The sequence below is a fragment of the Tachypleus tridentatus genome, chromosome 2 (assembly GCF_004210375.1).
Source record: "Tachypleus tridentatus isolate NWPU-2018 chromosome 2, ASM421037v1, whole genome shotgun sequence".
In the NCBI taxonomy this organism is placed as follows: domain Eukaryota; kingdom Metazoa; phylum Arthropoda; class Merostomata; order Xiphosura; family Limulidae; genus Tachypleus; species Tachypleus tridentatus.
The window spans coordinates 14,290,534-14,348,330 of NC_134826.1; the positions used below are offsets into that span (position 1 = coordinate 14,290,534).

A 57,797-nucleotide genomic window follows, 5' to 3' on the forward strand; every position below is an offset into this window, starting at 1 on the left:
CTTGGAATAAGCCTGTGGATAATATTTCATTCCATTCATTAAACAAGGATAACATTTTGACATATATTCTCAAATATGGTAATATCAATACCAAGTACCTTGTCCATTGATATTTTCACTTAGAAGCATGTGCAGAATTCATCTGAAATACATTCATGTATGTTCTACATAAGTGATATGCATTATGGATGCCATAATCTTTGAATTGAGATTAATGTTATTTTGCCAAAAATATTGGAAAGAACATTTATTGTCTTTGCTGGTAAGGAATGACTTTTCTGCTGTGCTGTATTTGTTAATATGTATTATTCCTGATAGCAGTTTATATCAAAATAATGTATACTATTCAAATATCAAATGAAATGCATGATATAATTTCTAATAAGATGTAATGATAAACTGTAAATTATATAGGTATTTTAGAAATGACATGTTAATTTTGTTTAAGCATTAAGTATTTTAAGGAAATTCTCATCCTCCAGCTATGCGTCGCATTATTTGATGAAGAACGTAACTTCGTTAGTTGTTATCAGTGATTTGGCACCTTCAACATCAGAAGCTATTGATGCAGAAATAAAGAGACTCTTAACGGTAAGAATCTGGTGTAAGGAACCTAAGTGAAAACATTATTTCATTCTTACTTTATGTGAATATCAGATCAGTACTTGTGAGTTTTTTTGTAATTCTAATTCCATTTTCTTGACTTAAAGACTTCAGGCTTCATTTTAAGTCCATCATCATATTTTCATTTTTTGGCTTTGAGAGAAGGCTTGAACTGCAATAAATTGTAATTGGTCAAGGTTTTGAAGTCTTACTGTTTTAATCTTCTCTAGAATATAGTTTCACATGTTACTATTTTCTTGGCCTTGGTTGACCTTTGGTTTATTTATCTTTATTCGGAACTTCATTAATTTTTCTAAGTTTCTAGTGATGAGCAGTATTCAAAGTCTTATACTTGTCCTACTGAGATCATTGTTCTGTGTTTGAAGAGTGTTCAGCAGTGGTTGATTTTCCTGAGTGTTAGACCTTATTACAATATCATGTAGTCTATAATTTATTATCCATTCTGTTTCTGCATTGTAGATTTCATCATAACTGCAGGGGGCACTGTAAATTGTGTTTTTTGTTTACAAAGATTACTGAGTTGTTTTGGTCTTTGTAAAATACTTTAAAAACTTTAGATTTGAAACAAACTTTGAATTTGAGTTTTACCAGTTCTCCTGAGTTTGTTGCTTAGAATTATGGCAAGTGCAAGTAATAGGATAGATGTTGGTTAAAGATTTTCCAAATGGATTAAGGTTAGAAGGCCTTACTAGTGAATATATAATGAACTGCGTAGGGTTATTATTAGTTTGAAAATGTTGTTGGTGAGATATATTTCTTGTTTTAAACTTTGTCCATCAGATATTTTCACTGATTTCATTTCAGAATTTTTAAGGACTCCATGATTTGCTCATGTAGGTGATTGAGCCTATAATGTAGGTATGTTGCTGTCTACTGTAGTGCATAATTGAGACTACTGCCTCATCTTCTGTGCAAAAGATTTCCAATATGAAATTGAAATGCTAATCTGAAACTGTTATTTATTTAAACATTGTTAAAAGCATATGTTTGGTTTAAAGGATTTCTAGAAAATGAGGTGAGAAATTTTCAGATCTGATGATAATTGGGTTTCTGAAAACTGGTACACATAACTTTTAGATGTTGAAATGCCCTGGCTGTTATACTAATGCTCAACATCAAATTTCATTACACACATTTATTAGTTTTCTGTTAAAAGTATCAAAACAATTTTCCTTGATCTTTAGAATTATGTTTTTCTTTTTTCATTACATTTTGAATTATGAATAAGGCTCCAAACCCACAGTTTCTGGTGAAGTATGACATGATATAGTCAGTAGGAAATTTTCTGCAAAATTTTAAAACAAACTAAAGACATGAAAGATCATGTCTGGAAGACAACATAGCTTTTGCATACATGTTAAGCATCTTAGACTTTCTTCATTTGGAAGAATATGTAAATTTTGCAGCCACCTTGCTGCATCATCAGTGTGTTTAAAGTTCACATAAATTATAGCAAAACGCATTACTGAAAGGGTGAAGTGTACAAAGAAATTCTGTATTGAAAGGGAAAATGAACAAAAGAGACTTAAGTTTATAAAATAAATAAATGGATATCCTCAGTATATTAAAATAGTACTTCGGTTTTATTGGCTAAGGGTTTCAGGCTTTAGGAACAAACAGCAGCCAATACATTCATTTCAGTTTTAGAAAATTATTAGAGGAAAATCATTTGCAGTCTTCTATTAGGTATGACAAAACATCCAAGTGTGAGATTACTTAACTATAATTAAGTTGACAAAGCCTTGAATAAACAAGTACTAATTTATCATGCTGCTCCTTCTGGACGTCATTTGGTGTGAGAAGTTTCATTTTCCAGATTAATAATTCCAGACTTTCAGTGTAACACAATATCTTTGTAGTAAAGAAATAGATGGAACTGTCGCATGCTAAGAGTGGTTTCTGAACAATTCACGCTTTTAGTATTGTTGAGTGTGTGATGATTAAAAAAACAAACAATAGAGGCAGCCAAAATCAAAGAATAAATACTGGGCAGTATGTCAAGATAACTGGAATCTGATTCCTACTGGATGTAAAAAAGCTTTGAAAAAAAAATTCTCATTAGTTTCAAGATGGTGCTTTCAGCTAAGGGTGGTTATATCATAAAACAAAAGTAAACAAACTAAATTTGCTCCATATGGATTTGTTTTGCCTGTCAGAAATTAACTTTTAAATACCTTTAATACAAGAAACTTAATATTTTGTATATAAAATACATTGTAATCATTGTGTAATCTCTAATTTATCAATAGTACTGTATTATAATATTGGTAAATACTGGTTGAAAGTCTGACTCAAGCTGGATAATAAACTGAATATTTTTATTGAGTAAGTTTAATAGATAGGGAAAAGAAACCAAAACTTTTAAGTGTTACTGTTGAAAGAATATGGTGCCTTCTTGACACCTGAAAGAAATGTGATGTACATTTTCAGCATAATCACAAAATTCTACACTTGTAATAGGTATCTCTATGTTTAAAGAGCATACCGGTAAGAAGAAACAATGTTGTTCTTTCTTTCAACCCCTTGAAAACATGCCATCTTTGTCTTAGCTGCTACTATAGGAAAGCTCCTCCTACTGGTATGTTCATGCTTCTTTTTATTGTTGGATCTATTAGTGTGGTGTCCTTGTTTCTGGCACAGACTTTACAGCAACAAAGTTTGCATATGTTCTCCCTACTTCTGTGGTTTTATGTTCAGTCATTTCTGATTTCATGTAACTCATTGAAAATTATCTATTCCATTTTGTTGCTTTTCATTTCCACCTTTTCTGTTTAATTCATGAATGATCACAGTAAATTAAAGATATATTACTTACTGTAAAGAAACCAAAAACTTTTAAGTGTACTGTTGAAAGAATATGGTGCCTTCTTGACACCTGAAAGAAATGTGATGTACATTTTCAGCATAATCACAAAATTCTACACTTGTAATAGGTATCTCTATGTTTAAAGAGCATACCGGTAAGAAGAAACAATGTTGTTCTTTCTTTCAACCCCTTGAAAACATGCCATCTTTGTCTTAGCTGCTACTATAGGAACTGTCAGTCACTCTACTAATTATCAAGCCATGTCTGGAATGTGTCCCTTTTTGACAGTACACCAAAGGAGATACCTACAGGTTTCTCTCCATTTTGTGCTGAGGTACCAAAGTAATCTAATGGACAGAAGTATGGGTCATTCTTCAGAATATGAAAGGAACCATCACTGTAAGTCTTAAAGTTCAACTTGAATGTTTGGCCAGTCATCAGAAATTAATAGTTGCTCTGTACAGACTTGTCTTTAATAAAACCTTAGGTGTATTCATGTTGTTATGAGTTCACAAATTGTTTTAAGAGCTAAGATTGTAAGTGACTTGGCCTTTCATTGAAGTTTGTGAAGAATTATAAAAGTTGAGAGTGATATTGTGATCCTTGTGTAATGTCAGACAATGTCTTTAAATTACAATTTTTAGGAAGCAGTGCACTTGAAATATGTTTAAGTATGTAAAATTAAAGTATTTACATGTTTGACATAACAGTTTATATACTTAAGATGTGTTGCAATCAACAGAGTGGAATGACACAAAATTAGCATGCTTGAAAATAAATACACATTTAAAAACACATTTATGTGCTGAAAGCTTGAATTTTGATTCTCAAAACTGTATGTAAAACAGGAAAAACTTGAATCTGAGATTGCTTAAGATTTTGTAAGAACAGGCTGTTTTGTAAGGAAAACTACATCTGCAAGCGCATTGCGACAGGGTTGTAACAAGAAAATATTAACTATTTAATACTATGAACGTTTAAATAGCAAATATTTTTATTTGACCAAAACCAATAAAAAAAACTACCCAACACAAGATTTATTTTAATTTTGATTTGATTTTCTTAAGAATCTCATCAGAATCATCTGAGTTTACAGTTTCATTAACCCTGAAATGATCTTTTCCAATTTGGATTCCACTGTTACAGCTATTCTCAGTGGTTCTACAAGTTTTGTTTTCCTTCACTTCTCAAGACATACATCGTGTACATTTTTGAGCTTGGTAACCATATTAGTGCTTCTAATGAAAGCTCCTCCTACTGGTATGTTCATGCTTCTTTTTATTGTTGGATCTATTAGTGTGGTGTCCTTGTTTCTGGCACAGACTTTACAGCAACAAAGTTTGCATATGTTCTCCCTACTTCTGTGGTTTTATGTTCAGTCATTTCTGATTTCATGTAACTCATTGAAAATTATCTATTCCATTTTGTTGCTTTTCATTTCCACCTTTTCTGTTTAATTCATGAATGATCACAGTAAATTAAAGATATATTACTTACTGTTTAACGCATTCTCATACATAACATGTTTCTGGCTTTCTTAAAGGTATTTAAAATAGTAGTGTGATATATGACTGAATATATAGACTTTCAAGTATGTGAAAAATAGCTCGAGTAATTAGGCTTGTACATTTACCTACATGTACACATTTGGCTGTATGCATCAAACAAAAACTTGTGCTATGTTGTTTTTAATTTTGACCTAATTTTACTATAATCCTAATTGTAGCTGTACAATCAAAATTAAATAATTCAAATCTCATTACTAACAGACAATTTCCCATATTTTAGATTGCATTTGTAGCAAGCAGTATGAAATATTTAAGTATGTAAAATTAAAGTATTAACATGTTTGATATAATGTGTATTTGAGTTGTGCTGTAGTGAACACATGAATTCATGTATACTGTTTATGTTTACTCTTTGTTCTTGTTCTGTAATGCTGAGTTCATAATTATTATTATTTTGTTTTGCATAGTGTAATGAATGAGTAACATACTTAGTGAGATGTTGCATGATCCAATCTGAAATTTAGTTTACGTCTAAACTCCCAATACCCTATTGGGTGAATTATTTCCATTTCAGACAAAACTGAAATAGAAAACCTTATAACCCAAGTGCTTTCAAAAGGTGGACCTTTCTTCTTCAGGGGCTATTTCAGTACAGTTAGGTATTTGAAGAGTTGTGAAACAATAAAATTGAATGAAAGCAACTGTAAAAAATGTTGAGAGGCAAAAATATTTTAAGGTACATAATTATCTATTACACACTGAAGTCACTATAGCAAAATAAAAGTATTTTTGATTTTATTCTCATTATTTGAAGTATCACTGATAAGCATTTTCTGATCCCCATTTAGGAGGTTCTTAATGTTATTTAGATGAAATATGAAAATTGTATCTTTATTCTTAATATGAAAGTCACCTTGCACTCAGTAAACTCACAGGTGAACTTTCAATAGAAATATTATTTTTAGTAATTCTGAATTTATGTGTACACTGTAATATTTACTAAAACTTTACCAAAGTTTACGGAGATAAATCTTGTAAAATTATAATTATAATGAACATTGTTTCTCCAATACAACGTCAGTCCAATCAATCCTGTGTGTGTAGAGTTATTTCATTTTGCTTTTAATTTTGCATCATTCTGTTCAGTAAATGTAATCTGTATTCTGTTCAAGCTGTTGTCTTGGCACAAAGACATTTTAATTGTTAGCTAAGGAGGTAATTAATATAAAGAATAAATAGGTTAGTTAGTTTTAAAAAAATAGTTTTTTTTTTACCATAATTCAGACAGTCATCATGGTATTGTTGGGAGTACCTTATTTGTGGTTCACTCACCATTTTTTTATATTGCCTGGCATGGCCAGGTGATTAGGGCGCTTGATTCACAGTTTGAGGGTCATGGGTTCAAATCTCTGTCACACCAAATATGCTTGTTCTTTCAACCATGGGGGCTTAATAATGTTATGGTCAATCCCACTAATCATTGGTTAAAAAGTAGCCCAAGACTTGGCAGTAAATGGTGATGACTAGCTGTCTTCCCTCTAGTCTTAGTGCTAAATTAGAGATGGCTATTGCAGGTAGCCCTGGTGTAGCTTTGAGCAAAATGTAAAACAAACAAAATCCTTTTATCTTTTGCGAAACCTCCAAGGATCTTCTGAAACAATGAACTAGAATATCTGATTCTAATTTTTTTGAGAGAGAGAAAGGAACAAGGACAGATTCAAAGTTAATTTGCAAGTGTAAAGTAGCTAAATCTTGGAGTCTGAGATGTTAGTACAACTGTAGCAGATGTGATTAGAATTACAATGACACACCAGCTGCTCAAAAGTTAGCTGTTAAAGATGTCTGAGAAATGTTGGTATAGGAAGTGATATCAGACACCCAAAGAAAAGTGCATCTGCATACAGGAGCAGTCTACATATTTATGCATCTGATAGCTTAACCTCAAATGGAGAAGAGTGCAAAGGCAATTAAGTATTAAGTGAATCTTAATATTGCAAAGAAGAGATGGTTTAAGACCATTTCTGAATTTCTGAGTGAAATTCAAGAATACTAGGAAGATAAAAAGAGAGGGGAGTACTAAACTTATGGGACAGTAGCATAACCATAGTATCCTGGTGGTCTAATTTGCAACTATAGGAACACCTTAATGAATGCTTGAATAATAAAAAATAGCATTGTAAAGTGATCCCTCGTAATGCATTACACAGCTATGTAACTCACTTTTAAGCTTCTGGATTTCTCTCAGTAAGTCAGAGATTGCATTTTAACATTTAATTTTAAAGTTTGAGCTTAAGAAAGGTGAGGAATAGTAGTTGTTAAATATTCTAGGTTTTAAAGTTCTGTAACTTATAAGACAATGTATTTTTTTAAATATATTCAAATAAATATTGATATTCATGCAGTTCTTTTGCAGATAATTAATATTATTGTGTAAAAAATATGAATAGTTGTTATTTTGCATTACTTCTTTCACTTAGACCACATACTTGCTTCGTAGTGCTTCTGTGTTATTTCCCTGTGATGGAGGTGACATCCAAGCAGAGGAGTATTACAAGAAGTTTGTAGGAGTTAATATGAACTGGAATTGTGAGATGCACCATAAGGACTTTTGTTTAAGATTGTAATATATACATGTTCCTTAGGTCCTTGCAAAGTATAGGCATTATTTTGTCCTCCCAGAATCAGCAGCTAACGAAGTTATTAGAGACACTTAGTAGCTGGCCAGTAATAGTGTGAAACCACTAATGTACTTTTTATGTTTGTAAAGAAATATTATTGCAACTCTTTGTTTCGCATTTATGTTTGTCTTTTCCTTTGCTGTCTGTTTCCAGTTTATTCTCTATGAAATGTGTTGTTTGTTGCAAATCCTAAGACTGTAGAATACTTAAGAACCTGTATATGATTAAGTTATTAATTTACATATCTTTACTATCTATTAACCTTTTATGTAAGGGATCACTCTGTTGGGCTGATATTGTATGGAAGAACTGACATTTACTATAATCTCATATTAATGATGAGTGGCTTCACAAATGTGGACAATGTTTTAGTAAATGTGAAAAGCCTGTTCAATACAAAATATAATTTCTTTTATAGAAGAATCTCAGAATTTACAAAGGCTTTTACTGAGTCATAATATTCATGTTTTATTTGCATAACTAAAGCTTCAGAGCATCCAAAATCTACATTAGAAGTTGAAAAATGTGGAATAAAACTAAATATAGTTTGTTTTTTTAGAATGACTACAGATAGTAAAAAAATGCATATATTTCTTTACCCTAACAACCTCAGGCTCATTACAGTTTACATTTGTTTTATTGCTCTTTGAATGTAACTAACTAATCTAACAGTGCAATAAATCACCTGGCTTTATGTAAGTTTTTATTTTTATCTAACCCATTTTTTAACTTTCACACTTTGTTACTTTTGTTCCATGTTTTACAACAGTAAACAAATATGCATACAAACCAATATGCTTACTAAACCAGTTTTCTCATTATGTTGGCTGTCCATAAATAATTAATGTAATTTTCAAATCAGCATTTCATAATTTAAAAAGTACATCAAATTAAAACTTCCTGAAGCTTATTATAACTTATCTAGCTTTCTAATTAACCTATAAATAAGTAAAATAAATTTCACTGTGTGTCAGAGCAACATTTTTAGTTGAAACACATCAACCTCTCAAGGCAAATTATTGGTTTTTTAATTCTAAAATAAAACAGATTATCATTTGATCTATGTAGTGTAGGACTTTCTATTGGGTATAAAAATGTAAAGTAATAATGTGAAAGCAAATTGTAATAATTTTTTAAAGAAAGAAGATAAGGGAGGAGCAAGTAAACTTGGGTTGAACAAATAAGTTTATCTCAATAAAGGAAGAAGTTGAAATTCATACTCTATCATAGCAGTATCTATAGCATTTGTTCTTATTTGTTTGAATTAAATGAAGCCCTTTTAAGAGAAGAGAAAAAAAAATGAAATGTCACAGTGCCACCGAGTCATGACTCTGAGAGGTGCAGATTGGTAATTTATTTATATATTTCCTTTTGAAACTAAGAAATTAAACTGCAATAATAAACTACATTTTGATGTCAAGATTATTTACATACATCATTTATAATAATAAAGAGCCTGTCTGTGTGTGTGGGGGGGGACTGCCATAGGTTTAAGACGAATGAACCTAGAGATACAAAACTTTGCATGCATACTCTAAGGGAATTCTGAGGGTGTGCATTTGGGTATTATTGTTTTCATTTAATTCAAAAGCATTTTGACCCTTTAGCCCATAATCCCTATAATTCTGCTTCCTATAGTTCTGTAGAAAATAATCTTTATCTTTTATTTATTCTCACTTATTGAACAAACGATATGTGAAGGTTAATTGACAAATGCTATTTTCCCATACAAATCTGAGAATTAAAGAAAGTTGAATTAAGTTTAAGAAATGGCAACAATGAGAAAAAATAAGAATCAGAAAGTATTGGAGAATGAAAATTCAAATAAAATCATGAGAAGAAAACAATGTTTCTGAGAAGCTGAATTAACACAAATTTCTTGTAAAAAGAGTTGAATTATGTTTGGGAAATGGCAACAGAAATAGTTAAAGAATTGGTGTATTGAGGTATCTATAGAAGTAACTAAGATGATAAGAGAGATGCTTGACCAATACAATGAGGCCTCTGTAAATCATGAGGGGAACATAAAATCTCACAACATGGTGTGAGTAATTCATGCTAGTTGATAGTAGTTTAATTATATTTTGTATGTAATTTGTATGAAGGTTATGAAATGTTCTCTTTGAGACATTTATATCCATAAGTCTATTAGAAGGTTGCAGCCACCTATTAATACAAACCAAACTTCTGTTCCTTTATGTCTAAGATACACATTTGCAGTAAATAATGCTACCATTAAGCAGCAAATATGTAACCATATTACCAACCATCACTATCATCAGTCTTGCTTTCTAAACATTGTAGTACATGTACTGAGTTCAGACACCACATAAAGAATTTAAAGCATTTCAACTTGCATAATTTCATGAAAAAATAATCATGGACAGAAATAAGCAGAAATGCCCTTCCTGTCTCAGTCATGTGTTTAGATTATATTTCATGTAACAAAATATATTAATGTGCACAAGTTTAATTGTAGAAGCATCAAGGATAGTAATTGGGAACATAAGATGATTCCATTTATCATGAACAAAGTTAGTTATCAGTTTATAGATCTTATCTGATTTCTTTATCTATCCTAGCTGTGTATGTAGGGAGTATTGTGGTTTTCTCTGAAAAAATATAACTACAACTCAGTAGACAGATCAAACTGTTTTTACCAAGTAGTCAACCAATGTCTTGTTACCAGATATTACTTTGGTTACAACACCCAAATTATCTTTGATCTATCAACCTACCAACTGCATTAACTATATAATAATCATGCAATTACTTCACAATGTTTTGAAGACATCATGAAAGTCAACTGGGTACTTCAAAATTAAATAAATGCCAATGAAACGGACCATCCTAATTACATGATAAGCAAATAATTATTTCCATAAGGATTAGGTTAATTTTAGCATCTTGGTTGATTGATAGAGTAGATACAGGCTTTTTCTACTTCTGTTTACTCTCAGACTCCTCTTTGACAATCAGATATACACTACCAACATCTTACCCCTAATCAGTTAAGTAAAGATCATACAACACACTGTTATAGTCATCAGGGTCAACCTTTTCTTCTATGTCTGTTCCTTTAGTAATGAGTTTTGAAAGGCTTATGGTTGATAAAGTTTTTTAAGCTTGTCCTTATGTTTGAAGGGCTGATGCATATGATTTAACCACTGTAACTCATGATTTATTACTTTTGAGCTGTTGACAGGCAAGATAAGGACCAGTTTAGCCTATGATCTTCCAGTTTCATGTGAAAGCAAAATCCAGTCACCAGGTGCCAGCTATTGTTATGTTAGAGTTTTATCATTATATTTTATTTTTGTAAGGCTGATTTGCTCATTTCATGATTCTCACTAATTATTGTAGAGAGTGGTCACTTTCACATGTTTCTGCATTGGGAAGAAACCTCTGTATTAAATCTACTAGATGTACTTCTCATTTAACCATCAGAAGATTTGAAGAACCAACTAGTGAGTTGTTTCTCATTGGATGGTATGTGATCTGTGATCAATACATATAGCATATATACTATATGTATATACTTCTGCATTTGTAAACTTAACAAGCACACACTTGAACATCTGAACTGCTTAGTCAGCCCAACCATTGACTAAAGAGTGATACAGTGAATTGGGTATTTTCACTGCTTTTAGAACTTTATTCATTTATTCAAGTAATAAACATATACAGTGGACTGCTCAAATGTGTCAATCAATAGTGAAGTAATCAGTAAAAATTAGAATATGTGGATTACCTTTCTTTAAATGTATTTTAAAAATTTTAAGAAAAGAACCTATATCTCTATAGTCCCACAGTGACTGGCATCAGTGTCCACAATGAATGAACAGGCCTGACAAGAATGATCCAGTATCTGTGCTTTGGCCAAAGAGCAAAGACTATATAATTAATATAGTGACAATGATGCAGGTATCTTGAGGATATTGGCCTAAATTATCATTAAAAAGATGCAAAACCTAAAAGGTTGGGGTTATCTCTTAACCATTTCAATTTTCTAAGGATCATTGAACAGTCCATTCACATGAACTACATGAATGAGAAATTCCACTTTTGTGTGCATGAATGCAAACATCTGTGGCTTCACTTTGAACTCTGTATTTTCGATTTCCCTGAATACCATTTTCAGTTTTTCTCTTGGGCTGTTTTGTATGATCAAAGATTAGAATTTCCATATAGATATACATATTTTCAATTGTAGCACTTTCATATAACCACACTGAGTCCTTCAATAAGTGGCTTGTATATTATGCAGAATAAATGGTGGTAAAAGGATTCATACAGACTTTCCAAAGTGGTAATAGCAGTTTTAAGTCGTCTACCATCATTTAGTTCTGTGTGTCAATAGCTGGAAGCCAATGTTAGTGTCTTAAGCCAACAGGCACCTTCCAAACATCCAGGCATTTTTCTATGCATTGACATATTACATTCATCAGCATAAAGTCTGCATAGAACCTTTAAGTTCCTTTGTTTTTGTTATATTCACTAATGTAGACAAGAATGGATTCATCACAATTTTATTCAATACCTAGATGTTCCAAGAAATTTATGTGTTAGTTACAAATAAAATTATGCCTTGCCCCCTTGTGTGAATGATGTGTTTAATTCAAAGTCATTTAGCCTCAAAAAACACCAGCAAACTTCTTGAATAAATCACTGAACCTGTATCTCTATGTAGAGTTCAAATTGTTATACAAACCTCATTAAGAGATTTTAGACTCTGAAATTTGCCTTTATGTTCTTAGATGCAATATAGTTGGCTTGCTTGTCTCTTTTACTTTTGTTACCATGTTTAAAATCATTCTACATTTTAACAGAGTAACTAAATGTGTGTAGTTACTGACTAGTGTTTGTACAACTTCAACTTTTGAACAGTTAACTTTTCAAACAAGTGCATTCTTCTCTTCAAACAGTAAACAGTTTCTTTTGTTCATTTTATTCCTGCAGTAGGCAATGACGATGTACTAGACTACAGTTATAGAACACCTCAGAATGCCAATTGTAAGTTTAGTTCTGCTAGTACCTTCTGTTTAACCTGCATTTGGTAGCCCACTGTTATTGGTCTTATTCTGGTTTTTAATGTTTGAGTTTCCTCACAGAACTGCATCTGACCAGTTGCACAAGCAAAATTGACTGACAATCTCTGGAATGATGAGAGTTAGGTTCTAGAAATTGTTGCAATTGCTAAAACCATTAATAGCAGTGACAGCAAAGGAAGTGGTTAGAGGACTTGGAGAGATTACACAGGAGAGTCTGCTTACAAATTTTGTCATTGAACAAAGAGTGAGAACAAGTGAGATGCTGTGGTGTGAAGCACAAGAGCATGGAATGGACAGCAGCTGTACTATGAACACTCTGAATCACAAATGGTCAAATTGTGAATGTCATGGAATAACTGTACCAGTTTCTGAATCAGCAGTGTATACAACTGTATTTGATCAGTAGCATTACTACTTCTGTCATTTCATCAGGAATCATAGCTGCTGCATCATGATATTTTGTGGAATATGGTACATGGAACTTGTGGTCTATGCTGCTGTTGTGCCATTTATATTTATTGGGCAATCTATGACTACAGCTGCTAGTGTTGCTGAATTTTTTCATTCCTCCATTGAACAATTCAATGTGACCACCTCAGACAATATTATTACATGAATTGCCTCTCTTATTATAGATATATCTTTCAGTTGTGCTATCCATATTCAGGAGTTGTTTGAAGTGGTCCTTCCACCATTTTTTGAAAGAATTGGCATCCTTGAGGAGCATATTGCCATTGGTTGGGTGAATTGAAACTGGGACATGGTTTTGAGGGTCATAATAATCTTCACAGCTCGGAGAAAGCTGTAAGTATCATGTTGATCAGCAAACGTTTGTAGTTCCATGGACTAGTCTTCCCATCATTTGTTCTCAACATTTTAGATTGCACCTTGGATGTCAGCCTTGATTCATTGGGACAGTTGTTGCATTTCATGTTGTTAAGATTACTTTGCCAGGACACATAAACTCTTTATTTCAAATTGAGTATATTGGCAATTTCTGTGTCATTTTTGTCAAACCAATCTTGGTATTGTTTGGAGAAGTTAACTGTTGTGATTATGGTGTTATGAACTGAATATTTGATGTTTTCCAAGATGTCATCAGTGGAGTGACTTCCAGGATATTTCAAGAGTAAGGTGTTGGGTGACTCTTGAAATTGTTGTTTATTGGTATGGTCCTTTAGGGCAGTAACACTGTTCCTTTCCAAGCATATTTTTTGGATTTTCTCTTTCTTTGTGGTAGGGATATGTTCATTGTGGCTTGCACCAAATGATAATCAATCCAACATTCTTCAAACGTCTGTGATGTGAGAGGTTCTGAAAATTTTATTCAGAGAAGCTTGTAATTTTATGATGCAGTTGCATTTTGTAATTTAGTCAAGAGTTAAAGTCAGTAGTTACTGAACAAACTAAAAAAAAATCATTGTTACTCTTTATTTGCAGTACTATTATTTTATATTCAAGCTGTTGTTTTCTACCTCACAAATAACTACTCAGATATAATTTATTGAAATAGTTAAAAATTTGTGTATCTGTGGTCTTGATGACAGGATCAAAAGTTTGTCAGTAAAGTTTTGAACATGGAGAAAATGCAATATATATCCTTACTTGTGAATTATACTAATGCTTTCAAAGATATTAAAGAAACAATTTTGTAATTACATCCAGATGTAATGTTGTGGTTGTAATTTGAAACTCCTGCTTAAGTTGTGTGCTACTCCATGTGTGCGTGTGTGTGTAATATTATTTTAAATGTTATTTTGACCTTGAAAATACCAAACATACTTTTATACTGATGATTTCCAGTAAAGTTTAGTTTCTTATAAAGGTTTCTTAACAGGTTTACATTAGTAATCAGTTATTGATAATTTAATTTTTTTCAGGAGTCATATGATCGAGCCAAGAACATCCTTCGAACTCATAGTCGAGAGCATCGAATAATAGCTGAAGCTTTACTCAAGTATGAGACCTTAGATGCAGAAGACCTTAAAACTTTACTAAGTGGTAAAAAAGACATTATAAAACAAAGACCTTGATGTACTGAAAACTTAGTATTTCAACATTTTGAACTTGACTTTTTACTGTCTTGTGTAAACTGTCAGTGATGAAAAGCTGATACTGTCTCAATTTATAGACTTGTCATTTAATCACTATTCGCAGCGTAGATTTGGTACATACAGAAAAACAATATATGGCAAATTTTAGTGATACAGTGATTTTTTATCTGTGTGATGTACAGAATATACGATAAACGATAATTTGGATGTGTTAAACAAGCCTACTAATACATAATAGTGTTATAAGGAATTTCATGTTGCACATTGTTTGTATTATCCATTTAAAAAAAAAAAAAAAAAAACTTGAAAGAGAACTATGCTAACCATACTGTAATCTATCCATTAAATATTTTTTCAGAAATTCATTTAACTTATTCTGTAAAATTGCTGTGTAATATGATTAAATTTTTTAACTAACTGCTAAGATATTATATTTGCATTGGGACAAACAACTGAAGTTTAAAAATATGAATTTCTGTAATACAAAATATGATACAAGTTAAAAAAATGTTTGAGTGAAGTTAAAGTTGTTCATTATTGTATTTCAGCAATAAGCTATTTATGTAGTAACCATTCAAATATGTAAGAGGATATTCCTGCTGTTTATTCTTTTAAGTTTATTTTCTGAAATACAATCTTATTTAGTATAAATGTACAGTATCATTACCAAAAGTTGAAATATAAACCAGTAACTGTTTGCATGGATTGAAGCTAAATTGTCTAGAATAATGATTATTATGCTTAATTGTGATGTTCTAGTTATTTGTAATCCACACAACAGGTTTACTATCCATGTAACTGTTACAACCAAAGTTTTAAGAACTGTGTTTGCTTCTGACAATGAAAGAAACTTCTTATTTACTTGGAATCTAAAAATCAACATTTTCCAAAACTTATGAGATGGAACAGCAACTCTGTGTACTTATACCCAACATGTTTTATGTTTTTATACTTTATTTTTCTTTAACCTTATTTTCTCTCACATAAATGCCACTCAACTGCTCTTGTTATTTTTGTTAACTGTTTGTGAGTTTTGAAACAAAGGAGTGCTTGTCAGTTGATGGTAGTTAATGCAGTAATCTGGAACAACAAGAAGCTTTCAACCAACATCTTAGTGCTGTGATGTCATAGTCACCCAGTAACATTGAAAGAAACATTAGGCTGTCTAGAATTATGATTGGCAAGCTGCCTAACCAGTAATAACTCCAAATCAGAAAATGGTGTTATATTTACATTCTAAAATACTGAGTTAATTCAGTGAAATGTTCTGTTCGTTCTTTATCAAAATCTTGAGAATTTTATGCCATTCTGTAATATCTAGTATAAGTAAGTCTTAAAATACCTCACTACAGTACACAATAATAACTAGATTATTGGATAACCTACATCAATAGTGACTGACAACCTCAGAAGGATAGCTAGGTTATACTGACTGGCATTTGCAATATGCTGCTTCGTATCAAAATGTGACAAAACAAACAAAAAACAAATACCACTAACAATTTTTGTAGCAGTAAATATCTGTGTAACACAAATGGCATATCTTGAGTCGATGTCTATCAGCTCATCTAACTTTTTTGTTGGCTTATCTTATACAAGAGGAATTTCTATTTTGATGTATAGTTATATTTAATTATTATGACACTGAGGGAAAAGATTGTGTTACACAGATATTTACTGCTACAAAAAACAAATACAAACAAATACCACTAAATTTTTGTAGCAGTAAATATCTGTGTAACACAATCTTTTCCCTCAGTGTCATAATAATTAAATATAACTATACATCAAAATAGAAATTCCTCTTGTATAAGATAAGCCAACAAAAAAGTTAGATGAGCTGATAGACATCCACTCAAGATATGTCAATTTTAAACCATATTATAGAAAAAAAAACAGGTTTATGTACAAGAGTAATGGGAAGCCTGTAGATCTTTTCTGACATTCCTTTAATAAATATTTGTATCAGAAACTAGACATAGTTGAGCCTACTTGCAAGCTTACCTCAAAGAACAGTGTAAAATATGTCATTTCAGCCTTAATTTTTGGCACATCCTATACCTATCCTAAAACAAGAGGAGAAATGCTAAAACTCTTTTGTTTCGGACAGTTGATATAACTCCGTTATTTTCTGTTGTGCAAGGCTACATGTATTACCCAAGAAAGACTGTAACTGTGCCTTATCTTAAACAGTAATAGTCAAGTTTTGGCCAATCTAACATATTCCCAGGGAGGTGTTCTGATACTTTTCTATTTCACACAGTAAGAGAACAAGCTATTATGACCTGTCTACAGTATTGGAAAACTAAATAGTTTTTTGTTAGCATAATTCATTATTACAGAAACTACAAAGAAAAGTGAGATAGTTTTAAAACACTGGTATTTTGTGTTTGCTATGAACAGAACAGTTCACCATGTTTTAATACTACCCTAAGTTTACCTGCCTCTAATTGTAAAATATTGTTTCAATGTCTCATATTACTTCCCAAAATTCAGTAAGGTTGTTTGATTACAATTTGACCTTAGTTTTCATAAGCTGTTAATAATATACATTTGAGGAGGTTTTGCATACCAGGTTCATGTGCAGTTATTCCACCTTCCTTTGTTCTTTTGTTACAAAGTATTAGCCTTATTGCTATCAGATTTTATGTATATCTGCAACCAAGATACAGTCACACCTTTTGGTCTGTCGGCATGCCTCAATTGTACATGTTGTACCTTGATCAAAATGCTATATGCTCTGCTATTGAGCAAACTATAGTTTTTGTTGCTAAGCAGATTGATATCTTCAGATTTGTTAATCCCACTTTTTCACCTCTGATTTCCACTTTAGTCATTTGGTTTGGTTATTTCTCATTAGCAGAAGATTTTGATCAGCTAACTCTTTTCATATGTCATTGTTTTCAGCACAAATCAAAATGTAACTAATAATCCAAGTTCTAATATCATATAAATTTTAAGATCTTAATTTTATAAGTCAATATTTTGTATTAAAAGGAAAAAATCCTCAGTTTCCCCTGGTATGAAGATTGCAACATTTGCTGTTTGAGCATTTCATGTTCTATGAATTATTTATTGCTCCTTTAAGAAGTATGAAATTTAATGTATATTACTCATTATAATAATGTTTTAATCAGGCAAAGCATAATTTTTGTAACATTCAATCTTCTTTGGTTACAGAGTCATAAACTAGAAAATCAGACCCCAGATGTCTAGCTGTCACATCCTCTCTTACACAAACAGAAAGCAGTTTTCTGTGACATTTAGTACTATGTTATTTATAACCAATAGAAAGCCAAAGATTTGGTATACTACCTTGTTTCCTGTACAGAGAATTGTAGTTTCACTTCCAATTCATATAGGAGAAACATGAACAAGCTTAACTGAAGTTTTAACAGTTGTTGTCACATGGTTAAAAAGTCAAACAAACTGTGATAGTTATAAGACATTTTCTGCATTTTATGTGTTGTTATTCTGTGATCTTTGGTGAATTATTTAAATGAAACCTTTTGTGCAGTTGTAGCATTAGTTTAAAAAAAAAAGTATGGTTAAGTTTTACTGACAGTTTACAGCAAAAATAAAAAGATGACTGATAAGTTTGTTTTTCATATGTATTCTTTATTTATTATTATAAGTGTAACTAACATATAAGAGCCACAGACTTAGATTAGTTCAAAAAAAGAGAAAAGATACACTTTCATGACGTGTGCTGATGAGTAGTCCATGCCGTGTGTAATGTGAGAGAGTAATGTGAATTACACATTTACAAAGTTATTTAGAACTTGTGTGATATGATTGTCAGTTAGACATGGCTCAAAGGACAATAAAACAAAAATTAAGTAGAAACAAATATATACTGTTACAAGTTATTTGGACAAACAATTGTAGTTTAATGTTACAGTTTGAAGGCATTCTAGAAAGAAAAAATTGTAATTTATATATGTGTGTGTGTGTGTGTATTTGTGGTTACAAGGTTGGACAAATTCATCTACCTTGTGTTGAGTTAGGGTATAGACAATAACCAGTAAAAGATGAAGAAAGGTATTTTTATTTTAACCAAAAATTGCTTTGAGCTTGGAACAGTTATCACTTTGACTTCATATTTTCACAAAGAAAGTTTTAGTGAAAATACTGATTAAAAAAAAATTTGTACACAAAAATATTTAATGTCTACTGAAGGCTTGTGGAATTTTGTGAATATACACAAAACATATTAAAAGTTATAATATGTAAACTATAAAGGTCAAAGTAGAGTCATAAATTTGGCTAATTTTGCCAAGCCCATACTTAATAGTATTAGAATCCATATAGGCTGCTTCAAGCTAATATTCACCTTACTGTTCTGGAGGTTACACTAACATCTGTACTTAATTTAGTATATATTTTACTAATTACCTAACTGTATAATGTAACATATAAATATCATACCCACAGGTACTAAACATCAATTTTAGAAATTTTCTACCTTGACTGCTTCTGTTATAGTTGGTGGATTTTATAAATGATTATTTGCATGTGAGACTTGGGTACTTGGAACTATAAAAAAATAGTAATAACCAGAAACACTAATTTCAATTAATTGCTTATTTTCATGAGTTATAATGATAATTAAATTGAACAGTTGTGATTTAATCAAAAATAATTTTGAGAACTCATATTAGTAATATTTTAATGACGTGAATAGTGTTAACAATTGAAAATTGTAATAATCAAAAATACAAATTTCTGTTAGTTCACTATTTTTATGGCATTAATAGATTTAATTGTAATTTTGGTTAGTTATTTCACATAACACTGATTAATGTATCTGATGGTCACAAGTAATGAAGTTAATTACTTAACTTTAATTAACAGTTTTAGTTTCATGTCCTCATCAAAATTTCAACACAGCTCTTTCTGAAACATTAATTTTGTCACAACCGAAACAAATGAAACAATTAAGTAATCTTCACGAGCTAAACCTTGTACTCATTTGTCACATTACATTTCTGTTCTGAGCACCATGAATTCATTTTCTGCATTACTACTAAGAATATTATGGCTGCCTTTACTTTAATAAGTAGATGCTGGTGTAGCACTGTTTGATTGGTTGATAATAAATGATCACACCAAACTTAGGACATGAATGTACTTTGATACAGTTAATTTCATAATGCAGAAGAAGAGCAAACTCATAATGTTTGTATTTTATACTAATTTATTTGCTTTTCCATATTTCTCTCTGATAATATGGCTACAGTTGATTACAGTAAGCTGTTATTATAAAATATTGGAAAATGCCCCTGCTTTTCCATTACTGATATGAGATCTGTTTGTTGGAAGCACCATGGATTTATCTCTTCAAATTAGTGACGGTTAAAGCTGTTCTCAACCTACTACAGAGGAATATATAAACAAAAGAATTACCATGGCTCATTCTAACAGCTTCAAATTTTCATATGCATATGTATATATTATGAAGCCTGGAAATACTGGCTTGAATATCTGGATTGCTAGTTATTTAGTATTTATGACTAATTTTAAGTTATATAATTTCAACATTAACAGAAAAAGTATTAAGACAAATCTAGAAGAAAAGTTTTGAATATGATTTAGAACAATATTAAAACTGTATTAATTATTATATAAGAACTAGAGGGAAGGAATTGGAAAACATAAGTTAATAATTAGCCAGTGAAATGGCCAAAAAATGTGGTTGTTTAACCTATCAATTTGTGGAGGATTTAGGTTGAAGAAGGCTAGATGGGAATTTGCAAAGACTATGAATGAAGAAGATATGGACAACTAAATAAAGAACATCATTGCAGTGATCAACTAATAATATAGGAGTCAGTATGGCCCGGCATGGCCAAGCGTGTTAAGGCGTGTGACTCGTAATCCGAGGGTTGCGGGTTTGCATCCCCGTTGCGCCAAACATGCCCTCTCAGCCGTTGGGGCGCTATAATGTTACGGTCAATCCCACTATTTATTGGTAAAAGAGTAGCCCAAGAGTTGGTGGTGGGTGGTGATGACTAGCTGCCTTCCCTCTAGTCTTACACTGCTAAATTAGGGACGACTAGCACAGATAGCCCTCGAGTAGCTTTGTGCGATATTTAAAAACAAACAAACAAACAAGCCTACCATATTGCCCTACTAGCTTGCTGTGCTCCACAGGTGTGACTCTGGTAGCAAATCAATTGTTTTAACTCTAAAAGATGCCTCCAACAGAACTGATAATGCATTGGAAGGTTCTGTTGGATTGGCTCTTATTTGGAAATACTGATTGGTGGGTTGACTACTCATTGTAACTACCAACTATTGGCAATTTGGTCTCCAGTACCTCACCTTCAGGCTTTGGCAATATTTGCATACTATAAGGATAGGATGAGATCATAACTCTAGATCTTCTCTTCAATCCGTATGTTACCAAATGTACTAACTATGATTTGTTCCAATGCATTATCAGGTCTTGTTGACAGCACTTGATTGGCAATATCTCTGGTTTCCGCTTCAGAAGTATCTTCAGGAGTGCCTACCTATTCCATTTCTTCTTTGGATAAATCTGTGGTAGCAGGTATAATATAACATGGTACATCACACTGTTCTGAAGCTCAGGTTGAGGCATAGAAGTGATCAGTTCTTTGCACAGTATTAGGAATTAATTTCTAAGTTTATACATATCTTTCTCAGTCTTTTTAGTTCCACAACAGAGATGACACACATAAGCAGTGGTGTACTGAGAGAAGATTGAATTCAACCACAAATGCCAACTATAACTCGTTTTGACTTGGCTCTTGGGAAAGGGTTTTGCATATTCCAAAATCACCCTCTATAAGGTGATCTTATTGACTACCGTTTAATACTGGAGACAAAAATTATTTGAGTCCCCAATACTCTCTGGATTCATCAAGTCACTTTGGGGCCTTGGTATCAAAAATCATTACAATTGCTTAACTGATATATTAAGGTTACATTACATATCCTTTCTCAACACCCGTTTGTGACCTTAGTCTCATATGCCAAGCATCATTTTACCTGAGTGTTTGCTACTGGTCTAGAGATGTTGAAGAGGTTTGTGTTGATTGTCCACAGGACACTTTATAATTCTACGTACGTCCTTAGGCAGGTTCTTTTACCTAAGACACTGTCATCCAAATCATTTTCATAAACTTATATGGTCAATCTTTGTCGCTTCTTTGCAAATTAGACTTCGGCCATTGTTATGTTTGATAAGGATCTTGAATATTTTATTGTCTACACTTATTCCATTATAGATGCTAGACAACGACTTTTTTATTCAATGGGATCATTCACTTTCCCAGAAGTTATCCCCAGTTACATTGAAGTGGTTGGTATGGATTTGATCTATATCATTTATTCCAGGTTCTCTTCGAAGATGAAGAATCTTCTGCAAGTAATATCTAATCAAATTCGTCACATTTCTATGACCTTAGCAGCACAGTTGGATTGCCTGCTGGATGTCATTGTGCAAAATGGTTTGTGGTATATTTTTACTTCACATTATTTGGATAATCTGGTAGTATCCTCTTCTGAGGTTTTTCAGTTACTCCTTGTAGCTCTCTTAACCACTTCCACTGGATTATTCAGAGCAGGGTTTCCCAACCGGTGCGAAGCCTTGGCAGAGGAGTCGCTTAGCCTTGTTAGAAGTAGCTTGGGATAACATTAATTTTATTTCATCAATTACATTTTCATGCCCTTACTTTTTTTTTTTTTGTTTCGGTGCAAAGCAAAACGTGTGCTACGTTAGTTCAATGTCATTAGGTGATATTATGGTTGTATGTATGCGTGCCTGTGTGAATGTGTATGTGTCTGCAACTGTATGTATGTGTGTACTTGTGAGTAGCGAGAATGTGAGTGCACGCGCATGTACGTATGCTTGTGTGTCTATTTAGCTATGATTAAGTGTGTGTGTGTCTGTGGTCGCTGTCGACACGTGAGTCACATGTCCGTTGCTGATTGGTGGATGACGAATCGCGCGACTGGCCACGCTCCCTTCCCTCCCAATACTTACCCCATCATTACTCTACCTGCACCCCTTACAAGTAGTCAGTGTAAGATCTACAGTTGCCAAAGCGTTCATTATTCAACATTTTTATTTTATTTTAACAAGGAGATAAGTAAGCAGTAGAGGTGAGTTGCGTCCATGGCTAAACGGCGCAGATACTCAGAATGCTACCTCAACATTGGCTTCACCACTGTGCTCGCCAACGACGGCATCGAGAAACCACAGTGTGTTTTGTGCCATGCTGTCCTGAGTGCAGAGCCAATGAAACCATCAAAACTCAAGCGTCATCTCGAGACGAAACATCCAGAACACGCAAAGAAGGGGTTGGATTTCTTCAAACGGCATGAACGGTGTCTAAAAAGCCAAAGAATCGATAGAAGTGGGTCGTTTCAGCAGCAGAGTGCAGCCGTAGTGGAAGCTTCATATGAGATTGCATTCGAAATTGCTAAACAAAAAAAGCTTCACACGATTGGAGAAACACTTCATAAACCCTGCATGATGAAAGCAGTAAATCTTATTGGGAGAAGCCAGTGCAAAGAAGATGCAGCAAGTATCCCTGTCAAATAGTACTATACAGAGGCGCATTTCTAAAATGTCTATGGATGTGAAGGAACAGGTTTTGACTGAAATCAAGGGTTCCCCTTTGTTCTCCTTTCAGCTCGACGAGTCAACAGATGTAAGTTCATGTTCTCAAGGCCTGGCATGACCAAGCGCGCGTAAGGCGTGCGACTCGTAATCCGAGGGTCGCGGGTTCGCGCCCGAGTCGCCCTAAACATGCTCGCCCTCCCAGCCGTGGAGGCGTATAATGTGACAGTCAATCCCACTATTCGTTGGTAAAAGAGTAGTCCAAGAGTTGGCGGTGGGTGGTGATGACTAGCTGCTTTCCCTCTAGTCTTACACTGCTAAATTAGGGACGGCTAGCACAGATAGCCCTCGAGTAGCTTTGTGCGAAATTCCAAAACAAACAAACATCATGTTTTCAGTTGCTTGTCTTCGTGAGATGCATTAATTCAGGTGACATCAAAGACGAATTCTTATTCTGCAGTGCACTTGAAACCACAACAAAAGCTGATGATGTCATGGTAAAAGTTTCAACTTTTTTTTCAAGATGAAGATCTTCAATGGGAAAACGTGTGTGGGGTTTGTACGGATGGGGCACCGGCTATGCTGGGATCGAAATCAGGATTCCAGTCGAGAGTGAAGAAGCTAGCACTTCAAACAAAGGGCATCCACTGCATGATTCACCGATATGCTCTCGCCAGTAAGACTCTCCCTGCCTCTCTGCAGGAAGTGCTTGAATCTGTAATTAAAATTGTAAATTATGTGAAGTCTCAAGCACTCAACACTCGCCTATTTAAAGAACTATGCAAAGACATGAATGCTGACCACGAAGTCCTTCTCTTCTACACAGCAGTACGTTGGTTGTCGAAAGGAAACGTTATTAATCGTGTCTTTGAAATGAAAGATGAAATAAAGCTATTCCTGGAGACTCAAGAAAGGAAAGATCTTGTAGCTCACTTCGAAGATGAAGCATGGAATAAAAGGGTTGCGTACCTAGCCGACATTTTGACCAGCTGAACAAGCTCAATTTGAAGCTTCAAGGAAGGGAAACACATGTTCTCCTTTTTCAAGATAGTCTTCGAGCCTTTGTTTCCAAACTGCAGAACTGGCGTCGGAAAACCAATCTTGGAAACATCGCTATGTTTGAAAAACTTTGTGGAGTGACGGATGAGTCTCAGATCCAACTGGATCAGTTCCTCAAGGATGAGATTACCGAACATCTTCAGTCTCTAGAAAATGAAGTCGAGCGTTACTTCCCTGAGCTATCACAGGAACAGGAGGTCCTGGTAAGGAACCCATTTTGTACTGAACTTGATATATCCAGCATCCCAGATGATATCCAAGATGAATTTCTGGATCTAAGGAACGACTCTTCAGCTCATGATCTCTTCAAGGTGAAATCCGTGACTCAGTTCTGGTGCGCTTTGTATCAGTCATACTCTAAGGTCAGCATGATAGCTTTACGTGTCCTTGTTCCAGTTGCTTCTACCTACTTGTGTGAGACAGGATTTTCCACTCTTGTCAATATAAAAACAAAGAATAGGAACAGATTGGATGTTGGAGATGACATGAGACTGGCTCTAACAAACGCTCGGCCACGAATTTCAAAGCTTGCTTCTGAAATGCAACATCAGGCATCTCACTAGCTGGGTTTGGATAGCTGTTCAAACCTATGTTAATATTATTTTAAGAAATATATGTTCTTCTTGTGAATTCAGGTTGGACCAATGTGATTTAATTTGCTAATAAATAATTACAGAATTTTTAAAAAATTTTTTAGATGTTTCTTTCCCTCTCCTTCACAGAAAATAAAAGAAAAATTAAGCTGCTGATAGTAAGCCCTAAGTAGGGGGTCACATGGATTTCAAACTTTTAGGTAAGGGTTCGCGAGTGCCAAAAGGTTGGGAACCCCTGATTCAGAGGGTTGAGTATTTTTAATCTATGTTCATCTCTTGTTTACCTTTCAATATCTCTTACCTCGTTGTCACACAATCCCACTGTGTGACGAGTGTTACCCAGGCAGGTGTGCTTTTATCAAACCACTTCCACACTAGTAACCAGTTATTCAATATATTTTACCTAGGTTGCAACAGGCTTTGTTGAAAAGAGACATTCCAAGAGTCCACTTGGGGGGCTGACCAGGTGACATTACTGTACTATGCTAGACCACTACTCATGGATTTTCATAAGTAAAGCATTAGGTGATCCTACCCCTCTCTGCTGTAATAGAAGCAGGCCGAGTGGGTTCGACTTAGCCATTGGAGCTTCGACTGATACTACTTGTTACACTGTTATTTATTTGAATTGAGGATGCGATGGGTGAATGGAGCACACGGGCACTAATTCGAAGCTTTAACGCTGAGATCAAGATTCCAAAAATAAGCACTGTCAATGAGTTTTGCCAAATCTCAAAAATTTACAATCAACATTTCATATTCTCTCAGTTTAATAAAACCTTCTAGTTCAAACACTTCTAGAACAAATATTTTTTATACTTTCAACTTTACTTTCACTTACTGTGCTAACCAATGTTAGGAATAGTGACATAAAGTTACTTACAGAGAATTTAGGCGTGACATGACCAACGGACTCATTGTTGCAGTATACATTCTGAAGTGGAATCTGGATACCAACTTGTTGGCTACAGAAGAAGTGATTTTCCGCTTGTTACATGAATTTTTATTCAGTTTTTCCTTGGTATTCTTATGATTTACCAAACAATATGCATAACTACCCTCAAGTAGTCCTGATACTTAACTGGTCATTTTTCTTGTGATCGTGTGGAACATCTAAGAACAAAAACAAAACTACTTATCTATTGGTTGCAGATGGAGTCGGTAAATCATCGGCCTCTTCTTTTGTATCTGTGCATAAATTCTTGCTATCAGTTCTTCTTAAAACACCCGATTCCCTTCCTTTTCTGACAGTTTTATACTTCACACTCATTAATCATCCGCAGCTTTAGCCCATGCTATGGCGTCTCCAAGATGTTGAGGAATTTTCTCAGGTCCCTCTTGTTAATGAGACCTTCATAGTTTCTCATACGCCTTTCTGACCTTGATAGCGTCAGTTTGTAACAATATAAACATTCCATGTCACAACACGTTTCTTCTTCTAAGCAAACGTCGTTATATAACCATTTTTTCATATCTTCGTGTATATACTTTTCATTTTCACCAAATATTCAATATTCGAAGCACTTTAAAAGCCCAAAAATGGTTCGCTGCCAATTTAAATTTAATAAATTTGGGTCTGTTTGCTTTGAAAACTTAATTGATATTTTATTATTGTAGAATAACAAATAAACTTCAATTCTTTGAGAAATAAAATTAATGTGTACAAGATTTATTATCATTCAAAGCACGTTACCTTGGTTATTTACTTAAAAAAAGATGGTAACCATCTATAACTAAAATTAACGTTTTATGTAATATAAGCGTCAAGTACTTGACATATTAATTTATTTATCATAAAATTTATCGGTTAATATATCAAAAACATTTAATTAAAAACTTGTCAATGTATTTCATGAAGTAGAGGGTTTTCTTGTCTATACCATCTCACGTCCTAAGAGCTCGTTTAAAATCAATGTAATTTCAGTGAATGTTCGCTTTGAACAAATTGGCCAGGCGGTTAAGGCACTCGACTTGTAATCCGAAGGTCGCGGGTTCGAATCCCCGTCACACCAAACATCCTCGTCCTTTCAGGGGGTGGAGCGTTATAGTGTGACGGTCAATCCCACTATTCGTTGGTAAAAGAGTAACCCAAGAGGTGGCTGTGGGTGGTGATGACTAGCAGCCTTCTCTCTGGTCTTACACTGCTAAGTTAGGGACGGCTAACGCAGGTAACTCTTGAGTACGTTTGCACAAAATTCAACAAACAAACAAACGGTCGAAGTGTTCTGGCTCAATAAATATGTTCATGTCGTCCTAACTTGTTACTGCTCAGATATGATGGCGTGTGAGCGCTAACACAAAGTTGGTGCAGATTTAATATTGTTTGCAGGAGGTATCTTATTGAAAATAGATTAATATAGTTTTCTTGTCACCGTAGCAGTTTTAGAGAAAGTTTTATGTGCAGTATCTAATCTGAAAACAAAATTTGCGAAAAGGAAATCTTAACCTGTGGTCAATTACTCGGCGTGTGGCTTTCAACGATAACACATTTGAAGTATATATGGATCAAGTGTGATCATTTAAGTATAGAAAAACTCTATTACTATAGCTTTTGTGATCTCAAAACGAAGGTTTTTATGTGCGGCCGGTTCTTAAAAATTAGCCAGAAATTCAAACCTTAAAAAAGGTTTAAAATGTCGTTGACTCTGCGATTGAACAAATGAAGCACTGATTTAATGATCAAGTTGTTTCCTTTATCAGTGTGCTACCTTCCGAACTGTCTAGTCACTGTGCAGTTTGACATATAATGATGTCTTTAACGAATTGGATGCTGATGTTGTGTGGGCTGACTTGAGCTTTTTCACGTGCCCTGCAAGGGAGCAAAAAGATCAAAGTAAAAGTATTGTTCAATACATGAGGAAAACATACACCAGTTATTACGATCATAAAACAATTAACTGGCTGCCTGATATTGATTCCTGTTTCGACTTTTGGAGTTGAGCATCCTTTCAGCAATATGAACCATATTTTAAATAACCTCAAAAACCAAATGGGTAAAGACAAGCCTTAAAGCTGGATGAAGATTAGTATCAAGGGGCCTAAAGTACTTTCAGTCACCTTGTTGTCAAGGGCTATTGATATAAAAAAGAAAGACACTTTCTTTTTCCCTAAGGGTATCTCTAGTGAGCCATTTGAACGTATTTTCTGTAACTTTTCTTTTTGTGCAACTTTTAAGAAATACATCTAAATATTATAACCAATAACAATGAAATATATCATTATAATATCATTAAAATACAATGTTTTCCATTTTGTCGAATTTGTCTCATCTTTCCTCTTCTCTATGAAAAGATCTAAATTCAGCACTGCTTACTGGTTCTGCACCTATATTTTATATTTTAATATACGTGAAATCTGTAACAATGGTATTAACCATCTCATGTCATTCTTCCATACATATTTATTTGATATAAGTAGTGTTAACATGCTAAATAATGAGCTGCTGTTTCACAAGTAAAGGATAACTTCCCGTGATGCTTTTGGGTTATTGTTGTTTACACAGAAGTAGCCAGAACTAAACGTTACCCATAAAATTCTGGATTGTTATTTCAAACATGGTATTCAACATTGAATTCTAATCATAACATTTTGGACTGTTATTGCAAATATAGAAGTACTCAGCAATAACTTCTGATGATATATTAGCATTAATTTATCGTAGTTGATTCACCTGTGCAATAAACAAAAATATGTACATATCTAATTTTGTTTCTGATGTGCATGTATGCAAAAATTATATATGTTTTCTACCCGCTTTTATTGATAGTTTTTACGAATAAACACATGCTCCAGAAAACATTTGATGTTTCCTTGTTCTAGTTACTTTTGTGTCTCTAGTTTTCACAACAGGTAATACCAAATTTGCCCGAAGAGACGGATTCGTACATATATGTTGAAAGGTTAGCAACTGCGGCATCCTTTGCTAACCAAGTGGATTATGTCTGTATATCACAGCTGGCAAATGACATGTGAGAATTACCAGTCATGTGGTGACGCTAATGCTATTACAACACAAAGATCACATGACCTTTAGTTATATACATTGCACTGTTTTACTTATCTTCATACTTAGTTCAACATAGACCTGTTCAAAGAGGAAGAGCGTTGCCTATTCAAACGTTACTCAAGTAGAGGCATTAGTCACTCATCTACAAGTCTGCAGTTTTTGGTTTTTATTTGTGTGATATTAAGCATTGTTTTTAGATATAACATCACAAGTGTTCAGTCTAGTTGTTTATCACTGCTTAATACTCACCCCTGCGGCATAGCGACATGTCTGTGAGCTTACAATCCTAGAAACCAGGTTTCGATACCAATGAGTACAGATAGTCCATTGTGTAGTATTGTGCTTAACTTCAAACAAACGAAGCTTAAACCTCAGTCACGTTTTCAAATTAATATTACTGTATAATTTGCTATTTAATCCTGCTAATATTTAGCATATTTATCTATTATTGGCCCGGCATAGCCAGATGGTTAAGGCACTCTTCTCGTTATCTGAGGGTCGTGGGTTCGAATCCCCGTCACACCAAACATGCTCGCCCTTTCAGCCGTGGAGGCGTTATAATGTGACGGTTAACCCCACTATTCATTGGTAAAAGAGTAGCCCAAGAGTTGATGGTGAATAGTGATGACTAGCTTCCTTCCCTCCAGTCTTACACTGCTAAATTAGGGACGGCTAGTGCAGATAGCCCTCGTGTAGCTTTGCGCGAAATTCAAAAGAAACCAAATTATCTGTTGTTTACAAGAAGGCTCTCAAAAAATTTGAGTAAATAAGTGACTCCCTGAAATGGATGAACTTAAGAACAAATGTATTATGCAGAAAATGGTCCTAGGTATTGTTGGCCCACACTTTGAGACTGTGTGAGGTTATTAATACATTCTTGTCCTTATCTACTGCAATGCGAAGTGGAATGAAATTTTTCCACTGATTGACCCTTTAGTGGAGTTCATCTTTTCAGTATTGTTATTGGTGAGGAACTGAATTGTACAATTTGAAGTACCAGAAAAAATCTACAAAGATCATAAAGCCGATTACAACCAGCCAACTATTCACTGAATTTTGTGAAATATTACTTCTGGAGATAATGTGGACTTTTCCTTTTCAATACAGTCTGGTGGTGCGACAGGTTAAATATTAACTATTGAGTGGATATTTGCAAAGTTTGTTAACTTTGATAGAACCGAATGGGACGAGCATAGCCATATGGAGCAATATAGTAGGGATCCATTGGTTGTTTGTAAAATGTCCCCTTGTTCAGGTGAGATATACTATTCTCTGCTAATGTTATGTGTTGTCCTTTCCCATAAAAATAACTCTCGATGTCCATAATAATAATTGGAGTAGCAGAGGTTTACAATGGTCGATACACGAAATTCAGCTGATAAAACTGAGAAAGGCTGTTGTATGACAAATTAAGTTTAAGGAAAAGAGGCTAAAAGAATCGATGCTCAAGTATGAAGATATTTGATATACCATAAATGTAGGACTCGAAGGAAGAAGATACGTCTCGAGTCATACATAATGATTTGCAGTATGAGAAAATTTTGAGAAGACTTATCTGCTGGCCCATGATGGAACAGGTTGAGTAACCATAAATATACATGACAGAAAACTCTGTCCATCAGTATGGATCACCAAACTTAACTTCTCATTCAGTACGGGTGATACTTGTCACTTCATAGTACTTAAGACAGTCAGTAATGTACATGATCACTGACTGAGAAACGTGGAAATTTTTGCTTTCCATATTATCACACGTTGTTTGATTTGATTTCCATCTGACTGTACAGGTTAGATAATTACTGAGGCAAGTGATCAATGATTGAAAGGATTTTGTGACTCTCGGTTTCAAAATGTATGAATACTGTTGAAATAAACATATGCATTACACTGTAGGATATCACACCATCATTGACAGTTAAGACAGTTGAGTGACTGAGAAATCAAGGATTGAGAGTGTGTATTAAGTGATAACTTGTGTGCACTTCACTGTATAATTACTACTTTATTAATAGAAGCTACGAAGGTTGTGATAAATATATATATATATAATATGTGGTTCATCAACCTTGTGCAACTAAATATGATAATCAAGAACTTAATAATTCAGTGAGAAAGATGTTGCAGCTCTTACTTTTCAAAAAACTGAGTGAAATTTTATGCAAAATGTCGTCTGATGTTTAAAGAGAATCATTCATGTAATTTATCTGAGCCATAATTTAATCGAACCTAATATCCTTAATTTGTTAGGTTATCACCTATTTACCTGAAAAGTATGCTGGTTCTGAAAGCTTTAAGGGAGAATTGTTTCCTCTGAGTACGTATTGACCTACAGTATTAACAAAATAAATTTTAGCCCTTGTTAGACTTTTGGTAAAATATTAATTTGTCTGATTTTTCCCCACTAATTGTGTATTTTGCGAAGCCTGAAATACCGTAACTAGACTATGGCAGCCTCTAAAGAACACTGCCATTGCTACTGAGCGTTGCTTCAGAGGGTATCCCCAGCAGTACCATTTGTCTCACATGTGTTTATGAACATTACGTAAAATCATTTATAAGAGTTTTACAGCAAAATTCAATTAATTAGACAAATATCACTGCAATTAAAAGGAACAAAGGCATGGAGACAAATGATATGAACTTGACATTAAGAACTGGCAAATACAAAGTTAACTATTTTAACTAGTCTTTAATATATTTCTGAAAAATGCAGCGTACCAATTGGTTAAATCCACAATAGTAAAAGAATGCTTCACTTTTGACACTGAAATATTCAGCATTGATGAATTTTCATAGAATATATAAACTAACAAAGAGACTGAGAATGAGGTTTTGAAGAGCACAGTTTTACTTGGTGTTTTTAATAATACAATTTTTAATTGGTAATGATATCACACACTAATTATCTTTCTCATTTTAGAGCAGAGGATCCGGTATGCCTGAAAACATTATTGCAATGAAAATAAAACTTTCTTTGTTTTGGACATTGCAAGTGACAAAGTTTCATTAACATCCCTAAATACGAAACTCCCTAATGCAATAGTCCTTGCATTATGAAACAAATCTGAATTAGCTTTGGCATCAAATGTATCTATATCTCATACTCTTTGTCCATTGACTCACCCTGCACTTATAATTGATTATACAAGTGTTAAATGCTAGATACTTTCGAACTTCTATTATTAATTTGCGAAGGGCATATTTCATTTGATTGTGTCAAGTAGCACCCAAACCATTTCTGAATCCATCAGTTACACTTCCGAAAGCTCCTGATTGGTTACTTAAGGTGTCATGTATAAGTACAATGATCACTGCTCATAAGATATGCCATTTTGCTGCTGCAATATTTCTAACTACTGCACAATGTCAAACGTGTAGACGTTCAATAAATGTACATCGTTTCACGAAAGAAGCTCTAAGAACTTCTACACTTCTAATCCTACCAGTGTTGTGCAATGAATTTGCAAGCTTGCAGTGCAATCCAGCATGTAAGCACACCTTCTGGATTTTTGAGGTTCATCAGCTATTTCAGTGACGAATGATATACTCAAACAATAAATTCCTACAATGCACGTAACAGCTCTAATGTTTGACATTGCAATGACAAAAAAGTTCAAAACTATTAACACACGTTTATATAAATAATTAGATACTCCATACTATCCTGCATCTGTAGCAGTACTTTAATTCTACTACCACTGTTATTAATACCCAGTATAAATGGCAATTTTGATAAGAATAAGTTTAACATTAACGTTTCCAGCAACTTTTACTTTAAGAACTGAAATTTAAACTCATTTTTATCTGCATACCTGAAACGTATATCAGTTTTAATCAATATAATAAGTGATTTAGTGATCTCGGAGAAATTAACTAAAAAGCATCAAAAGGGTAACATGAAACCTAAAAAAGATCTCGTAATTCTTGTTTAGTCTCACACTGGAACCATTTCTTAGCAACTAGATCTTCACATGATCAGTTCACACATTATCTCTTCATATTGTGTGACTGTTGTTGCAAATCAGTACTGGTATAATACCAGCACTTAGGCAAACAATGTTTTCGACAAGTGCTGTGTCATGTATGCATAGACAGCTTTATATTTCATAGATTACTTTTATTAGTGCAGAAAAGAGCAAAAAAGGCACGATACCGTATATTTATTGCATCATAGAACAACACTAGTATGTTTAGAAACACTAAAACCTTCAATTAGCATGGATGCGTGTATATATCATTCTCGATCCTCATCTGCAGTTTATCTATTGTAGCAGCAAAACTTGCTGATAGCTTCTGCAAAAGGTCCACATAATAATCAAATGTATTAACTGAGACTAAAGACAACTACACAGATTTGACAAACAGACAAATAATGATACAAATGTGAATATGATACCATGGTTCTTCATGTCTCACTTTGTACTAACTTCGATAATAAAATTTACACTAAGTGATCGGATACCTACCAAGGTTGAGAAGGTTTGTTCCTGATTCAATATCTACTTAGAACTGATATTTACTTCCATACATCATTACAAGAATCTACAAGATGAAGCTAAACATATCATTATTCAAACCACTCACCATATCTCCCGGTATTAGGACAGTGCTGCATATTCTGATTATGGTAGTCAAATCCAGATCTGTTCCCATTAGATGAAATTAGAGAGAGCTGTTGTAGCTGCTGCATGTGATAAATACTCTTGTATCTGATGTAGCATGAATCAGTATGGAAATAGTGTATGATGCTCCTAAGCAATTTAACATCCAGAATCATGTTAAGCCTTGAGCCCCCCATGAGACAAGTCCCCTTCAGCCCCCAAATATTGTTACCTACATATATTCATAAAATATGGAAAACACAATCGTCGTTGTTACTTAACAATTAACATCAAAGAGACATAGATCTGTAGAACTCAACGTTTTCATTAAGACAGAAGTATGTGTCATGCGTCCCATAGCAACGTACTGAATGCACTGAAACTCATGCGCTGTATTGCCGCTCTCTGTGTAATGCCATTCTATCTTGAGCTTTGACGAAGATTAGACAACCACGTTGATTTCAAGTTACAACAGATCATCAGGGAGTTTACTTGATAAACCAAAGGTTTCACAGGTACTTACCCATTAATTTCATTTATCTTTTATTGAAAAGTAAAACATAGCATGCATGTATTAGTGTATTGGTCAAAACCATGAAGCATTTAGCCGGTGTTGTGTCCTCTGTGAGATCATTTTACATTGTGTATCAGCCATCCAAAATTGTACTGATGATTGTGGCATACACTTAAAATTGTGACTTACAATCAAATTAATGTTATACTTATGATTAGATAATAACCTTACATGTTAACCGACCAAATAATATTTCTAAACATTTCTAGAATGAATTTTGAAATTTTCATTGGGCTATTTAGAAGTGCCTAATTTAATGTAATGTAGTAGTTACATTATTGTAACAGGTGCTTGTCACACTTATGATAATAAGAACAATATCACAATCACAGTTTGGCCTATATGAATAATGTGTTCTTATGAAGAAACCAGCCTTTCTGTGAAGGTCAAGTGCAATTTAAACATTTTGTTTTGGTGCTACTATGACCATTCAATATCCAGGCTGCTGGTTTGCTTTGTGCGAGCGCGCGATTCCCGCCTCGAACGCCTTAAGCGTATGATCACCGAGCCGCTGACCATGGTGTACGCTCTGAGTACAGCTAACGATCAGCTCAGCCCGATCGAGATCCAGATGCCAGCCGTACGCACCCCCGCTCACTTTCATTAGCTGTTAGCTGCCCACAGTTTTACAGCATGTCCTATCAAAGCTGTGTTTGTGTTCCCTAATCAGCCCTGTAATTTTACATTATCACTACCCTCTAATTAAGTACTTGTGCTATATGGTTAAAGATACAAACTTTCTCTAACGGTATTTTACGGATATGTTCTGGATTTTAATGTGCTATTGATATAATTTGGTGATTTCAATGCCGCAGAGCAGTTGTTCGTAATGTTGAACTATGTTTAGTTGTTATTTGTTCCTTATTCATGAAATGACCCAAAAGTATATATGTTATAACTTTTTCCTTAGATTTCGATGTTTAAAATGAATATCCTTCGTAAGCTCTAATGCCAATATAAATAGAGAAATTCCTATTCTTTTCATATAAACTAACACAACTTGGAAGTAAGAAGTAGTACTAGCAGTCAGCCGGCTCGGGCGTCACTTTGACGTTCGCGCGCTCTGTAAAAAAGGGAGTTATGTTTGTTTACGCGGCTCTCGCTCTCGCTGGTACTCGGCCTCACACTGGAACACACAATCAGTTTGGATTAATAAAAGGAAATCAAAATCAGCGACTCGTTTTCAAACAAGGACACCAATACACAAGACAAGAGTCAGACATCACCCACCAAAACATAAACTGGTCATACTACACATAGGGTTGATTATGCAACACTACATGCTACCCAAGAAGAGGCACGTTTGGTGCAAGTGAGGAGGACAGTGGTGATCGTGATGGTGAGAATGCGAACACGACTAGTGCGGGAACCCAGCAGCAAAAGAGGGCACCACTCACACCCAGGGTGGAAAACTACCACCTGAGTCAGCTTCCAGATAGTGGTCCTATCTGTCCAGACTTGAAGAGACACCCGGCCACAGAATACAGCAGCCAGTCAAGGTCATTCAACAAGAATTGGCGTGATCAGAACTCGTGGTTGGAGTACTCTGTGACTTAAGATGTTGCATTCTGCTTCGCATGTCATCTTTTCAGTCATACACACTTCAGTAAAACTGAGAAGTCCTTCACCCATAAAGGCTTCCGGAACTAGAAGAAGACGACCACATCACTGAAGTCCCATAATAACTCTGCAGGACACAAGTTTGCCATGCAAACTTGGGCAGAGTTTAAATTGCAGAAAACAAAGGGTGCAAGGATCCAACATGTTCTCGATGCAAGCCATGCTAAAACTGTGGAGGAAAACTGACATTACATAAAAGCCGTGATAGAGGCACTGCTCTATACAGCCTGCCAGAATGAAGCCCAGAGAGGTCACAGGGAAGGTAGTCAGTCAGATAATAGGGGAAATTTCCTGGAACTTTTTGTCATGATTTCCAGGTATGATGAAATCGTGAAGAAGAAGCTGAGTGGTCCTGGCAATGCCAAGTACACGCACCATGATATCCAAAACGAACTGCTTGACATCATAGCTGGAATGATCAGGAAGGATATCAGCAAAGAGGTCATGGAAGCTGAGCATTTTGCTCTAATGGTGGATGAAACAAAGGATGTGAGCAAACAAGAACAACTGTCCATTGTGGTAAGGTACCTCCACCAACAGAGCCTTCACGAGGAGTTTCTGGACTTCACGGCTGTTGAGGGTCTGGATGTAGATTCATTGCTAAAGACAATCATGGAGACTCTGGCTAAATGTGGTATTGACCATAATGCCTGCATTGGCCAGTGCTATGATGGTGCTGCAGTCATGTCAGGGCACATCAGTGGCGTACTGGAGAGGTTCAGGAGAGAGGTGTCTCAGGCTGTGTATGTCCACTGCTATGCACACAGGCTCAACCTTGTGCAAGTTGATTGTGTGCACAATGTCCAGGCTGCAGCAGAGTTCTTTGTGACAATTCAAAAGCTGTACAAATTCTTCTCTACATCAATTGTGCATGAAGAAGTTCTGAAGGTACAGAAGGAGCTTGAACCCGTGAACCAGCATATAGAGTTGAAGCAACACTTAGACACAAGATGGGCCTGCCAACATGCTGCTTGCCTGGCTGTAAAAAGAACCCTCCCTTCCATTGTGACAACCCTAAAGCGTCTCGTGGAGGGGGACAATGTCCACAGAGCCACTGAATCAAAGGGCCTGTGCATCTTCCTATATCCGCAGTTCGTAACCAGTCTAGTGGCCATAGAAAATCTACTGCTGATGGTAAAACAGCTATCAGATCACTTCCAGTCACCTGACCTGCAGCTGGTCTCTGCAGAGGACTTAGTGCAATCTGTCATCTCTGGTCTCTCAGAAATGAAAACTGAAGCAGCATGGAAAGACTTGGAAGAGTCTTCTGAGGATATATGTAAGAAAGTGGGAATACGCACTGAGACGGTACATCAAGGTGGACAGCGATCTGCCCCCAGACACCTGGACAAATTCATAATCACATCTAGTACTGGCCAAAGAGATGAACCAACATCAGATGCCAGGATACACACCTTCTCTGCCATCATAGACAGGATTCTCAACGAGCTGAATAGAAGATTCTCCTCTGATGCCTGCAGTGTTCTGATGGGTGCAACTGCATTGAACCCCAAACACTTCACATTTCAGGACAAGCAAACACTCTTTGGAATGGCAGCAAACTATAGTGTGGCAGAGGATGACCTCGTAGTGGAGGTCCACCAGTTGAACTGGCTAATAGCCGGGAAGAAAGACAAGGGGCAGGAAGTATCCACACCATTGGAGCTTGCAACCATGCTGGAGCCATACAAGGATGCCTTTATGGATCTCCACAAACTTATATGCATCGCTGTGACCCTGCCTGTCACTTCAGCTGCCTGTGAGAGAAGTTTCTCATGTCTGAAGCTTCTCAAGACATACTTGCGCAACAGTAACAACCACACCAGCAACCTTGCTGTCATATCAGTAAACTCCAGGAGGGCAAAACAACTCGATATTGATGCTGTTATAGACACATTTACTGCCAATCACCAGAACAGGCGCATTGTTTTGAAGTAATATTGACTATAAACACATGATGAAAGATAGTTCGCCTGATAGTGACCTTACTTTTCCTCAGAGTGTATTAACTTCACATGGGATAATTCGTTTCTGCTATGTAAACTATGTCTTTATGTTATATTTCTTTTGATTTGTAGCTTTACTCTTAATGGTATATTAAATGTTCAATCTAAGCTAATCTTGATTTTCTTTATTATTATGTATTACCTTGGGTGGAATTTAGGTGAGCTTCCTCTTTTACATGTACGCATATTTTCATAAACAGATTATTTCTAATTTGTAATAATGAATTATTAATCAGAGCATGAGTTTCCAATGAAAACTGCATTGAAAACGCAGTTCAAAATACACCTTTCTGAAATGTACCTTGGTATTTACATTATTATAATTTACCATCTATACTTCATATTGCTGGCATTTTGGGAAGCCCCTCCACAGTCTACCTCAGCCTCCCTCAACCCCCCACCAACGAAAATATCCTGGCACCGCCACTGGGTATGTCTACGGATTTACAACGCTATAATCAGAGGTTTGATTCCCCTCCGTGGGCTCGGCAGATAGCCCGATGTGGTTTTGGGCACACACACCCATTCAACGGGATGTTTGAAGAACTTTTTTCAGAAGAATAAAATTAACAAAAAGAGTGAGGAAAGTGAGACTGGCACAAGTGAACAAACATCGAATGATTATATTTACAATTAAACTGCTTAAACTTTCGATTCAATATTTGCAAGTGAGCTTGCTTTTTTGTAATTTAAGGACTGGTTTCCAGATTAAGAATTAAAAAATATACGTCAAAAGACACAGAATAGACCCTTTACTATACCTGCGTGGTAGTGTGTGGTAATTCGAAGATAAACCTTATTTCTACAACATTCAGTGATTCCAGGACCTGCTATGTGTAAGGACTGGTGCTGTGGAGTGGAGTGATGAAAAGAGTCAAGAGGTAGTGCTGAGATTAGAATAAAACAGTACATGAAGTGGGAGCATTGAACATTTTCGTTCTTACAGAAGTTCGGGGTATTATAAGTGGCGGTCAATCACATTTTTCTAAAGTAAAGAGTGCTCTGAGAATGAGAGATGGGTTGGGCTGACTATTTTCTTTCTCTTTAGTTTATTACTTTCAAATAACAGACGGCTATCGAAGTAGCTTGGTGCTGAATCCAATAAAACAAAACGATGAAACAAAACTTTATTGTTACATAAATTAATAATTAAAATAAAATTGCTTTGGTGTTCACTTATTTACAGGTAGCGCTGAATGTTCCCAATTTCCACGTGTTGTTAGACGTTTATTTATATATCACTTTGGTGATTGTATAGTTGGTCTGGGAGAGTATTTGGTTTGTTGAAAACTCAAATAGAATTTGTAAAAGGTAGAGACTGTATTGCTTATTAATAATATTAAGCTTAAAAGTAGGCTTACTATATTTGACATTGTTTACATAGTAAGTTCAGCATAATGAATGAATTAAGACTAAGAGAAATGTGGGGGAAGGGGAATTTGTTCTTATACAGAATCTCCCCAGTAAAAAAATAGTTTTTACATGATAAAAACACGTTACACATTCTAAACTTTTTTTTTGTTATTATTATGCATTATATTCAGAAGTAAGCAGGATGAGGCTTCTATGACTCAAGGCTGATAACATTATGTAACACAAATTTTGCTCTTGGGTAGTATATGTTATTTCTTAATTGCTTATGTTGTAAAAGTACAGAAAATGGCCATAATTCCCTTCAAACTTTGCTTTTGTGACCTGGATAATGAAATTTAGAAACTAACCTATTCTCTATGTAAAAACGGGCAAATTTGCACATTTTCATTTACATAAGGTTTGAATAAAACAACACATGAATCAAGATTGAGAAAATGAACACAAATGTCTAGAAGTGAGTAGTTTTTCGAGATTTGCGACTGTAATGTAAATTACTTTCACGTATCAGCCCTCAAATATAGTTTTTCCATCATATTTTCGTTATATGCTACTAGGTCACAAAAGCAATGTTTGAAGAGAAAAATAGGTATTTTCCGTTTACTTTAGGCATAAGCAATTGGGAAATAACACTTTCTGTCCAGGAACAAGAAAAAGTAAAAATTTTGTTACATGGTGTAATTCTGTCATTTGCTAAACTTATCGATTGAAAAATTAATAAATAAATAATTTACATCGTAAAATTATGGTGAGCTTTATGTATATTAGCATCATACATACAATAATCAACAAGTGTGACTGTAATAACTTTGATGATATTCTAATTGACATTATGATCAAGAATTGTAATATCTGTGAGTTATCAACTGAACTACTACAAATAAATGCACCTCTAACACTCAATATGTTACTGGGAAAATTCTGTATAGGTACGGGAGAATCATATGCATTTAACATGATTTTCCTAAAGTTGTTAGAACTGTTGGTTTCCAATAGTTTGTAGATTTAAACTTTAGGAATAAGTTAGTTCTGCTAAACAATGTTAGAGCATAAATTAGCTATAACTAATAAGTTATAAGTATGAAGTAGATAACTTTGATACTGCTTTTTAGTACTTTATTCTTTACACTAAACTGACTTGTTTGATTGTGTTGATGGAGTTCAATTTTAAGTTTAAATCAAACAGTCTGTTACTTACTTACCCTTTTTTACTTTTTTCAAAGATGTTACTTGTTTAATTGTTATCTGAATGATGGAAGGGACTTGGTGTACTGATAATTTAGATGTTGAAAAAACTTTTCAATAATTTATTATATAGAAGATTGGCTAAGATAACCAAATCAGTGTGGATTAGAGTAATCCTACAAGCCAGTGTCTTTGCCTTTCCCTTCATCTTGTTATTTTTTTTGTTAATTCCCTATAGTTACTTTATAGGCTCTTACAGTGAGGAGAAACACTGCTGTATCTTTAATACAGAATAATTAAAAAAAGATTTTATTAAGGTTTTAAAAACTGTTAGAGGGGTCAATATAGTTGCTACAGGTGCTAGAATTAAAGTACCTTATGCAAGTTGGAAAACATTTATTAAAATTATTTTTTACTCTGTTTGAGGTTAGGTCTAGGCCACTGAGTGGAAACATTTACCTACAATTTATTATGTATGTAATCACTAATGTTATGAGGTTGCACCATGTTGCTTTATAAATTATAATATTAAGCCAGTCTCTATGTTTCTAAAACTGAAAGGTTTATGAAATGACCTGATGTCAACAGTAAAACCTTTAAGAGATGGAAATTTTCTTGTATTGTATTGTTTTACTTTCAAGTTCATTGAAGTTTGAGGTCCTTAGTTTGTCTTAGTAATGCATAGATTAATAGCCTGTAAGTACTTATAAACTTAAAAGACTGATCAACCACAACAACAAGATATCTTTCTCACATAAAACTGTTAGGGTTATTCTCATCAAAATTATGCTTATAATTGTAGTATACAGTTTGCACTACCTTGAATTTATCATAATTACAAGGCATATGCCATTTATTTGTCAAATTTATCAAATAATACTAATCTATTTGTAAATCAGCAACATTCTCAAAGCCAGTAATATCTGAAACTTTAATATTGTCATCAAACGTAAGTAATTTATTTACTGTTTCTTCATCTATGTTATTGCTATAAGTAAAAAAAAAAAGAGCAGAGATTTTAACACTAAGCCCTAAGATACCCCACTTGTGACATTAATTCAGTTTGATTGAACTTCTTGTGTAACAACCCTCTGCTTTCATCTATTATGCTACTTTTCTACCTAGTGACAAACCTATCCCTCATATCTACAGAGATATCTTTTAACAAACTCTTTATGTAGCATCTTCTTAAATTATCCAAATATACGCCTGTATCTTCATGTATGTAAGAAGTAACCATTTCTGAGAATGTTAAATTATTAGTGATGCAAAGTTTTCTCCTGCTTACTGTTTAACAGAATTTTAAACACACTTAAATGGCTTTGTAAAGAATTTCTTATCAGACTTTAAGAAACTTTTACCACCACTGATGTAAGACTTGTGGGACTAATTAATGGGACAGTTCTTATCATCCTCTTTTGAAAGGAGTAGCTTTAGTCATTTCCAGTCTTCTGATGTCTACATAAATTTCAAGGGTTTAGAAATAATAGCAGGAAGTGGGTAAAGTATCAAATCTTCAAAACTCTTGAGTAAATATTATTTGGCACCAAGAACTTGATAATTATTGTTTAAAAGCTCAGAATTAATGGGATCATTTTGTTAAATCTCATTTCCACCTAATGACTGGATGAGAAATATTGATCAGGTCATTATTAGTAAAAATTGAAGAAAAAAATATAATTTCATAATCTCTTTTCAGTATTATCAGATATGAGCCTTTCTGTATCATTTCACATGGGCCCTACTTCCATACTAATATCCTATTTGCTTTATTGTATTTGAAGAAATGATTACTTTTAATTTTTTACATTTTCAGCCAACATTTTTCATATAGTTTTTTATTTCCTTCTTTTCCATTTGACCAACTCTCTTGATATTTTGTAATCCTTAAAATTGTCCATTATTTTATTTAATTTAAACTTGTTAGATTTATAATACTATTTTTATACCCTTTGTAAGTCAACCTTTTTTTTTACATGTTGCTGCCCTTTTTTAGATTACTAGATATCAATTTTAATGGGATAATTAAAGACAAATAACACAAACACTGTGTATGTGCATGCATAGTATTTTGAACAGTTACTCCATTTAGTTACTTTTACCATTAATTTAGTTAAGACCAAGCTTTAGAAATGATTATCTAGTAGAATGAAAAATTTTAAACTAACTAAAGCCAGTTTTTTTTTTTTTTAATAAACTTCGCATATATCCAGTTTATTTTAATTGTCATTTGCATTACAAATAGGTTGGGCCATAACCTCTAAACATCATCTGTGCAACTATTGAAGGACATTGCAGTCATCATACTTTCACAAGGTTGCTTTTGCAGTGTTGACTGCAGGTGCAAACAGATACTATGTTCAAGAATAACAAAAAAGTCAAAGGTAACAACTTGTAACAAGAGCAATAAATGGTTTTCTTGACCGTATGTTAGATGAAAGCTGCACATATTCAGAGCAAAGAATAAACTGAGAATATATGTTATAATAGTACAGAAAAAAATAGAAATACATTATTTTTATATCTCAACTTGTACATATACTCTTTAAAGTTGGTTTCACAATGTCTTCTTTTTTCATTTTGATATGATTTCTTAATTTTTACTTTGTTGCATTTATTTTTTAGGATTTTTTTGTATTTTTAATTTATTCTTTCATATTTTTAAAGTTACTAATAACTTGTTTATTACTTATGTACAAAATATACATTTTTGACTTCCTCGTGTATGACATCATTGGATTAAGAAAGAACGTGACAAGAAAAGAAAGGAACATTTTTAGAAATAAAATTCCTGAAATAATATGGATGAATGTGGTTTACCTTATCTATGTATCTTTGAAACAAAAACTTAAATACATGACTTTGGAATATTATATAATGTAATAGAAACGTAATAGGAAACGTGAAAAATTAAGTATTCTATAGAAAAGTAATTTTGTGTGAAACATGCTAAGATCTGTAGTGGGCTTCAAAAGCTTAAACTTGAAAAATGAAATTAAACTGTATGAGATATTGTAAATTTTTTATGACTGCAAAGTGTTTTGTTTTAATATTTGTTACATCTGTAGATGTCAAGAGATCATACTGGACACAAAAGTAAACATCGCCCACAATGGAAATCAAGAAAATCAAATAATGTGGAACCACTGCAACCAGTATTGAAGAAATTCAGACATAAGGAAGGTGATGGACCATTTCAAGGACCTGCACCAGTTCCTTTGTATAAAGTGAACAAGTATAAACGTGGAAAATATCTCCAGATGGTAAGAGATGAAGTAAAATGTTTACTGAGATCAACTTTTAAGTTAATTTCATTGTTAGTAAGTCTGAATATCTTTGAAACTCACACTTTGTTTCATGGAATTAATCCTGAACTTGAAAAATATGAAACAAATTCCATACTCTTCATGGTACTGACCTCTGTCACACTCCTTGTACAAAGTAAACTTTAAAATTATTTGGTAAACTTTCTGATTTTTTTTAATGAGAGTATTTCTGTAGATTTGGTTGATACATTTTGACTCTAAAAGAAGCATTTGATGTATGTATATATGCAGTGCGTAACAGAGGTTACATGGTTAGATATTGCTTCACAGTCTAATATAGGCATCTTGGCACCTGGGATGTTGGTTTAAATTGGGACTGTTTCATTCAGTTGAGATAGCTTCTTTTATTTTGCATTTATTGATGTTAGGTTCTTTGTTCAAAATTAGTGTCTTTTATGGATGTACTGTGTTTTTGTTTTAGTTGCAGTGATGGTAATCATGGAAGGTTGTTTTTATTATGTTCATTGAATCTGGTTTAAAATATTCTACCTGTTTTTCTGATGTAAAATTCTTGACAACTATTGCATATTACTTTATAAATGATGTTGGAATTATGTGATTCTATGGAATTCTGATGAATTCGAAATAAACTGGAATTTTGTTTGATAGTAACTTTTCTCCAAGTGTTGATTATTTTTGAGCCATTGTCAGGGGGTAAACGGTGAACAGCAGTGTAATGTTGTTTAGTTGTTTGGTGTATTAGTGTCAATTTTGTTTGTGAGTTGAGTTTTGAGATTTTTTTCTTGTGGTTGTGTGGAAATGTTTTGACAATGATTAGTGGAAATTTGGTGGTGTGAATGAGGGAATGTTTGATAAAGTTGATTTCTTCATCAGTTGCACTCAGTTGAACAAAGTATTGAAACTGTGTATATAAGGTTTTTTTTTAGTATGTATATATTTTTTTTTCATAGGCAGAATTCCAGAAATATGTAAGAAAACTTAATTTACTTGAGAGAAATGAGTTAGGTCCATTTAATAACAGGAGAAAGTTCTGTACTTTCAGTTTACCTCCTCTGGAATCGAAATATCCATTCATGTTTTTGCCATTGTTAATGATCCATGAAGGGGAGGAGAGGATTCTGGTTATTTAGGGGTTCAACTGTGACACACCACTTTGGCCTTGAATTCCTGTAGATGGGCAGCCTTTGGGTGGCTCCTCCAGGGACAGTTGGCTGGTCTACTTGGGCTAGGATTGACCAGTTACCAGTGTTGGATATTCTTGTTGTGGACATTGTGTCTGGTGCTGGTGTTTCGATATAGTGTTCATGAAACCCTGGCATTGCTGCAATGCCCTTCTTTAGCTGTAGTGCATCCCTTCAAGGGGCTGTGTGTTGGTGGGGTTAGTGGGCACTGAAATATTACATCTTTGTTATGGATCCTCCAACTCAAAAATAAAATAATAATAATAATAAAAAACAGACCATAATTAAACAACCATGTCTTGAACAGCAACCTTCAACTTCTTCAACACCTGTACCTCATTTTATCAGACAAATCTTTAGGACAAATGTCTCCCTTTTTTATTTAGAAGGGATTAGAGGGGTTTGCTGGCTCTCCTAAGCCATTCAGAAAGCTATGTCCTGTGGACATCTTGGTGGAAATATCCAGTCCAAAACATTGTGAATTCCTCTTGCATTCAAAGTTACCCCAATTCTACTTTGAATTTTCATGAAGAGTTATTGTTGAGAGGGATTTGAGTAACATTTCCGAGTCAGAGATTTTCGCTGCTTTCAAACTTCTTCGGTTGTCGTCAGTTTCACAAAGAAAGAAAGAGGTAACTGACCAATAGCTGACCTCATGTTTGAAGGGGGTTGTGTAATTGAGTGTAGGAATGTAGAGGGAGGGGGCTTAGATGCTTATTATATTTATTAATATAGGTATAAAGGTGTTCCATGACTTCATATTGGAGAAACAAATAGAAAAATGGAATGCAGATTCAAAGAACACAAAAAGTCACCTTCACATGTTTTCGAACACTGCAAATCAAATAAACACAACATAACCATAAAAGAAATCCAAATACTAAATAAAGAAATAAGCATAAACAAATGTAAAATTAAAGAAGCCTTACTTATACAACAACTCAAGCCCAGAATAAACCAATACAAAGGAACACCTTTATACCTATATTAATAAATATATCCAACATATAAACACACCCTCTACATCCCTACAGTCAGTTACACAACCCCCTTCAAACATGTGGTCAGCTATTGGTCAGTTACCTCTTTCTTTCTTTGTGAACTTGATGATGACTGAACAACGTCAAAAAATTGTTCGCTCCTCTACATAGAATTTTTGCAATCCATACCAGCCATTTTTACATATATATTTTTCACAGATTATATTGTAATAATAGAGTTGAGGAGAATATTTCATTATGTTAATTGGGTTTTAAAGTAACTGAACCACTCTGTGTGGACTTGTATTAAAAAAAAAAAAAGAATTATTTAGAGCTTGGGATACAATTGTGGTAACCCATAAGATAACAAAAGTGAATTCATCATGGTATTGTGATAACAGAGTAGAGAAGAATAATTTTTCTTTTCAGCTGGGTTCTAAAAGTAACTGAATCAACTTGTGGGGACTTTTGACAAAGTTTGTACACCTGCATTAAAAATTGTATTGACTTGGACGACTATTTTATGAATGTATGTTAATAAATTCTAGTTTTATGTGAATTACAAATTAAAATTTGTGACATTGGCAAGCTGAAATGTAAAGTAAGAACTATGTACCTTGTCTGTTTGCTGAGATGTCATAATATTTATAAAATTCACCATATTGACTCTGACCACAATTTTATCATTTGAGAAGACTTTTGTCTATAATTGTTTCTCTATACCTACAAGTTTATAACCAACCAAAAGCTCTACATTTCCTCTACATACTTCTGTTAGTTTTTGCACTTACTTAAAAGAGAAAATCTCATACCATTTGAGAGTTTGAAATATCATAATCAGTTATTTCCTGAACAGAAGTTAATTTTTTAGACCACAATACAGCATAGTTAGGAAGTCTAGTAAATTATTAGACATTTTTGTGGAAAAGGTATAGTCATTTATGATTTTTGGTATTCAAAAATGCGAAAATGAAATTACTTTTTCTACATCCACATGTGAATTTTAAAAAGTCTTATGATGAAAGTTAGAAAGTACAACTCAAGGAGTGCAGAAGGAAAGACATCATAAGTAGTGAAGATCATCATTTTCCAAATTTTTTTTGTTTATTGTACTTGGTTGAAAAAGAACTTTAAATATTTATTTGTAAATAATAATAATATATAGGAAGCTCATATATACATATATACACACACATGTAATGTATAGTTACCAAAACCTCACTGTACCTTACAAAATGTTAGAAACTATGCATTTATTATTTAGTGTGTAAGCATTAGTAAAGTAGGAAAGAATGTTCATAAGCACTTTCACACCTATATCACTACTGCCTGTTTATTGGATCAGTTATAACTTTGTATAGAGCTGTATTATAAATATTTTATCTCACTTTTATATAGTACTTCAGACAGTTCTTATTGCAACTACTGTACTGTGTAAACAAGCCAATAAATCCTACCTCACTGTCTTTCCAGACCCAAAATTCAAATAGACTCTGTATGAAACATCTGCTTATCAACCAATATTAAAATAGCTATTAAGTTTATTGGATTGGGCCAGACTTTCTACAAACCCCTAGCATGAGCATTTTATAATACTTTAAGTGATTCTAATTGTAACCATTGCATTGTCAACAAGGTGATAAATCTACCCCACTGTGTTTTCAAACAGGTAAAGTTCTGGGAATTGTACCAGAACAGCAATATTATTTGATATTGACTCTTTCAAAGTTTCAAAATATGCAGTAGGTTTCTACTTCAGCTGCTAAAAGTTGAATTAATATAGGAAATATGTGTAAAAAGATTAGAAGAAACTTTCAGGATATTTACTTTTGTTGTTTATAAAAAACAGCACTTTTCAATTTGTTTATTTTAGTTTCTAAGCCATCTGCTAGCAGTTTTATAACTACAGAAAGGAAGTGGGAAAAGGTGTAAAGTGGAAATTCTGATCAGTAAAGGAAATAACAGATAAAATATAAAGCCATACTGAAAATAAGTGTTTGACATTTAGTGACGAGGTTTTTTATTTTTCATTTGTTTTAACTAGTATTATAAAAGTAATTAAAATGTAAAAATAGAAACTTATTAGGTAACATAATGAAAGAAAAATAATGTAAGTCTTCATGAAGTATACATGCCAGCAGCTTGTGTGTTATGCTACCTGATATTATAAGGTGAAGTGCACATGTACTGTGTGATTTTCAACTTGCATTAGGGTATTTTTTTAACCAGATAGAGTTCATATGTTAATAAAACAAAAACTAATAAATATAAATAGGTGCATACTGCTATGAGATTTAGGCTATTTGGAAGAAACATTTGTGGTTTCCTGTTATAATTTGAAAGTTATTGTAGAACAAAAAAAAGAGAATTTAAATTTATTCCTTGATATTGATTATGGTTATGAGGTCTGTCAAAGTGACCAACACCATACAGAATTAACAATTATAAAACAACAAATCAAATATAAAGTTTTATAAAAAAAAATTGATTATATATAATTATTTAAATCCATAGAGATTACTTAAAAGAACCCTGACAGTCTTAAGATAATTTAATAATTAAATCAAAATTTCTTTTTATGTTGAATGGTCTACATTCAGAAAGAAAAAATGACCAAGTGTAATTAAAAAAAATATATTAATACTTAATTTTACAAACCTATTATTTTGGGTATGAAAACCATGTAAATTTTACTAATATTATGTACAATTTTGTAAAGGTACACATACACTATAAAAATTATAGTATAATTACTCTCGTGGATACTTTCATAGTCTGTATTCATAGGGTTAAAAATCTCTGAATTTGACTGTATAGTAAACATTTGTATATAAGTTTGACTTGTTTTAAAATATTTTAAAACAAGTGTATTGTGTGCAGTTTGTTAATTTGAAATTTATTACTAACAAGTCACAGACACCTACTGTAAAACATTTAGCCCCCATAAAACTACAGACAGTAATTGATTATTTGAAGTAACGGTTAATGAGCCTGATGATTAATCTGTTGTCAAATTTTTCTGATCAGCCAGCAATGGAACACATATTTTGAAGGTAACATTGAAGATTAAAACTCATGAAAAGATTTCTTAAACTTATCCTGAGCAATCCTAAACTAGTACTTTTAAAGTCTTATACCATGTTCATAGAAATCTTTAGTTTTGAAAATTACGCCTTTGTCAGTTTTCTTAATTTTCTTAAGAGCCATCTGTTGCATATTTTAGTATTAATAATTAAGAAGTTTTGAATGTTTTAGAATCCCTGAAGTTTATGCATTTCTAAATAAGTCCATTACTTAAAACTTAAATGTGTAGAGTAATTACTAAAATAAAATGCATAACTATGTTTTATTTGCCACTGTCGCTTCAAAATTACAGGATGATTTTTTTTATCAAGTATGTGTTGTTCATATAAACACAGACAATTTCTTTTTATGCATCGTAAAATGAATGAGATAACTGCTATTATAAGGTAGAATGACATATGTTTTGAAAGTGAAACAGATTTTGCTTTTAAATGTCTTTGAATAATATTAATTGTATATGATATGAAATGCATTCTATCTGAAGTTTCAGTTAATGTATGAAAGATATCATATTATATATTTTTATGAAAATAGAAAGTAAACATTTTTAATACATTTCTCATAAAAATTCATGTTCAGGCTTTATATTCAAATATTGTGTTTGTTTAGTTGCCAAAGATAATTTAGCTGTTAATCTGAAACATTATATTATTTGATCTGTATGGCATTATAGTGTTATTGTACTTGATTGTGTAGTATTGGTGTGGATTGGGGGGGTGAGGGCACTCTGAGTTGAAGCTGTCTATGACCTGATATGTTGTAGATGATCTAGGAGAGTTTGATGAGAATTTGAACTATCTTTTTATGGCTTCTTCATTTAATGTGTCAGCTTTTCATGAAATCAGTTTGGATAAGTCACCTCTTACTCCATTTCTTCAGTTAGTCAGTCAGGTGTGTAACGTTTTGGGGCTTTCTCCAGTTGACTTTAAATATACCATTATCTTGATGGCTCAAAAGTCTGAAGGTGAATATTTAGTTTTCCTCCTTCACCTGATATTGCTCTACATCCAGGGAGATTTTCTGCTCAATTACATGACAGAATTGCTATGTCTTGCGCTTCCACATTTATCTGAACAGCATAATTTGACTTGTATATATATATATATATATTTAGATTCCCAAAGACTTGATCCTCTTTTGGATATGTGGGGTTTCTGACTGAAATCTGATCACTTTTAGCAGATCACAATTTTACAGATTAGTTTGACCCTAACTATGGCTCCAAGATATTTATCTTCCCTTCAGATTTTGTCAGAAGGCTATCAGCATTCCCCACATCAATTTAAGGATGAATTGGGTCCTTTGTTAGTCTTACCTTGCAATGTTTGTCAGCCTCTGTTTTTTTTGTGTTTTTTTTTGTTTCCTGGCTTCAGTGTTGTTGGGATTTAATGGGTTGAGGTACTTTGTTGTTAGGAGTTTGTCTTCCTTCGATAGCCATCCATGAATTATGTGAGGCTCCTTTTTATTTGCCTCTTGATGTTCATGAACAACCCTGAGACATTGGAATCGCAAATTGATGCTGCCTGTTTACATTCTTCCTTGTTATTGAGAGGCAGTTGGAAAGTTATTGGTCAAGGAAACAGTAAAGAGAGTCAGTCCTGTTCTTCTGCGATTCTGTTTATTTTTAGTTGCACCCAAGAAGACTGGAAATAGGTGGTTGATTATTGATCTGTCTCATTCTTTACACTTACCAGATGGAGATGAATGGAGATGATTGCAAACTGTATCATGTCTCATCACATCAAATCCACCACTTGACCCACTTTCTGGATTCAGACTTTTGATGCCCCTTGGGTTAGATTCTCCCAGTGGGAATGTGGACTGTGCTCAGCATATTTTTTTCTTCTTACCTCTACCATCTAATAATTTTGTCTTCTTCAGAGTTTTGTCTCCCAATGTCTGCTATTCTCCAGTTTAATCAGGATATGTTGGGTAAGTGCCACTTTCATACTCTTATGCAATTTGTTTCTTGGAGTACACCTAGTGACAGGATGTTGCCTCTACATCTGCACTTAATCAGGGGTAATGGAAAGATTTAAACCAATCTTCTTTGTCTCAAAATGTGCTTATTACTGTTCAGCAGTGTCTATGTGTTTTGTCTAATATGTGTTCTGCACATGAAAATTAAAAAGAAAAACAGTGACAGTGCCAATGTTTTCCTGCCCTAACACTGGCTCACTACAACTGGAGAAATCAATATATGGATAATTCCTCATCTGGCAGTGTAATTTCAATGATACAAGACTGAGGGGATGTACCTTTGTTTGGAAAGTTGGCTGGAATGTTACTGGTGTGGTAGTACAGAGCACTCAACTTTGTTATGAGCCATTTCTAGTGGTTCAGCTAGTTGGAACTTTTGTACACCTCAGGGCATAGGTCTATGATGCTGATCTTTGCACCTGATTATTATATCTTACATAATTTTTCTATACAGAACAGCCTGATTTGTATCCATAACCACACTCACCTATACTTGTGCTCAGCTGATTGTCTATGTAGTAATGAATAGTTGAGAAATTTGACATTTAGTCCAAATTGGCAAAATGTTAGCAACCTGCAAGTGATTTTTTGACAATATAATTTATTCTACTATATCTTTTAGTGAGGGGGTATTCTTTGCTTGAGATTAATGCTTTTCACACTAATTGCTGTCTCACTTGCTTACTTTTGACTCTTGGATGTTATAGTCAATGGGCTTTTCCTTTATTGATTCTCTTTTCGGAAAGGAGCTCTTTTTTTTTTTTTTTTTCGCTGTTCCCTCCATCATCTTCACTATGGGCCTGTAGCTCTTTGTAATGCATAGAAGTGAGTAGTGTTTCTGAAGTTAAAATTTTTCCTTACCTGAAAATGTGTTTTTGAAAGATACATCTATGCATTACATCCCACTCTTTCTTTCCATTTCCAATGCATTTAGTTTGCCTTATCAAGAATGAGCCTATGTTTAAATTCTGGTGCTTGTGGGGATTACTGTACATGGAGGATATCTCACCCGTTTTTTGATGTATGGCTATACTTTAATAAAAAATTACCTAATATGCTGGTGTAATATACATTGGCACAAGGGTGGGAGCTTTATTAAAGGCTTGTGGCATGCACATGAAATTGCATGAGATGTAATGGCTTTATGTGATGCAAATAAGTGAGTATTTCTCTGAAATACCTTTTCAGGTAAGGAAAATCTTTTATGTGATGTTAATCATTGTAAGTGGTGCTCATAGGTATTTGATTAATTAAGTTAAATTGCCCAGTTCTATAAGTACTTCATATTTAAAAGTTTTCTATACTAGGGTGAAATCTAGGTCAGTTTTCAGATCATTAAACAGTCTTTTCACAAAAATTAAAAAGTTGAGTTATTTAGCAAAAATAATTTTCATGAAAATATTTTTATAATGTTTTACCACTACTGATTCGTTTGTTTTTCTGACTTTTTTTAACAAGTTATTAAATTTAAATTTTTATTTAGTGCATGAAGCAATAGTACTTAAATAACTTTTATAAACTTCTGTTGAAATTTCCTTCAAAATTATTTGACAATTTCATAAAAAGAATCAACTTGGAATTGGCCCTGCATATAAATTACAAAAAGTATAATAGTGTAATTTTCATTTAGTATGAAAATTTGTATTTAGTCAGGAATTAAAACAAGAGTAAAAAGAAAACAACTGGTAGCAGCAAGTAAAAAAGTTAAAGTCTCAGAAACACAAGCAGCAAGAACAGAATTGCTATTACCAGAAGAAAGTGGGTGAGTATTAATTGTACTTGTAAGAATTTGTTCATTATATACATACAGCATGTAAATATTTTAAGTAAGTTGGTTAAAATATGTAACTATGTTAAAAAAAACAAGTTTTCTTACTTTACAGATTTATGTTTCTGTATAAAACAATTGTAAGCCCCATGTTCATGTTCAGTATACACTTTCTTATCAGTGTTCACAGCTTAATAATTACAAATGTGTATTTTTTGCCTTCTGTTTGTTTGCCTTTTAAAAACTCAAGTGTTGAATAGACATAAAGTAGTTGAAAATAACAATTTTTTTTGTTTCATAATTGTTTAACTTGCCACATAAGTAAAGGTTTTGAATAATGTATAGTTTATTATATATACAAGTTTCTTTGTGAGCTATGAATATTAGTTTTGACATATACGTGGTTTCAAAGTACTATCTTCATGTTGTGGAAGTACTGTATTACAATAGGAACTAAAATGAATATAAGCTTTCTATAAATTGTGAATTGGTCACAGTGATAATTTAAATGTATTTTGTTTACCATTTGTTGAATTCTGTGAATCCATAATTTGTCAAAGTTTTCACCTGTTTTCAAGCTTTGCCAGAATTTTGCATGGAACTCATGATGAGAGAAACCCACTTGAATTAAAAATGTATCTCAAGGCAGCTGGTATGGGTATTAGCACTTTTACTAAAATAAATCAGAAAATAGCATTTTGACTATCTTAGGTCATCTTCGGGTTAACCTGGAGACAACCTAAGAACGTCAAAACATTATTCTCTGCTTTATTTTGGTAAAAGTGTTAATACTTTACCCATATCAGCTGTTCTGAAGTACATTTTTGCATGGAACTGCTGCAGAAATTCAAAATTTTAAAATTTGTACAATGTTTTTTAAGGATACTATGAGGAATTTTATTCCATTTTACTAAATGACTGCTATGTCATATTAACCTTGTGGTGTGAAGGGGAAGTAGGAAGTATTTAGTGCAGTTTTTTGTAAGTGTTTAACTAAATTGGTGATAATTTTCAAAGTTAAATGTAAGCAACACTTTCTTGTGTGAAAAACCAGGGAGATTTCACACAGGACTGCCAGTGTAAGTACAGAATTAAAAAGCACAAAGATTTAACAGTTTATGTTATGATGATGAAGTGATTTTATATTCTAGTTTATGTAATATTTTACTGGATCACAGAAGAAAGATAATCTGTAGATGTTTTGAATTTAGATCCAAAAAAAGCCAATCTTAAAACATGAAACAGAAGACCATAACAAGAACAACAAGATAAAAAATAAAAGTTATTATCAGAATTGGAAAGAATAGAGGAAGTAACCATAATGTTTTTTGTTTCTTTTATGAAAGAAAAAGCCATTAGTTTAAGGACCTCGTTTTGAAATTTGTAAAAGTAACTCAGATTTCTAATAAATGTAATTATTTTTCCTATTATTAAAACTAGAACTTTGCTTTAAAGCTGATGTTAAAGCTGTTTATATGATTATTGTTTCAATTTATTACTTTAACTTGTATCTTCCAATATGATACTGTAAATTTATTCATTATGTTAACACCGTAGGCCTACAGAATTGAAATGTTTTACTTTATTGACATTATTAAAACATTAGCACTCTTAGCAACCTAGGTCCAGTTTTCTTATATGACTAATATATTAAATAGGAAAAGAGATTATAAAGATATAACATAGTTTAATTTCTAATTTTTATTTGAAACAACAATTAAATGGTTTCAGATGTTTTGGTAATATTTTCTTTGGTACCAATCATAAAATACCAATTGTGTCATAATTTTTGTCCTACTCTGTGTTATGAACAAAATATTTAAAATCAATAATGAAGCCATGTGGATTAAAAATATCCTCTCTCATGGTTCTGTGTTTTAAAATTACTTGTTAACTTAGATGTATAGCATTATGTTGTTAACTTAACAACAATTAAATGGTTTCAGATATTTTGGTAATATTTTCTTTGGTACTAAACATAAAATACCAATTGTGTCATAATTTTTGTCCTACTCTGTGTTATGAACAAAATATTTAAAATCAATAATGAAGCCATGTGGATTAAAAATATCCTCTCTCATGGTTCTGTGTTTTAAAATTACTTGTTAACTTAGATGTACAGCATTATGTTGTTAACCGTTAAAAAAGCAGTTAAAATTATAATATTAATTTGAAATATTTCTTCAGATCTTACACACACAATTAAGGTTTTAGCATGAAGTTTTGGATTTATATGGGATAAATAAATTGCTTTATAAGTTAATTGTAATGAGAATGTAAATACTGCAAAAGTTTTAAGAATTATTTTCTTCTTTCATGTTTTCCATATGTGAAAATGATATCTTCATATAGCACCCCATTTTGGAAACAGCTAGTCTTATAGAAAGGAAATTTCTACAGAAGAAAGTGTAATTTCTATTGGTCACCAGTTGTGAAGTATTTAAATGAAAGATTTACACTTAGTAGAAGAGCATTATCTAATCTATTTCTAGCAGTCAATAAGACTGGTGAAATTACTTGTTATGAATATCATTTTGTGATATTCAATCTCACTGTTATTCACCTGAAAGAAATCAAGATATCCAAAAAATTCATGTTCTGTAAATGTTATGCAAGGTAACGTTTTAAATACAGGCAGCAAGTACTCAAGTAGACAATGATGTTATTAAATGCATAGGTTAGGATAAAATAATTGGAATATCTGTTGATATAAACTATATTTAAAACAAACCAAATAAGCCTTAAACTATTCCAACAAAAAGCTGCAGAACTTCTATCATGCTTAACTGATGATGTTAGACATTTTGGATGGAAAATTTCTTTGTTTTTAATACATGTCAACACATTAATTTGATGAAAAATGTGTAGAAATTGATCAAACCACATTGTTCCATTGATTTTTGTTATAATTTTTATTTTTGTGATATTTTCATGATGCCAGTACAAGCTTCTAGATGGTAGTCCTACCATGGTAACCCTTATAGTGAAGAAGGTTTGAGAAAGATTGTATGTTGTAAGCTGATCAAACCACATACTCCTCTTTGTTCAACTCATATTTGCATTCACCTCTCATATCCTCTGCCTTTTAGAAATGTCTATAATTTTCTCTGGAATTGCATAGGTTACATGATTGTTTTGTTTTAGTTGTAAAATGCAAGTTTTTCCATAATTTCTTAAACATATATATATGATTTAGAAAACCAGACAAATTATAGTAGTTTTTGAGAACTGTATTTTATTTTATAAAATGCATATTTGAGAGATACATAAATTATTTTGGACAAACAACCTTAGAAAAACAAAACTTGTTTAACCATACAGCTGAGTTCAAAAGGCTTTAAGGTTTAAGTAGTTGCAAAATTTCTTGGTTTTTTATGTGTATTATTTATTCATTTTTAAGTATATTTTAACAAAATAAAAATTAAAAATGTATGAGGTTGTTAAGGCAATATAAATTAAAAAATAAAATATTGGGTTTAGGAATAATTCATGAGCGTTTTTTCAAGTTAAAAAAATATATTCATAAATGAAACGCTTTCGCAAAATATTTCATGTCATTTGGTAGATAATTTTTTGCTCTAATAGATGGTGTGTTTGATTTTCATATGTCTTTAATTTTTGCTTTCATTTTCAGCTCATTAAATGGAATGTCAAGTGGACAAAATCGAGCATTTTCGACACCATCTGCTTTTGCATTTAATTTCTTGCAATTTCGTTTACAACAATGCATACTATATACCTGGGTATTACATGAAATAAAGTATCATAATAAATGTTTTGGGTGTAATGTGTTCATGCATTGAAGTATTGTATAGTCTTGCATGTAATGCTTGAATGAAATTATTTAAAAACGCTCACGAATTATTCCTCAACCTAATATATTTTTCTATCTACAAGATGTAATTCAGATCTTTGTTTATTTTACTTTACACTTACCTCTCACCAGGTGATTTACTACTTTGTAACATTAGTTAGACACTGTTCAAAGTGCAATAAAATAAAATAAAAACAGATGTAATGGTTACTAGTCTGAGGCTGTTTAGGATACATAATTATCTGTTACAGTCTGCAGTCATTATATAAAATAAAAATATTTTATTTATAATTTACTTTTGTTGTTATAAGTGAATTCACTGCAGAGAGAGAAAGAGTTAGGGTAGAGAAAAGATACATAAAAGTATACCTTTTTCAGAAAAAATTGTGATACTCATTTATGATGTTTTAGAAGTTATGTGAATGAAATATGAAAACTGTAAGATAAAAAAATGTATTTTTATTATTAAAATCACTTTTCTCTCAAACAAACCCAATCAGGTCTTTTTAAATTTTTTGTTGCATATTTAGTAGAAATATTTTATTAAAAATTTGATTTTTTTTTTGTACAGCAAATTTTGTGAAAATGTACATAATAAATATAGAACCATAGTAAGTGTTATTTTCTCCAGTATGATGTACATCAAACGGACTGACCTGTGCATAAAGGATTAATAAGGCAGACATTTGAATGATGTATTGTTGGTTGTTTGCCACAAATTTGCATTGGAGAAAAGGTCTTTAGGACCATTGGGTAGTTCATGGTAGTCCTTTCATAGTGCAGTATTCTGTAGAAGTTTAAAAAAACTACAGCTTCATTGAGAAACCAAGTATAAAAGTGTTCACTGTTTTCCCACAGGATGTCTGGAGTTAATTAGTAACAGGGTTGAAGGCATGACTCAATGGTTGCACACTGATATGGTGAAAACAGGTGAAATGTACACCTTACTCAACTGATACTAGTCCAAATCTCTGAATGTACAATCAAGTAGGTTTCTTAGGGCTAGTGCTTGAAACTGCTTTGCTTTAAACAAAACATGTGCTGGTGCCATTGCAGTCTCATCAGATGGGGTTAAGTGTCATCTCAAGTACAAAGTCTCCCAGTATCGTGTTGCTTTAGCAAATTCTTGATCCATTGTAACTAAAACTGTCCCAAATACTAGGGTCTGACAATACTCCAACTTGCTTCTGGACATAAGCTATATATAATCCAAATAAGAAAGATTGTTTGATGTCACAAATAGATCCAAACAACAAAAATTAAATACTAACACTAAAATAAATGATGTTAACATACAACTCTTGTGTAATGATTTCCTTATTCAGAAACAACATTAAAAGAAAACACTTAGTAATATTTGCAATGTTCTGAAACTGT

The 57,797-nt window shown here is 33.2% G+C and overlaps 1 protein-coding gene and 1 long non-coding RNA gene across 2 annotated transcripts; both read left to right on the plus strand.

Moving 5' to 3' along the window:
- The first annotated feature begins 496 nt into the window (after positions 1–496).
- Positions 497–15,002, plus strand: LOC143235269 (uncharacterized). The gene is made up of 2 exons (XR_013018996.1): positions 497–591; positions 14,548–15,002. It is a non-coding gene; the product is annotated as an uncharacterized LOC143235269 (long non-coding RNA).
- Positions 15,003–41,229: 26,227 nt separating this feature from the next.
- LOC143235274 (uncharacterized) lies at positions 41,230–55,941 on the plus strand. Its single transcript, XM_076473251.1, has 4 exons — positions 41,230–41,275; positions 43,395–43,589; positions 52,488–52,600; positions 55,548–55,941. The coding sequence occupies exons 2-4, from the start codon at positions 43,395–43,397 to the stop codon at positions 55,558–55,560; spliced, it is 321 nt and encodes a 106-aa protein (XP_076329366.1). The 5' UTR covers positions 41,230–41,275; the 3' UTR covers positions 55,561–55,941.
- Positions 55,942–57,797: the final 1,856 nt, after the last annotated feature.

Excerpts from the sequence above, each read along its gene's own strand:
- LOC143235274 (XM_076473251.1), top strand. The coding sequence starts at position 43,395 with ATGTCAAGAGATCATACTGGACACAAAAGTAAACATCGCCCACAATGG. Across the intron at positions 43,590-52,487 it reads GTGGAAAATATCTCCAGATG|TCAGGAATTAAAACAAGAGT; the intron begins GTAAGAGATGAA and ends ATTTGTATTTAG.